Below are 51,453 nucleotides of genomic sequence, written 5' to 3'. Positions count from 1 at the left end.
TGTACAGTTCAGTTAAAGTAGGTAAAGAACTGTATATGTACAGTTCAGTTAAAGTGTCTTGGTGTGCATGAAGTTAGTTCATTTCTATTTCTATGATTTATTGTGCAGATCAAAACGTAACTTCACACTTGCCAAGCTAATTAGGAAATAAATAATTATTTTATTTAGTTTATAAATAAGTTCCAGTGATATGAGGTACATATTGGTAACTTAATTAATGGACACTTACCTATAGAGTTCGTTTATTACAATACTAGGTCCTTATTTAAATTGTAGTAAACTTATATACAAACATGAACCACTGTTCGTATTCTCGATAAAAGTTGAGAAAACCTTTAGATTTGGTTAATTTTGGTTTTGAAATGTTTGAGAAAGTTTAAAGTAAACTCTTCATTCGTACAAAATATCGTATATATCGTATACTGTACACATATAATATTAAGTAACTTTTGCTAAATTATTTTAATCTCTTAATATAATATGATAAAAACGCTTCTCAGATAATAATTGGGGATTATTTGAATTTATTTTCACTATGTCAGAAAATTATAGTCCATAAAGGCTCGAGCAGACCGGATGCGTATGCGTAACCACGCGCGTAGTCACGCGCGAATGTATGGAAATGTATGAGACAGGCCACACCGCTTGCGTAACGTAGACACGCGCGTCGTTACGCAAGCGGTGTGGCCTGTCTCATACATTTCCATACATTACAACTCATGGTTACGCCGTAACTACGCGCGTGACTACGCGCGTGGTTACGCATACGCATCCGGTCTGCTGGAGCCTTTATTCCATACGTATATCCTCTTAAACTTACGACGCAAGATAATTGATCTAAAATAATATTTTACATAATTTCAATGCGTATAAGCTTAATGTAACTTTGCGATTGCTGTACGTTCAATAAGTTAGAGTTATTAATAAATAGTAAATTGCACTGACTAAATGTAAAACACTACACTGCTGTCACTTACATATTGTGATCATGAGTATATCACTTTTGAGACACTAAAAAGACAAGTTTAACTTGTTCAGTCATACTTTTTGGCCCCTCGTTAAGTTTTTGTTGGTTGAGTCCGCGCGGGCGGCTTGAGCTGATGCTAGTTGAGCGCCATGAGCCTCCGGCGGCGGAGTTTGCGGCTGCATCGCTTCCAGGCGGCGCTGAGGCAGTAGACGAGCGCGACGATGGCCAGCAGCGAGAGCGCGCGGCTGCCGAGCGAGGGGCCCGCCTCGCGCTCCCCGGGGCCCCGCGCCGGCGCCGCGCCTGCGCCCCGCCACGTCCGCGGCGCCGCCTCTGTGCCCTCTATCTCTAGCGCACCTGTCAACACAATCCATGTCAGTACTCACTACCCCTAGCTTACCCACATGCCGACAAGAACAATGATCAAGATCTGCACATTAACTCAAACCGCATAATGTTTTTTCTATTTTATGAAGTGTAGTCCTCTGTTTAAATTATATGAATTTGGTTCTAAATGTCAACGGCTAACACAGGAATATATTCGTCATGATGAGCAATTTCTTCTTTCATACCGAGGATATTAGATTTTTAGAGATAGTAGAGAACTAGATTCTATACCTTCCTCCAAAATTTTGGACAGGTAAAACGAAACAAATTCTTATAAAAAACAGTTATAAAGCTCTTAGAAGAAATGTAACATTTGAAGTGTAATCTAAGTGAAAACATTTTATTGAGTCATTTACATTTGCTGCATAAAGCAATTGACCTTGGTATGTACGAAGGTCAGACCGACCCTCGCAGATCGTGCCCTCTCCCCTACGTTACACGAGGGTCGGAACCCTTTGTCTGGCTCCCTTAATCTCCCTTTGAGATGACTATACTCTCTATTTATATAGAGTATTCATGTCCTTAATCTGTATTAGTACATCGTGGTTTTGTATAGCTTATAGTCATCGCCTCCCTATTTATCCGTCCACATTCATGCTCATCTCCCAAAAAAAGTCGTGGTAGCCTAAAAGAACCAACCACTCAAGTACGAATGTGTTGGTTCGATTCCAGGTCAAGCAAGTACCAATGCAACTTTTCTAAGTTTGTATGTACTTTCAAAGTATTTCTTAGATATAAATGTGTTTCGGATGGCACGTTAAACTGTAGGTCCCGGCTGCCATTGAAAAAATTTACAGTCGTTACGGGTAGTCAGAAGTCAGTAAGACTGACACCAGTCTTACCAAGGGGTATTGGGTTGATTGGGTAACTGAGTTGAGAAAAATAACGGTACTTTCAGTTGATTTATTTACGTATATTATGTCAATCTCCTGAAATGTGACCAGGATGCAAATTAATAGCTTCTATAATTTATGAAGTCACGTAAACAACAACAGTTCCTAGTTATTTCATGACGTGATTACTTAAATAACGACTTTTATGTAAATATAAGTGTTCACACACGAGTCGAAAATAGATGTGACTACACCCTTACCACATAGAATGACGCAAGTTTTTATATAAGTATTTTTAAACTGATAACAATACTGAATTTTCCATTAAGTTATCTCGATTACTTAAAACCTACTCTAAATATAAAGAACGAAGCTTTTGTAGGCATGTATGTATGATGTAATCTTTAAAACAACTGAACAGTTTTAAAAAGGCACTGATTTAAAGAAGTACCTTGTTAAAAATAGCAGTTTTGGTAAGTTAAAAATGATCAATGGTACGTTCAATAACTAGTTCAGCAGTTAACACTAAGCTGTGAAGTAAACAAGAAATGTTTTTTAACCGATCATAATAACATCTCAAATATTTCAATTCACTTCAAATTCTTTATTTCAGACTATTTTGTCCATATTGCACAAAACTGGCAGCTCAAAAAATTTTCCTATAAAAATAATTTGGTGGAAAATTACAATACCTATTCCTGAGTAATCTGAGGTATAGGATGTGAAGAGTCATATGGAGCTCAGATCACGTCACAAAAAAAAGAAATAGCACGATAAATACAGGCCGATGACAAACGAGGACATATAGGATTCTCGTTATTCAAATATTATGTACTAGCTTCTGCCAGCCATTTCCCCCCGCATCTCGTGGGAACTACTGCCCGTACCGGGATAAAAAAACCTATAGCCTTCCTTGACAAATGGGATATACGACACTGAAAGAATTTTCTAAATCGGACCAGTACTTCCTGGGATTAGCGTGTTCCATCAAACTAACTCTTCAGCTTTATAATATTAGTATAGATACATACTACAAAACAAAGTATTTTTTCTGTCCTATGTCCCTTTGATTTTCATGCGGTTTTTTTTAATAGATAGAGTGATAGAAGAGGAAGGTTTTAATGTATAATAACATCCATTCAATTGTGGGGAAATACTGTTATCCTGTGGAAAGCCGTGGCGGGTCGCTAGTAATGACTGGAGCTGACTTTTTTTTTAACGACGTCAAAAATCATCAAATGACCCCTCCCGCTGTGGGTTAGCAACGGTGAGGGAGTGTCAGACTCTTACTGACTAAAAACCGTCGTGTTCCGTCGTAGGCCTTTTATGTACCAGGGCCGCGGTAACTCTTTCCCGAATGGAACTGACTTACCTATACTCTTAGGGTCGGTGGGTTGGTGCCTTGGAGCTAGTGTCCTGGCCGACGGTGGCGCGTGAATAGGGTGGGGCTCCAGGGGTACCAGCGTGACGCACTCGGGCACCGGCCGAGGCCCGCTACCATCGGGCGACAGGACCCGCGAGTACACGTGCAGACGACCTCCTTCCGCGCGTTGGGGTAACTCTGGTGACAAAGTCATTTATAAAGAACTAGCTCGTGCCAGCGGTTTCACCCGCATCCCGTGGGAACCTCGGCACGAACCCGGATAAAAAGTAACCTATAGCCTTCCTCGATAAATGGGCTATCTAATATTGAAAGAATTTTTCAAATCGGACCAGTAGTTCCTGAGATTAGCACGTTCAAACAAACAAACAAACTCTTCAGCTTTATAATATTAGTATAGATGTGGAATGACGAGATGTATGATGTAGATGGATGGAGAGGAAGAGGAAGACCTAAGAAAAGATGGATGGATTGCCTGAAAGATGACATGAATAGGAAAGGAGTGAGTGTCAGTATGACGAGTGACAGAGGAAAATGGAAGAGGATGACATATTGCGCCGACCCCAAATAAAATTGGGAAGGGCAGGATGAAGAGATAGCGAATGACGACCTCTATGGCGCAATGGTCACCATGCCGGTTCACCGAACCTGAGGGTGATTCGAGGTCCCGGGTTCGATTCCCAGTTCGGTCGACATTTGTATGATGATCATGCTTGTTGGCCGTGGTCTGAGTGTTATAATATGTTAACCACTGAATGGATAAGGTTATTTTTTTTCAATTCGCCATAGACTATCATGTGATATAATTCGATGTGATATAATTTGATGTGATTAGGTACGACCGGATATAACATACCTGAAGGTATAATGTGCACATCTCTGAGCCGATGTTGGCGTGGCGTGGCTGCGTCCTTGAGGGAGGACGGCAAGTGTCCTACCAGGGCATACTGCAGGGACGCTAGCAGCAACCAGTGGCAGCTACGGGCTGCACCCCCTTCGAGGCAGGAGGAATCCCCGTAGACTACTAGCCGCCCAGACTGTATAACACAAGAACATTTTATATTTAGCTGAAAGTGTTGAAGTGAAATATTGTGATTAAAAATAAATTATTAATTTATCTCTATAATATCTAAAATCTTGGACTTCAAAGACTGTTTTCACCGTTTTCACCAACCATCTCTTTACGTTTCCCTAACTGTCACTTAGAATAAGGGTTCCCCCAATAATAAAGGTTATAAGAGTCCCTTAAGCTTCGGTGAAAACGAAATTCGTATTAAGTGTTCCCTAAATGCTCTTACCTCCCCACTCAGAGACATTTAATAATTACTTAAGTCACTCCTTAGTAACGGAATGTCATACAAATCCTTTACTAAGGAATGGCTTAAGTAACCATTGTTTTGTGTGGCCGCGGTGCCTACAGTGACGACTGTGACCGTACAATCGGTTACAAAATAAACATCTTTCGGTGTTAATAACGGCTTATGTTTAACTGATCACCAGATATAGTAACAAATAGCAGACAAAAATAGTAAATGATCACCAAAATGAAACTCGCATTTTAATGTAAAATTATAACCAAAGTTTTAACACTTTGCTATCCTATTTAAGTGAAATTACTCCAAAATAAATCATGCGTAAGCCAAAAATAGTAAATGATCACCAAAAGTAGTAAATGATCATCAAAATTATACCAGCGTTTTAATATAAAATGATAATCAAAGTTTTTACATCTTGCTATCCTGTTAAAGTAAACTGGATCCAAAAAAATTAGTTCGACCTGATACAATAAATGTAATAACATTATGGGGACCCTTTTCCTGCACTAGGGTGGAAATTGTCTATTGCATGCCTCTAAACAGTGCGATAAGAGTGTGTTTTCGAGGGATTGTATTGAGAAACACATTCTTCTTCTTCTTTCTCCTGCCCTGTTCCCAATTTTACTTGGAGTCGGCGCAATATGTCATTTTCTTCCATGTTCCCCTGTCACTCGTCATACTGACACTCACGCATGCATTGCAAGCCGGACACATAACTTAATATGGCATCATAATTCTTTATTTGGTAATAAGCCTACATTTTATGGCAATCACAGTGACTTCACATCACATCACATCACATCATCAGCCTATCGCAGTCCACTGCTGGACATAGGCCTCTCCAAGTGCACAGTGACTTATTTAGGCAAAAATAATACATTAATTTGGTCGTCAAGAGTTGGTGATCATTTACTAAATTTGGTGGTCGAATACAATTTAAAGTGAAGTCGTGACTAAAATAGCTGGTACTATTACATTTTTAGACTTTATTTTTTTGGTGTTCAGTAGATATTTCTGGTTACAAAACTAAGGGTATCAAAGCATTTTATGGTGGTCATTATATTTGTTCCCGTTAATAACTATGCTTTTTTGTACTAAAACACAACAAAATAAAAATATACGTATCTATAAAAGTTATTTAGCTATAAGTTGACAAAGTTTACGCATTGAATAAAATTAATTCCTGTTTGCATTAATATCTCGTATACAGACCCTGGGCTTGTCGCTGGTGTCATTGGTGTAATCTCTGGTTTCGCCGTCAGTTTGTAGGAGGCCTAATATCGGCACGTCGACTGTCTCCCCGCCACCCGCCGCGCCGCCCCCTCCTCCAGGCTTCTCGCCTGACATTATCTAGAGAAAAACAGTCATGAGTAATTAAATACAAAGAAGACATTAAGTGTGGATGAACACGGTGCATGTAGCTGGAGCAAGTTAACATGCGCAAGTGACAAGAGCACGCGGGTGGGCATTTTGCTTGATAATTTTTCTTAGAAAGTCAGGTCATAAAACAACACCAGCATTGGTCTTTCTGAGGCTTTAAAATAAAATATTTCTTACCTGATGTCCTTGATCGCTGAGGGGGGCAGTGATCAAAATCCCGTGTTCGGGGAAGCTGTGTATATGGGTACCACTGGCGTAGTACATTGGGTGACCGCCCAGTCGGAACGCGCCGTCGAACACGCGGTCACCTAGTGCTACCTGGTCCAATATTATTTATGATTTTTAGGGCCGATTTTTCAATAGTCAGATATAGTTATAGGCACGAATCTTGAGCTCTGACCTACATCTGAGCAGAAGTGATTTATTAGCAAAGAACGAATCCCGAGTGACGGCTATGACGCGATGCACTGCGGGCCAATCACCGCTTTAGCTCGCCCCCGCGCCTCACTTCATACCACAAAAGGGACCCAATAAATCACTTCTGCGCAGGTGAAGGTCAGAGCTCAAAATTCGTGCCGATAACTATAACTTTTGTCTGCAGAATATGTTTTAAAATTTGCCAGCTTTCGTATAGAAAATATGTCAAGCCGCCATACCTAACAAGTTAACTGATGATTGAGAAATCGGCCCTTAATGTAGGTCTTCTTCTTATCGAGTGAGCTGCAGGTTTAATCACCTAGCAAGCCAGCGTCAGAGTTTTCTCAAATCCGCCTGACGGCATCTAAGGTGGAATTGTAACAGCAATTGCTACTGAGTAGCGTTCGAGGACGCTCGCTTTAAGTGCCCTCCCAGACACGGGGGTATGCCGGGGGTAGGCAAACCCATAAAGCGATTTCGGCCCGTCCCGGGGATCGAACCCGAGACCTCATGCACAGCGGTCGCGAGTCAACGAGGCATTTAACATAGGTAAATTAAAAGGTGTTGCAGTAACATGGAATTTTGAAGATTATATTATAATTTTTGTACTATATTTTAGGTTCTCGAAAATAGCTTTTTACTTTTAGAAAAATTATATTTTTTATGTCCTCGTCGTGGATATCATATGTAAGACTTCAGTCTATATGAATATTATTTTGAGGTAAAGCTTATTCCTGATTACCTGATACATGCTGAGTAAGTCGTTCAGAGCAGGTACGTTGGCGCCACCCGTCTCTGGTATCCACCTGAAATCAAATTGAATATTACTATTTTTAATCTCATGTTTTTCTCAGCGATTCTACACGATCTTCGCATGTTGTTATTGTATGTATCATTACATACAAACTGTACCTAATACCATACTATTTTTAAAAAGAGTAACCATGGAGTTTCATGCCCATTCTTCTTCATAGGAAGCTACTTTTAGAATGGGCAACTAGAATGAAACTTAGTTATATTTTTGACGTTCATAAGTGCTTGTAAATGCCTAAATGTTATAAATGATTTGCCTTATACTTTGCTTCTCCGTTTTGGTAGAAGGTTGGCATAATTGTAATTAAATACATAAAATGAAGCTTATATTTTTTTAAGTTTAGCCTGGATTTGTTGACACTAATATACCTAATTAGGAATCGATACCTAACAATGCCTTCATGGGATGGAAAGTAATTTTAATACATATTACATAAGCAGATGAAAATTTATAAAAGTTTTTTTAATTTACTTACCATTGTCGAGTATTTTCATCGTAGAACTTGACGTGTCGTAATAAAGACGCGTTGTACCAATCTGCGAAGACGACGAGAGACATGCCGGCGTCGACCGCTCGCTTCAGCGCCGCCATCTCTTCAGGAAAGTACTCGTCTTCAGGGTCCACTAGCAGTAGGGCCCCGTATAACGATGTGTCTATACAGGTTAGGGGACAACCTGCAATAGAATTTGTTCCTGATTCAGTACACAAATTAAAAATGAGCTCTGCGTATACATGGGCTAAAATTTGAGTTACTCGGGAGATTCTTGCGCTACTTTTTCTCCCAACAACAACACAGAGGAGGTAGTGAAGGGCGGGCGTCTTGTGGGCTGTCTTTTGTAAATATTGGTTTCAAAAAGTCCTGTTTAGAAGCCAAGGTTGAATAAATGAGATAAGAAAATACCCATAGCTTCCATAACCTTTGTGAGAGTGCTTCTACACGGTGCATGTAGCTGGAGCAAGTTAACGTGCACAAGTGACAAGTGACGAGAGCACGCGGGTGGGTATTTTGCTTTGTTACTTTGAGTCGCTGGACTCGCACGTTTTTTAAATTCTTGTGACCTGCGCATGTGCCTGAACATGCGCAGGCTACTTGCACCGTGTAGACGCACCCTAAGAGTAAAGTAAAGTAATGATATAACTTAATTAACTTACCCATAACCTCAAGATAGAATCCATGCTCTCTCAGGCGACGGTACATATCACGGAAATTCGTGTGGACATGGTCGGCGTGCCAGTCCAAAGGATCGTGCTTGGCTCGAAGGTCGTCTCTCGGGAAGTAGCCACCAGGGTAGCGGAGACTGTGGAACTGGTCCCAGAGGAGACGCCGAGAACGAACTGGGACTGGGATCACTCGGGCTCTGAATAAAAGGAAATATTAAATACACTAACTGACCCGGCAAACGTTTTGCTGTATAAATTAGGTATGTATAGGTAATTTTTAGTGCATTAACAGCCAGTTTCTTCATCTAAAGTAAAAGCTAAAGTAATGTCATAAAGTAAAAGTAACGGTCAAATTCGCTTTTTCAAGGCTAACAGCAAAACTAATAAATAAAATCGTGAAAAAACGGTTTTGACCGTTACTTTTACTTTATGACATTACTTTGACTTTTACTTTTGATGATGAAAGAGAATTTTTTATACATATAAGATTTACATTACATTTTAAAAATTATTGATAGTATACTTAAGAATACATTTTAAGGGCTACTTCTGCTGTTTATTTTTTGAATTTATAAAATAAGGGCAATAAAAAAATAGCGGATTGAATCTCGCAGTGCGGGCTAGCATGATACACAAATACTTATGAAAAGTTTTTTGTATGCCTCTAAGGAACTTTTTCGCGCAGCTTTGTAAAAAGCTTTTGGGCCGATTATAAAGTACGTTTTGGAAGCGAGCTACCGACTGCTACTGGCGTCCGCCCGTAAAACCGGCTTTTCACTATGGGTTATAATAATATATTCTTAGAGGTCAGATCAGAAGTGGTACTTGAAAATGAATAACACACGTCTATAAACATTTAACCTGGTAAGGTTTATTTCTTACAAAGGATTTAGCAGAAGCCAACTTTGAATAGCAAATACAATATCGATAATTAATTATAAGATCACGATGTGACATCTTCAACGTCCGTCATGCTTCCATCCTTCATAATTTCTTCTTCTATACCAGCCCGGTCAGGCCAGGTTGGTAGCAAGGAGGATTCATATCTAACACGGCCGTTCCTGACCCTGCGGCGTCCTCGCCAGCAGTATTATTCGCCTCTTCGGCATCAGGTCAACTCCCCATAAGCTAGTCACCGACATGTTGCTCATGATCTGAAACATGTTAAGCAAGGTATAAGTAATTTACTCGTAGTAGTCGTTTTTGTGTATAAGTCTGAAGCATGTAATATGTTGAGAAAAGGGAGGGTAACAAAAAAAAGGTTTCCATATTTACTTCTACTTGTATGTAAATCATACTATGGGCGCAAGTGTGCACTCAAGCGCCCACAGGCAAAGGCATATTGAAAGGTGTTATGGTAGTAACCAGCTTCAGACTAAACACGAATAAAAAAAAGTGCATCGTGAATGACAGAATCCGGACTTCCATCACTCGCCATACACCGCCAGGTGACAGAGGCTCCCAGTTTGCATGTCATTTTACGCATTCATAGCATAGGCACGCATTTAAGCTCTAGGTTGCTTACTATGACAACGTGAAACAGAGACACATACCGTCGTATGTTCTCCCAGTGGTCTAAACAATAGTCCCACTCAGAAACAGAGACCCATGCCGTCGCATGTTCTCGATGACAGAGGCTCCCAGTTTGCTTGTCATTACACACGCTCATAGCATAGGCACGCGTTTAAGCTATAGGTAGCATACTATGAAGACGTGGAACAGAGACCCATACCGTCGTATGTTCTCTCAGCGGCCTCCAAAGTAACACCGCCACGGTATAAAGAGAGCTCTCAAAGTGGTCTAGACAACTAGCACCACCAGTATAGAAAACCAAAGAGCCGTAATCTCGTACGGTATAGTAGGGTATTTCAAGGTCAAAATCAAAGAAAAGTCCATTTTTAAGTTAAAATGACAGTCAAGGTCAAAATCAGTCATTGAAAGTAGGCCAATTAGATTAACACTTTTTCACATCAATATTCATGCATCCTTCAATTAGATTAACACTTTTTCACATCAATATTCATACATCCTTTCACGGCACGCACACATAGACTCATGTACATTCGAACGTCTTCAAAGTCCTTATCTTTGTCAAATTGTCTCGCAGCTATCAAAGAAAGCTGAGGAGGTGTCCACTTCCATCGCCACAGCGGACGTAGTGGCGTTCTAATAAACTTTTGTAAGAGGCACCAAGACACAAACAGCCAGCAACATTGGCACACTGCAACGCAGGCAGCAGTTCTCGAAGTTGTTCGGGAATATGTATACCTCGGGCAGACATTGCAGTTAGGTAGAAACAACTTTGAGGACGAAGTGAATAAGAGAATTCAGTTGGGTTGGGCTGCATTTGGGAAGCTACGTCGAGTCCTAACATCGTCGATCCCACAGTGCCTAAAGACAAAAGTCTTCAATCAGTGCATCCTACCTGTCATGACTTACGGAGCCGAAACGTGGACACTGTCGGTACGGCTGGTCCACAAGTTTAAAGTCGCTCAGCGAGCTATGGAAAGGGCTATGCTCGGCATTACTCTGAGGGATCGCATCAGAAATGAGGTAATCCGTCAGAGAACCAAGGTCATCGACATAGCCCACCGAATCAGCAAGCTGAAGTGGCAGTGGGCTGGCCATATTAGCCGAAGAACCGATAACCGTTGGGGTAAACGCGTTCTAGAATGGAGACCACGCATCGGCAAACGTAGTGTAGGACGTCCTCAGGCACGGTGGAGTGATGACTTGCGCAAGACGGCTGGCAGGAGCTGGATGCGAGCAGCCGCAAATCGATCTCAGTGGCGTGCACTTGGAGAGGCCTATGTCCAGCAGTTTACTGCTATAGGCTGATGATGAACGCAGGCAGCAACATTGGCACGCTCCGATACAGGCAGCAACATTAGCACGCCGCAGCACAGCCAGCAGCACTGGGACGTTGTTATCAGCAGCACTGGTACGTTGCTATCAGCAGCACTGGTACTCTGCTATCAGCAGCTGCATTGGCACAAAAACATTGCTCACTGCAACGCAGCCTCGTGTGCCTCTCTCCTCCTCATTACACGTCTTCGTGTACAATTCTGTGAACAAACATTCAAGCACAGTATACATTCGCTCGGCCACTGCTGACCATTCATTTGAAGGATCTAAGTTTTGAAAGAAATAAATCCATGACTAAATTATAACTTTGACACACAAAATCAAAATAGTGATAAAGTCAATCTCCGAAATATCATCATTACTAATCACGTGCCAACAAAGCTCATAATACAACAGACATTACGTTATGGTTACGTTTAGCTCATGCTACTTCTTTTTTTTTTTACAGTACAATACTTTTAAGCAAACATAAGTCATCAACGGTTGAAATTGACACGTATGCAGTGTTAATCATCTTTTATAAATGGCAAAGGTCACGATGGTGATTCAATTGACGTTGTCATCTTACGACACCATGATGACCACAAACAAGGAACTAGCCAGCAATATTGGGCCGCGCTGTGGGCCGCGCCAACGCGGCCATCCTGTTTAAGTGCACTGTAACAGAAATAATACCAAGGAACATCTTTTCGTTCGGTCACTTCTGACCATAAATTTAAAAATCGATGTTCTTAAATAAATTATATCCAATTAATCTTTAACAAAAAAACAAATTCGCCGACCCGGGGATCGAACCCGAAACTGCACAGCAGTCGTGCTATGCGTCTGCCAGATCAATGAGGCGAATGCGCACTCAACTTGAGAACCACATGAAAAATAAAACAGATCACCTGATCGCCTGAATGCATGATATACTAGGCATACTGTCCACTCGCTCTCATCATTCGAGCAATGTCGCGCGATGTGCTGACCGGCGGTACTCCGCACAGCATGCAGCAATAAAGCAAGCGCAAGAAGTGTGAAACTTCAGCACATACGTCGTCAAATTATGTGCTTCTCACGTAGTAAATCTCGTTGTTTTCTGGTTTCAGTTTATCTCCGATATCTGTAGTTAGAAGGTTAAGGAAGTAGGCTTTGGGCTAGATTCAGGCATCTGAGTGTTTAAACATTTACTTGACGAACTTTCATGCATTATTAGCAAGGAATATAAGTGAACATAATCATTTTAATAAGAAAGCGAAAACTAAGCTGTACCTAATTGTTAGTCAGGCTTCCAGATTGTTAAGAATCATTGCCATTACTAGGAGTACTCATTTCAATTAATACCTTCCACTAAACATATCTTACATTAACGCTGCCTTCCATGCCTGAGCTATAAGTCAGTGTACGTCATATCTAATAGGTAAGCTATTGCTCAAAACTGGTAAGCAATTGGCTAAAACAACGTAGTTATACCATGGTAGCAGCAAAACTGATATTTCTGTTTTTAGTAGAAAGTTTCATTAATGGGGTAGTATATGAAGCAAATTCATTGAGCTCTGTCTAGTCTAGCTTGTAAGCAAGTAAGAACATTTAGTTAAATGTGATAAGCCAAAACATTTCAAAAGCAGATAGGTAGAAGATGTATTTCTTTGCTTCTACTATTTAGCCATCATTATTTCAGTTTTCATTGTTATGCAAACACTTTTGCAAACTTCAAAACATATGTAGGTTTTGTATTAAAATCGAGTATTTCAGGCGCATTTCGAGAATCGAACCCGAGTCGTCGCGCACTGCAAACCAATACGAGGATTTACCATAGTTGCGTATGACTGAATTTCTTAATTATTTATAACAGATAAGATACATAAGAACTGGATTGATCTCACCAGGCATTATCACTCCATGCTTCTTGTAATATCTCTGCAAACAAACATCATGCATGACTCATGTTTGGTCGCGCTAAGCCTTTGCGCGTATAATAACCGCAAAGAGTCACACTATGTGCTAGCTATCGGCTGGCAGTGCTCGTGGACACGAGGTGGATATTTGCTAGGACCGTGGTCAGCCCTACTGCTCCTTCCACACGAAGCATATGAGCGGCCTCGCGATAGCTTGAAGAGCTGTTTTATTCGAAAAACAGGATGCGTGTTCCCAGCATGTAGTATTATTCTCGCCACAAAACGAATTATCACATGAAACAGAATAATAAGTCAATTAATTATAATGCAATCATGTAAATACAACATGACATGTCACCATAGCAACCGCTCAAGACTTGTTATTTTAAAATGTATGTCAATTTCCACTATTTCTTTATGATTTATCGAAGAATGAAGAACTCCACGTCGATACTATTCTCTCAGCTAACTGAACACAAAATCTTCATTGTGCAATTACTCTTCAAAATTATTTTTAGTGTAACAAATCATATATCACACTAAACATTCAAATAGTTTTAAGAGTTGGTAATCTACATAAGGCTTCACTTTTATATAGTTGTCTGCCGACGTGATGAAAAGTAGCGTTATGATGTACAACACTTCTTTCTCAACGCTAGGCTTATTTATACCTCATACTACAACAAGATCTATTCCTGAGTTTTAGAGGTAGATGCACTATCCGCACCATTCATAATCTAAACATCGGATAGATGGTCATAAATGTGTAACTTGTAACTTCAACATGGCTGTTCATGGTCACTTCCTTCGATATTCGATATTCTGTGTAAGAAATCGAAATGTTTGAAAAGAAATCCAAGGGGTTAACACTAAAGCACTAATCTGCTATTGTAAGGAATCTCCGTAATATCGCTCTGATAGAGTTCCAGCTGGTGGACAGTCTTCAGTGTTTCCAGGATCCGATCGCTTTTTGTTTTACAAACAAGCTACAGTGGCTGTCACTTTTCTTCTCGCAATTTTTATCCAAGACTTATTGCGTGACCAATTCATCCGCATATCCTGGGCTTCTGAGTACTAGTATGTTGTAGGATATTGCACCCAGCGCATGAGGAGCATTCATATTGTCGCGGCGCGATTCGTGAGATTATAACTGTTTCGTCGTTTTTCACGAGAATGCCCTCGAATGTAAGAAATAAGACTTACTTACAGTTGACGTGAAATTTCATGAATAAAATAAATAATTATTGGATTCAGATGGCAAAGGGTAAAGAACGCGTGGCGATCCCACTTCTGATCTTAGAGGTCAGATCAGAAGTGGTACTTGAAAATGAATAACACACGTCTATAAACATTTAACCTGGTAAGGTTTATTTCTTACAAAGGATTTAGCAGAAGCCAACTTTGAATAGCAAATACAATATCGATAATTAATTATAAGATCACGATGTGACATCTTCAACGTCCGTCATGCTTCCATCCTTCATAATTTCTTCTTCTATACCAGCCCGGTCAGGCCAGGTTGGTAGCAAGGAGGATTCATATCTAACAATATGTATATTCCTAAGATATAATATTTTATCGCTCGTCAGACATTTTGAAAAAATATTTATAGTTTGGGATGTAATAGATATTATATCACCTATAGGGTAAAATGTACGACTAGCGATACAATATTATATCTCAGGATGTAATATACATATATTAAATTATATACCATAGTGAAAAGCCGGCTTGATTTGTATGTATTTACATGACCAAAGCGGCAGCAACAAATGCAGTCACCTTCAGATATCTGATTTCATATATTCCCTGCACTTGCCATCGGCATTTGCAGTCGGCGGCTAGTATCAAAACGTTCCATTACGATAGTCTGTAAAGTTCTTTCAAATTGGATGTTTCGTGTCAGTCGCGATGCGGTAACGGTGCGTTTATCGTCCGGCATACGGACGTTGACTCGTTTCCATACAAAACGCATCCGTTAGACGTTCAATTTCAAAGAATCATTACTTTAGGTATAGTTATCGGCACGAATATTGAGCTCTCGGCGGAAGAGTGGGGATCGCTTTGCGCACTGTACACATAAGGCAATAAACCAATAAATCGCTTCTGCTCAGGTGAAAGTCAGGGCTCAATATCCCTGCCGATGATTATAAGTGTTCATATTAATATTATTAATAAGTTGTCATAAAAAAATATAACTTGAGCTAAAACATGTCTGAGTATCAACAACGTTCACATATCATATTTTCGCTCCGGCTTCAAATACAGTATTGTGGAAAAACTACAACTAGTAAATTCGCTATATCACAACTTTATGACAAGTAATTCGCAAAGGCCTATTATTTACGCATATTTTTCAAAATGTTGTGTATTTACCACGGAGGTAGGAGAGGTGAGCGGAGATGCCATAAGTCAGGTAGGTCAGGAGCCTTCTTTTAGGTCAAGTACGTACAGTCGGTGTGATCAAAACGATAAGTTACGAGTGAACTAAAGAGGCGTTCGGAGTTAGTGGACGTATAGGCTTTTTTCAATTTATGAGCGGATTCCAGAGAAAGCGGAAAGAGTAACGTTTCTTGTCCCCCGAACGTCTACTTTCTTAGGAGATTTTCCGTTATGACATCTCCGCTCATTTTGTCCTCCATGTATATTTACCGTATAGGCAGCGTGAGTGTGGCATTCTTCATAGTTTTCTCTCCCGAGTCGTCGTAGCTCTCCACCGTCACATTCACGTGGCCCTGTCCAATTGTCAAATATTAAACAAACGACGATTTACCATGTCACGTCACACTCAATTAGTTTTAATGGCCAGTAATTATATTTGTGTACTTATTTCTAACTTGCTGTTGTAATCAAAAATAATAATTATGTCGGAGTTTGTTGAACCTATTGGTGGTTTGCCCTTCGTGGTTGATTTTTTCAAAATATGACATTTTAAGATCTCTGGGGGAGTTCTGTATATGCTAAATTAGCGTCAGTTTTCTTAAAACAACTGTTCATTATGGCTTTCCATGACCAATTTTCGAAGTAAACACTTGATTTCAAAACAACCGGACATTTATAGTATCGGTGTTAAGCCTTAGTATTCCAGAAGGAACAATTTTGTTCACACACAGGTGTAAACTCTTTTAAAAAAATCACGTGATTCTTTACCTCAATGATGCCATCGAAGTCGGCGCCTTCCTCGAGTACTGAGAAGCTGAGGGCCAGCCACCCTGACCAGGGCCAGAGGATCTGACTGTATTCTGCAGAAACTGACATCAGTACGCCGTGGGGAAGGTGGGGGTGCCACGTCACCTCTTTCTGTAAACACATAACATTGTATAAGATGCTGGGTTCATCTTTTACCCATGGAAAAAATACAGTTTTACTGATAAAAAAAATCATATTAAATGATCATCGTCATCATGTTCTTGCACTTATCCCAATTTTATTTGGTGTCGGCGTAACATGTCAAATGATATGTCAAACAATTTCTGAGAACAATTAAATAAAAAACATTCAGATTGTCATATTTATTCAGTGGATAAATATTTGCTTATTTATTGTTTAGATAAAATATATCATATTTATTGTAAAGAATCAGCCCTTATTGGATTAAATAGATCTACATAATTGCAATAGTAATAAACATAAATTCTGTACTGTGAAATGAGTTTTATTGTTTCCTAATAAAGAACTAATAAAACATTTTATGAAACTGTTTAAATAGTAGTTAAAGTAACCATATAAGAAATTATAATTACCTATAATGCGATAGGCGTACCTAATTGAGTAAAATGCATGAAGATTGAAATTACCTCGTTGAAGGTGATTAAAATACATCAAAATTTTTATACGAAAAGATTACATGTTACAAAACACAATAATAGCAATACTATCGCGTTTTGCTTGAATGATCCTAACTAATATTATAAATGTGAAAGTAACTCTGTCTGTCTGTCTGTCTGTCTTTTCTTCACGCCCAAACTACTGAACCGATTTGTGTGAAATTTGGCACATACACAGTTTGGAACTTGAGAAAGGACATAGGATAGCTTTTATTACAAAAAAAAATTACTCCGAACATATAGCGCTATCTATTGGTCAAACCAAAAATCTGCCGGAAGTCACTATTCCACGCGAACGAAGTCGCGGGCAAAAGCTAGTACTAGTATAATTATGGAGTCTAAAGTTTGTGTGACATGTTTGTTGCTCGCGCAAACGGCTAAACAATTTTTGTTGAAACTTGGCAGTAGATAATGTAGCTTTTACACCATCACTCGTAGGCTACTTTTTACTCAGCTGGGAAGCAATTCTGTGGTGGGTTGTGTGCAAGAAGGCCAAATGTTTTCATTAATTTTAACATTCCGTCAAGTCGATGTAGCTCTGTGTTTAGTCTCATAATACTCTAAATATTAGTTAATTACTTACCACTCTCCCTGAAACGCCAAGTCCGTTGATGACAGTGACGTTGGCTATGGTCGGCTGAGCGCTATAGTACAGCGGCTGCGTGCAATAAGGCCACATGTACTGACATTCCGTCAGGTCGATGTAGCTCTGTGTTTGGTCTCATATATACTCTAAATATTAGTTAATTGCTTACCACTCTCCCTGAAACGCCAAGTCCGTTGATGACAGTGACGTTAGCTATGGTCGGCTGAGCGCTATAGTACAGCGGCTGCGTGCAATAAGGCCACATGTACTGACATTCCGTCAGGTCGATGTAGCTCGGGCTCAACGATGCTTGGGGCTCGTACTTGCGGAGAAACTGGAATTCAAACGAATATAATAGGTAAATGGAAGTTTTGAGTCTGTTTTGGTTATTATTTTAAGAGGTAAGAGCAAAGGTATGAGCAAAGCTTAAGAGCTTCTGCAAGTATTCAAGAAAGAGAAATAGAAAAAGTTATCAGAACAGAACATAGACCAATCAATTTGTTGTTATAGCGGAAACAGAAAAACAATATTTATGATAACTGTCTATCACGATTCATGAGACAGCCTTATCAAACGAGTAGCGAAGTCAGTAGCTCGTTTTAACCCCTTTAGATACCTACGGAAATCTAAAATTCTTTAAAAAGAGTGTCCATGGAGTTTCTTGTCGGTTCTTCTCCATAAGACCTACTCTTTGGAACCGTGCAACTAGTTTGAAGTTTCGAAAGAGCTATTTGAAATAAAAAAATGACATAGACAAAAAAAACCTGCAATTTGACTATTATTTACCTGGTAAGCACTAATAAGGTCGAGTTTCCCATGACCCTGCTCGAACATGTTGGGCCCGTGCAGCCGGAGCGCCGTCATACACAGCGCTTGCTTGACGGACGCCGGCGTCAGGTTATTTCGAGGCACCCCGCTTGCTAGCAACGCGATCGCGCCTGCCACTACCGGGGAGGCCACTGATGTACCTGGATTTTACAATAAATTAATCATTGATGAATGATTTTTTTTAGACAAGTGTTCAACAGATGTTTTAAAGTTTTTGTGGTACTGCGGTTAGTGCATAAATTCAAAGTAAACAGTTGTTTTACGAAAACTGTCGATTTTGTTGTCGGTGAACTAGAATATGATACAATTTGTCACCCAAGAAAAATACTGTGCATGAAAAATGATGAAGTAATTGTGTTTGTTGAATCGGATTTTGAACCGAGATTGTCATAAGGTCGAACGTATAATTGATACATCGTATGTTCGACTGTTGATAGATATAGATACATTGACTAGCTTCGCTTTAGCTTCGCTTCGCCCGCGTAAAGTTCGGTTATTTCGAGTTTCCAAGAGAATTATTGAAAAGTCCAGGATAAAAACTATCTCATGTTCTTTCTCAAGGTCTACTCTATCTCTGTACCAAATTTTATTAAGATCAGTTCAGTATTTTAGACGACTTATAATATCAGTAGGGATGGCGCCAAACTTATTGTCGTCACGGAACGCTGTGCGAGTTGGCGCAGAAACCAATTTTAGGTATAATAGGTGAAACGTATAGACGAATTTAGTTTAGAACCGAATGTACGAATTTCAAAATTCATAGCAGCATTTTCTTCAAAATAAAACGATTTACAGCGGCTACATGCACGAAATGACTCACCGTCCGTCGGAGTCGAGCAAACTTTGGAGAAAACCAATTTTTATATTCGACATTAAAAATAAGTGATTAACAAGATTTAAGGTAGCATTCCGAGAATCTTTGAATTTGTGCACCTGATAGTGACACTGACTGACAGTGACATCAACTTAAGCGCGAACTGCCGCGCGTAAATACCCATTGACTCGCTCACGGTACAAAGAATTTGCTCTCCGAAAATATGAGCGGAGATGACTGCAGGTTGGTCGGGCGCCACCTTCTCAAATAGATATGCACCTATGGAGGGCTATGGCATACGGCTATGATATACAGGACATGATCAAAACGAACATAGACAGAGATGAGACATCTATCAACGGTTTTTGGTATTACAAAAAATGGTCGGGTCCAAAGTCTAAGGCGAAGACAGTTACGTTCCTCGTAAATCGCACACCCATTTTGGCGCGGTTCTTTCTTAGGAGATTTTCCGTTATAGCTTTCTCACACAACAAATGATATAGGTAAATGTTATCCTTATTGAAAAACTAGTCGTTAGCTGCAGTTTCACCCACATCCCGTGGAAACTACTGCGAGTACCGGGATAAAATACAGTCTATGTTACTCGGGAAGAGTGAGCTTTCAAACAGTGAAAGAATTATTCAAATCGGTTCAGTAGTTTCGGAGCCTTTAGAGTGCAAATAAACAAACAAAAAAAAATCCTTTTCATTATATTACTGTAGATAAGAGATTAATTGATATCAAAACCTGTTTTACACAAAAATACAATTAAAACAATCTTTAGAAAGTGTTGTAATATTATTGTGCAGCATTACACTTTACCGTTTAAGACTGTTACTGATAAAAAGTCATCATAGTCGGGGTGAATGACCTCGCTTACGAAGATTGATGGCGCGTAAGAATTCCACATGATTTCATTATGACGGCTTGTGATTGAATACACATACTTATTGATGTTTAAATTGAAATTTGGATATCCGTTTTTCACAATAGGACCTCAGTTAGGGCTGCCATCCGTCCGGGTTTCCCCGGATTTGTCCTCGTTTGGAGGCCGTCCGGGGGACGTCCGGGCGGGGTTTCAAGAAGTGTCCGGGGAAAACCCGGACATTTTTCTTACGAGTTGAATTACAATCGACACACAGACTGCTGAAGTCGAAGTGTCTCAAAACTCAAAAATTTCGCGCTCGCTTCGCTCGCGGCTTCCTTTCTTGACACTGTCTCTTTTTACGTTTAGCTACTTTAATATTCAAAAAATGTTGCGCTCGCTTCGCTCGCGCCTTCTTCACTTTGCGGATTTTTTTTATTATATAAGTTTAGGTGCTTTAGTGCCTAATCACCATCAAGTAACCTATCAAAAAGGTAGCGCCGTTTTAAGTCCTATTACTAACAAGAAGCTAACTCCTAGTTTCCATATGAGCTTTCTTATTTATGACCTTCGAAATATTAAGTCATAATCTTTTAATACTAGGTACCTACTACTTGAGCTAGATATTGGCCCTGACGTTACATGTAAGGAAGCACCTCATTGAATTTAAGTATATAATAGTAGTAATAGTAATATTAAAAACTAGGTCTTGTTTTGTTAAAAAAAAAATTCGAACTCGTCCGGGGTAAAAATGCGATTTACGTCAAATGTCCGGGTTTTTTTAATATTTGTCCGGGTTTCGCGAAAATCGAAATGGCAGCCCTAACCTCAGTAAATACTCTTTGAATCATGAAACTAATTTGAGAAAACAAACTCTTCAGTTTTATATAATGTTATAGTTATCGGCACGGATAATGGGCTCTCGGCGGAATAGTGGGGATCGCGTTGCCCACTGTACACTTATGGCAATAAACCAATAAATCACTTCTGCGCAGGTGAAGGTCAGGGCTCATTCTTGCCGATGATTATAGTATAGATATTGTCAGGAAATGTAATTTTCCCTTGAAAAGATGTAACAAATTTCGAAATAAAACTTTAGAAAGGTATTTGAATACATACCACTGAGTGAACGACAGCCCCCGGTGACGCTGGAGCCCCGGACTCCGCTGCCGTACGTCACGATGTCCGGCTTCATGCGACCGTAGCCCTACAGACATACAGACATTCAAATTATATAGAATTATATAGTACACTAGCGGCCCGCCTTCGCTTCGCTTCGGTAACCTCTAAAATTATAACAGCCTTACTACAAAAACTTAAACATCTGTTGAACACTTGTCTAAAAAAAGTGTGGATGCGAAACTGGCCTTATTTCAACGTCATAATCTGTATTTTTTTAGAAGTGTACAACAGACGTTTAAAAGTTTTTGTGGTACGACGGTTAGTGTTTATTCTACCATATTATGCGTGTATTATACACATAAACCTTCCTCTTGAAACACTCTGTACTCTATCTATATGATAAAAAAGTCCGTATGAAAATCGGTTGAGTAGTTTTCAAGCTTGAAGGTGATCCACATGAATATGATAAAGTAATTTATTTACTTACTTGACTAACAGCCAGTTTCTTCATCAAAAGTTAAAGCCACAGTAAAAGTCAAAGTAATGTCTAAAGTTAAAGTAACGGTTAAATTAAATTTTTCTATGAATTTTGCTGTCATTTTAGCCTTGAAAAAACGAATTTGACCGTTACTTTTACTTTAGACATTACTTTAACTTTTGATGAAGAAACTGGCCGTAAGTCAACTTCCCAATCATTAAAATATTTAAAAAAAGTAAAAAGGTCAAAGCTATTACATAGTTTATAATTATGCGAATTAAAATCAATGAACACCTATTTGACATGACATCAAAGGCTCAAAATTAATTATTATGTCATACATATGTATACTTATTATACAAATTGAAGATTTTGATTACGTAAACATCGATCTTAGTCGCATAGCTACTATCAATAAATAACTTTCATGAATCATGAGTCTTGACCTACTTTGTCGAAAAATAGCTCGAAACAGTCAAAACAATTAAGACTTCATCCATTACAGGAAATGCGGATTTTCGACCTTATTGTAATCGATTGTCTCGTCTCAAATTGTTTGCTTAAGGTGTGTCATACATTTTATTGCTCGATACAAGTCAACATCAAATGTAGCTGAACAAATCTAAATTTCAGAAGATTAGGATGATAAGTTAATTTTGGCGTTCGTAACTGTTACTGTTACAGCCTTTTTATCGTCCCACTGCTGGGCTGCGGCCTCCTCTCACACGGAGAAGGATTGAGCAATAATCACCACGCATGCTCAATGCGGGTTGGTGATTTCAGACTATATAGTCCAGGTTTCCTCGAGATGTTTTCCTTCACCTTTTTGTCAGCCTTAGCGTTTGTGTTTGTAAGAAATAATGACTCTTAACTTTGTTATACACTTTTGAAGATTCTGATTTGATCCGCTACTTTTGATGACCTCATGATTAAAATACGCAGTTTATAAATTCAAAATACAGATACATATATTCGTCAATGTAAAGGTACAACTGTTAGGGAAGATTTATTTCAAATCAAAGAGAGTCTACCGATCAATATTTGTATCATTTGAAGAGATTGTTAGTAGTGCGTTCATAATAAATTATTCATATGTTTGATGTCGGTCCTAAGGATAAACTGACCTATTGTCTCACTTTATTTTATTATACAAATCAATGTAAGTTAAAACTGTTTGCATCTTGCATTAAAACCGTCCAAGTAATGATTAAGCGAATCATTATCTGCTTAGCCTTTTCTCAACTTAGTTAGGGGTCGCTTTCCATTCTACCGGATGCAGCTGAGCACTAGTTTTACATGGAGCGACTGCTTATCTGATGTCCTCAATCCGAGCCCGAGTAACCCATTACACTTTGGTATAACTGGATTTCAGACTTTCTGATCTCTTAACTGCCTATAATAACGCTACCAAAGATGTTACAAAATTAATACATGTCTAACAACATCATGATTTGACGACCTCGATGGCGCAATGGTCACCATGTCGGCCTGCCAAACCTGAGGTGGGTCGGTCGACATAATTTGTGTGATGAGCATGCTTGTTGGCCGTGGTCTGGGTGTTATATGTTTTTATAAATATGTAGCTATATGTAGTTTATCAGTTGTGTTAGCACCCATAACACAAATTAATTAATAGCTTACAATGGGGCCAACCGACCGTGTGTGAAAAGGTGTCCCGATATTATTTACAAATCACAAAATTCATAAATGTCTTATAAATCATAGTTGCTTACATGCGGCAGTTCCCACGTGGTCATGCCCCGGGACGAGAACTTCGCTATCCTGTCATCGAACCCAATGCCTCCTACGCCGATGACGTCCATCTGATCCGCCGGGTTGTTCAGCGTGCCGTATAGTGGGCCGTCGTTACCTATAGCCGATACCATGATGACCTAGGAACAATGCAATTGAACATTAAATCTACATTACAATAATAATACATGCAAGGCCGATTTCGGCCGCGGCGGCTGTTGTCCCAAAGGAGATCAGCCAGCTGCGCAAGATATATTATAGTGCACGAGCATTAGCGCAGACACAGGTGCACTCACTATTCCTTCACTCTCATAGCCTGATGGGACGGCAATCCGACACGACCGGAGAGAGATCAGGCGCAGGACCGTGCTTTCCTTTGCACATACACCCGTATCAATCACCGATTTCCAGACTACGGGCTGAAACCCACAAAGCAATTTCAGCCCGACCGGGACCGTCATTACCTATTATCACCTAGAAACAATGCAATTGAACATGAAATCTCGGTATCATTAGGAATACAAACTGTTGATTTGCATCCGTGTCAAATTCAAGGAGGTTGACATAATATACGTAAATAATCAATTGAAGATTTCAAAGTGGAAAATGTGTGTTATATAACGATTAAATAAAAAAATACTGAACCGATTCTAGGCCTAAATTTTTTTTGTACCCCGAACAATATAGGTCATATTTTATCCGAGTTCGGTAGGGTAAGTAGATATCGCGGGATGCGGGTGTAATTGTGAGAAACGGCGAGTATATAAGGCTATGAAACCGCAAAAAAGTGTTGAAGTTAATACATAAGTACAAAGCTGGATAAAATTACTGACAATTCAAGTGAATAGGTAAGACATGGTGTAAATACCAAGCACATTATTTTCAATATAACTTACCTTATTAGCGCTGAGCTCCCACACTTTATCAACGAAGGGATGGTCCATGAAGTCTGGTCCTCCGATGCTGAGATTCAGTACATCAATCTTGCGCATTATGGCATAGTTGAAGGCGTCCAGAAACCATGAAGTGTACGACACCTGATGAAAGAACAAAGGAACGTTTTACGTGCGTCAAGCCGCCGGGATTATTCGAAAGAGTCACCGCGGCCCTGGTACATAAAAGACCTACGAAGGAACACGATGGATTTTTAGTCAGTAAATGTCTGGCACTCCCTCACCGCTGCTAACCCACAGCGGGAGGAGTCATTTTATGATATTTGAAACAAAAAGGCTGCGTCTTCTCGGTGCATTAACAAAATAAGTGTACAATGATGTTGTAAACTAAAAATATTTAAAATCGCTCGGAGGTTTTCCCAGGCTTTTCGAGCAGCCGCGCAGTATTTCCGCGAAATTGATGTACATATGTAGATACCTATGTATATAACGTTGTGTTATGTTCTTCAGCAATGAGGCATATCTAATAAAAAATGTTGACTGCTATTATAATTGTCAGGTTAAAACTATAGTTGTGTTTTCCCAGAACACGATCTATTTCTAGTTATTACCTACGTATGAACATCAAATTAATTATGTATATGAAAAGGTCATCGAATCTTTTATGCACTTTCCACGAAATCTTAAAAATAACATCGCAGTCATATCGGACTCAAATTTTGCAATTTCTATTAAACAAAAAAATAACTATGCATTTCATATCAGTGGAACGATCACGGAAAATGTCTTAAGTCCACTCGAAAGAAGTCACCGACAAAATCTAGTAGACATTCATCGGTCATTATGCTGGTATTTCGTCGAGGGGAAAGTGTCAATGGAAATATTTACCAAGATGTAGGAAATATATAATTGTGTTTTATACTAGCTACCGCCCTTGAACCGACTGCATGAAATCGATCCATATTTGACAGCAACTGAGCGTGCTGCTGTCGCTTCGATCCCAAACGGTTTAATGTAAGTACATACATATGGCACATAAAACAGTAACATCAAATCCAATCAATTAAAAACACTTTCTATTCAATTAAAAAAGCTATAAAACCCTCACAAAATATCTTCTTATTCTTTGTGTCGTGCGCTGAAAAAACCATATTGCAGCCGGCATGTGCGTTCAGCAGTTCATAGCAGATCTTCGGATAATTGATGATTCTATCGTATCGTACCAACATACCTGATTATCGGTGAAGACACGAAATATATGCAGGTCGGCGTCAGGCGCGAAGCCGAGACAATCGGACCTCGAAGCGATTACACCCGCGACGAACGTGCCGTGTCCAAGCGCGTCGTCCAGTGTGTTTTCACCCGTCCAGTCTGTTCGCTCCCTAATGCGGCCGAAGTGCGGGTGATTTCGTGCTAAACCCGTGTCGAACACCGCCACTCTTATACCCTCGCCTGGTGACAAAAGTACAATTTAGTATTTGACTGGGTGCTAAATAAAATACTTGATCGATATAGGATCGATCGATTATCGATACTTCGGCAAAGCATCTTTAAAAAATTACACTTGACAAAAAAAATATTTGTTATTTATTTTTATTTTTTTTAATGAAAATAAGTACACAGCTTGATGTGCACAAACTGTGACGTTATATTTCACATGTTCATACAAATAGTAGGCTTTCATGTAGCAGGGCCGTGGTAACTCTTTCGAACAATCCCGCAGCACCTGCAGGGTACTCTAAGCAATACTAAATGACAGTGTTACTGACCAGTGACCCCAAGAGACCACAGTAGGTCTGCCTTCAGCACCGACGTTATCTGTCGTGGAACTGTCCGCAAAAGTTTCCTGGACGTGTAGCCACCATTCTGTTGAATATCACACAGTTAAACCCTCCATTCCATTCATATAAAAACTCTTAATAAATCACTGTGTTTGGATAATTCAAAAATTAATCTTCACTACTATGAAAAGGACGAAAAATGTTTTTGTTTGTTTGTACGCTAAAGGCTCTGAAACTACAAAACCGATATGAAAAATTATTTCTAATGAGTGAATAGGGTAGTGTCCAGGGTCGAAATAATGATATAATATTTAGTCCGCTTTTTAGATAATCAAAAAATATTGGATACGTATTTTTTCTTTTTTTAATTAAACATAAAATGACAAAGATAATACACTTCAAAAATTAGGAGTGGGGGCCTTTTACGTCACAGTATCCTGAAAATTGTAGCAACTTGTGACGTCACACTCAACTTTAACACGCTATATCTTAACAAGTTCTGATCCAATTTAAAAAAGAAAAAATACGTATCGCTTAATTTTGGACAATCTACAAGACGGACTAATTATTATTTTTTAGGAAACTAGCCTATTAAGTAATCATTAGTGACGGATTGTCAAAGTAGCCTTCACTAAGGAATAGTTTAAATAACCATTAAATGTCTCTGAAAGCGGGGGTGATGCAAGTTTTCACCAACAATCTCTTAACGTTTCCCTTACTAAGTATCACTTAGAATAAGGGCTCCCGCAATACTTAAAGGTAATAAGAGACATTTAACAACTTTGGTGAAAAATGAAATTCGTATTAAGAAGTGTTCCCTAAATGCTCTTAGGGGATCTAGATATTTGTTGGTGAAAATGGGCATTAGAAGCTGGATAATTCATTGACAAGATGCACTAAGAAAGAATAACAAATGACATTGAATAAAGTCCTCACCTCGCGCGGTTGCCTGAGGGAGTGCAGTGCACGTGCGCGATGATTGCGCCAACCCGCATACAAACACCCGGTTGGACCGCAATCATCCTGCATAACAAGAACACTTTGAAAACACTCTCACATTGTACTGCAATACAATAATATCTTCATTCAAACACAAGTATATTATTAACAACATCAAAAAATAAAACAATCAAAATCTGTAAGTTATATCATTCATACTAACAAGAACAAAGCTTTGGAGATATTTATTTATATGTATTTTAGCGGACAGAAAATTATTGAAAATTAAGTACATACCAACCAAACAGTTTCACACAAATGTGCGTTTAATAATTAAAGTGAGTGACATATTTCGCCCACTTAGTAGAATAACTTAAAAACATGCACTTATAAATTTACAATACACAGAAAATTTAGCATTTCTATTATTAACTGGCTAATGTAACAAAAAGCTCAGCGTGTAGAATTTAGACATACAGTTACCGGCACGGATGTCGAGCCCTGACCTTCACCTGAGCACAAGCGATTTACTGCCTTATTGCCTTATGCGTACGGGTGCGCAAAGCGATCCCCACTCTTCCGCCGAGAGCCCGACATCCGTGCCGGTAACTGTAAGTAGTGTCAACTCCCAAGCCTTTGCCCAACTATGTTGTGGTCAGCTTGGAGTCTTACCAGATGCAGCTGAGTACCAGTGTTTTATATAAAAGAAGCGACTGCCTACTTGACCTGCTCAACCTAGTTACCCAGGCCTAGGGCTGCCATTTCGAATTTCGCCAAACCCGGACAAATATTTAAAAAAACCCGGACATTTGGCGTAAATAGCATTTTTTCCCCGGACGAGTCCGATTTTTTTTGTTTAACAAAACAAGACCTAATTTTTAATATTACCATATTACTTAAATTCAATGAGGTCCTTCCTTACATCAAAAGTCAGGGCCGTCTCTAGCTCATGTAGTACCTAGTATTGAAAGATTGTGACTTAATGTATTTCGGAGGTCATAATTAAGAAAGCTCATATGGAAACTAGGAGTTACCTTCTTGATTGGTTAGACAAAAAAATTATGAAAAATACAAACAACCGTAAAGTGAAGTCGCCGCGAGCGCACAGCGAGCGCGAAAATTTTTGAGTTTTGGGTCACTAAAGCACCTAAACTTGTATAATAAAAAAATCCGCAAAGTGAAGAAGCCGCAAGCGAAACGAGCGCAAAATTGTTTGAATATTGGGATATTAAAGTAGCTAAACGTAAAAAACATTTATTACCTCGTTTATATATTTGATGGTACGAGTGACTTGTCGCTGTGCTGTAACCCGTCGGATGGCTGGATGGTCTTTGAGAGCATCCAGAGCTCGTCTGCCACCATCTTCAAGGATTATCACATCAAAGTCACTCGGATACTCTCGCGCCGGGTTGTCACGTCGCAACAAAGTCCAGTTTGATATCTAATAACAATTAATTTATTTATTGACTATATATAAAAATGAAACCCGCTTTCCGTTGTCACGACATAACATGAAAACGGCTTGACCGATTTGGCTGAAAATTAGAGGGGAGGTAACTTAGACCCGGGAGAAGGTTTTAGGATAGTTTTTGTCACCATCTGGCTACGGAACGCGGGTGAAACTGCGGGCGAAAGCTAGTTGACAATAAAAATTATTAATAACTTGTTTCCAAAATTGCTCATAAGCTACCTATATATTCGTCATCATCATCATCATCAGACAGGCCTTTTCCCAACTATGTTGGTGTTGGCTTCCAGTCTAACCATATGCAGTTGAGTACCAGTGCTTTACAAGGAGTGACTACCTATCTGACCTCTTCAACCCTGTTATCTATATTCAAATAAAGAAAATAAAATTTCAGTACATATTTCAGTGTGAACCTTATCAGGATTTAACTGGAGGACAATATGACTAAGAGGCATGTTATGTGTGAGATGACATCAGATAGATAAATATGGTCCTACTGGCAACAAGTTAGGGGCCTCTACTACAAAGGAGAGAGTAATAAGCCATTTCAAGATTGTTCTCCTTCGGTTAAATGCCTACTCGAATGGAGTATTGGTGTTCATTATATCCGCCCGCGGCGTTCGGTTATATCGCGTTTCCAAGAGAAGTCTTCAAAAGTCCGGGATGAAAACTATCTTATGTTCTTTGTCAAGGTCAACTCTATCTCTGTGCCAAATTTTATTAAAATCAATTTTGTGGTTTAGATGTGAAAGCATAACAGACAGACAGACCGACAGAGTTACTTTCGCATTTATAATATTAGTAGGGATATATAAGCTAGTATTTCCTAAACATTCTTGAAATGTCTTCAGTTTGAATTTATAATTGAAGTTTAAGATAACTTTATTCTCAAAGTTGGCCATTTATTATTTATATGTAGAACATATTTATTATAAAAATGTAAGTAGATCATGTTGTACAATGATGTGATAATACAAATAATTCACTTACATGAGGAAATTAAAACTATAAACATTTAGACACAATTGTTTAGAGTTTTACAAATAGTATTTTTTTTGGTGGAACATAAATAATAATAAAAAAACTCAAAATTCATTTGATACATGTACATATCAGTGGTAATACTAAAACAAGATTGATATTCAATGAAGTTCTCATAGAAACATTTTTATTGCAAAAGGTGATAGGTTATATACTACTTTTTATTTGTTGTTTGAAGCAAATTCTCTTTTATCAGACAAAACTCAGGAAATAGATAATCTTTATTATCTACTGAGTACACGGTAAAGAAAAACTTTTTATGGAATTAATTAACTTGATAAATTGAGATAGAATGTTATCATCAAAACAAATGCAATTTTCTAACAACTGTTTAAACAGATTATCCAACTTGTCTATCTATCTTTACCAAGTTTGCATAATACTTTTCTAAAGTTTAAGGATATTCGGAAACTAAACACTGCTGCTCAGTCCTTTCTACTCTGAAATGTGGGACAATGATTTATGCTGTGAATGTCAACTAAGTAATAAGATATGTACTGCAAACCTCTCCAAACTCTTTATGCTGTGCCCTACCGGGTCCATATCGTTTCCAATATATTAGAATAGAATAGAATAGAAAGTGTTTATTTGCAACGGAAGTAGGTACAATATAAATAAAGATGTTACAAAAAATGCAATTGGTGATCCTTGTACATTCTACCTTAACTTAGGCATGCAAAATTAGGAACTTTGATTAATTACAATAGAATAGGTTAACTACTTTAATGCATTCGGCTAATTACAATATTAAAATTGGATGCTATACAATGTCTATTTTATCATTTATAAATTCGAAGATAGAATAATAACATTTCTTTAATAAGTAGGATGTTAATTTTATATATTGTAATATTGTATCAACTTTATAAAAATACCACCTGTACAACATATGGAACGCAGATAAACAATTGAATTGAATGTGGCATTTGAAGAATTCCTGTGATTAAAAATGGTCCTGGCTGAAAAGCCAGTTATTTTGAAAGTAAGGACCCATGGTGGAACGCTATTTAGGATGATGTCATAACCAGAAATAGAGATGAAACGCCAACTGTATGGCAAAATACTTTAGGGCTCAACATGTATACATGACAACAAATGTTATTGTTATTACATTATGAAACTATTTGAGTATAGATAATATTAATCCATATTTTTTGTTATAGTCCCAAATAAGCACGCAAATTGAAATTTCACAGTCAATTTGATAGGATCTTCAAGGTGGAGGGATATGAGCCTGGCCTTTTTAGTTTTAATACATAGGATAGTGTTATTCGATTAGCAAATGCACTTAATACGTCTAATTACAGGGAGCTAAATGAAAAAGATGATTGGAAAATTATGTATAAGATAAGTTTAAAGTTTAACTGATAAACTCACCCCTGCATTCCTCAAAGCTGCGCTGACATAGTTCTCTCGAGTCGATCGTGGGAAGTAACCCTTGTAAGTTATTATATGTTCGCTACTGACTACATCTGAATTGAATTCGTAATGTACTCGCTCAGATGTTGTAGAATTGCACACACCATCTACGTTTATGCCTTCATCCGCAGAGGCTAACAGTACTAAATAGAGTACGCCTATAATAATTCTAAAAAGCTTCGAATCCATGTTTAACTCCGTAAACCACGGCGATGAAAGTGCATTATTATTTTTTAATCCACTTCACTGTAACTTCAATCGCTCATGTAATTTCTCCTAACGTTAACAATGAGTTCAATGATTATATGAACATGTTTTTGAATACTTATATGATTAATAATTTTAAAAAACAAAATTGTAGCCGGCGCGTAAACCAAGAGGTTTGTTGTCGAAACTAGAAGCAAAGTTAAAATATGTTCAGCAGTCTAGTGACAAGTCACAAACATTGACATACCAACAAATGTCAAACGTCAATTGTCAAGTCTTACAATTTACAACGTCATTCACACCACAGTTTAAATATACTCTGATGTAAATAAATTAATACTAAGCCACGGAGGTATTATAGTATGTATAATCATCGGCACGAATCTTGAGCGCTCACCTTCAGCTGCGCAGAAATAATTTATTGGGTCCCTTTTGTGGTATGAAGTCAGGTAAGGGGGCGGGCAAAAGCGGTGATTGGCCCGCAACGCATCGCGTCATAGCCGTCACTCGGGATGATTCTACGAAGTATATGGAGATGCCCTAGTCAACATTTTGCTACTTAATCAATTTAAAACACAAATATCAAGCATTTAGAGAACAAAATATAGAATACAGCGTCGTCTCCTGCTACCTATACTTAATGCGAATGTGCGATTTCCCGCGTGCAATGAAACAAAATTTATAAATTCATTGGTTTAGCGCTTTCGCCGCGGTCTATTCTGATGGGTGTGCGTTTACCTTAAGGTGAATGCTTCCACATTTAGTTAAATATATGTATTTTATTTTTATCCATTATCACCACGTTTGATAAGATCACACTTCATATCTACTGTTAACTTAGGTAAAACATGAAAGGCCATTTTATTTTGAATTTCCCGCTACCAGAAGTATTCAGATACAAAGATATGGATTGAGGTATGGATACTCTGTTCTTGTCTGTGATGATCTTTCCCCCACTCCCACTCCAAAATTCTTGCTTATCCCATGCTTATCCAAACCGTTATTGATTACAATGTCATATTATGTCATTGCACGTCATTACATAATATTTAAGGTTATTATACCTGCTGACAATGACATAGACAGTAGCAATAGGTGTAGCTAATCTAAAACAAAAAAAAAGAAACATCTTTTACCTTTTACTTTTTATTATGGTTATTATATTTTTGAGCAACGTTTACTGTGTTGGTATTCAGTAGGTACCACATTAAATATATCTGTGTGGGTATCTTTATGTGTAAAAGATACCCACACAGTCATCATGGCTTATAACTTAGCTCCTCGATTTTCACAACCTCAAAAATATTTTACACTTCTTGATCCTGGAGCATACCAAAATGAGAAAGTTGGACTAAAACAGAATGTCGCTCCGTTTCTATCGAGGACACCTCGCAACACGCATACAGGAAGTAAATTATGGACCCAGGCTGATTATGACCAGACTTTACCAAGAAGTATTCCAAATTGTTCAGCAATGCTTTCAAAGCAACCAAGATTTCCATATGAAGCTTTCAGTGCAGAAGACTTGGCGGAAATATTATGTAAATGCGGGATTTTAAGTCCTTGCGAATGCCCTACTGGACAAGGACAAGAAAAACAAGAGGAAATTATTTGTCAAGGGAAAGTTAAGAGACGTTTATTTAAAGGCCCCACTCCTCGTTCGGTTTTGGGTGACGAAGGTTTGTCGACTCCTTCAAGAAGAGATCATGGTTTTAAAATTACATCCGAGGGCAATCAATTTCGACTGCGGGATGAATATGGAGATGAAAGTCCACCGTTTTATGATGCCAGAGTGAAAGAATCTACAGCTTTTTACCAAGGTTGCAAATGGAGTAAGAGAACTTCGAAACGATGTCAAAAAAGTCTAGAAGTAAGGCCTGGTCCAGCTGATTATTCCTTCGAAAGAAAGCCTACTGCAGATGAAATATGTGCAGAGAAAATTCGCGCTTTTAAGAGAAAAACGACCGCCCAGTTACGTTTTATGGATTTGATTGAAAAAAAAAATCTATTAGATAATCCACCGGGTCCTACAACATACGATCCTAAGTTACCTAAAGGAACAGAACTTCAGAACACATTGTCAAAAGATGAACGGTTTCCAAATCCAAAAACAGAGGTGAGACCAGGTCCCGCAGATCATAAGCTGCGGAGAGATTTCGACCCAATAACACATGATGCACTTTGCCATGCGACTCTACCTGAACCTCCATGTTTTGGGTCAAAAACAAATAGATTCAAAATTCAACGTGAAGAAGGACCAGGTCCAGCTTCGTATGATGTCAGGTATAGCGTATGTAATTATCTCCATTGCAGAACCGCACCCTTCGGTTCATCTGCCAAGAGATTCATAGATAACATAGTTGAAGAAGGTGAAGAAAGCGATAGCCTTGACCTTGCTGATGAAGAAGTCGATGAACAGGCGGCAAAACCATGCATCAAACCGACATGGGAATTTAAGTCGAAAACTATACGAATGAAACCATTAGTCAAAAAACATGATGAACCGGGCCCGGCCGATTTACCTCAAAGTAAAAGACGTGTAGTAAGATCGCGCGAAACACAGTACGTTGCCCCGTTTTTCAGTTCTGAGGGACGTTTTCAGCCCTGGTACAACTGGATACCTGTGCATGGAGCGCTCGTCGTGCCTGGCCCGGGCTACTACTGTTTAGACAAGCCAAGGTGCAATAATGCGGTTAATCGGGGATCACTATCTCGTGCTCAACGTTTTCCAACGAGTTCTTACAAAACTCCAGCGCCAAATAAATATAAAAGGAAAGATGGTATTGAAACAGTTTTAAATACCCACAATAAAAGATTAAAAAATAATTTAAAAAATCAATATAAACATCAATGGGAACCGCCAAAGCCAAAAAAAGTAATGAGCCTAGAAGAACGTGAACAGTCGCTATTACAGAAATCAATCACCTTATTAGAGTCTCAAACGGAATTGGTTAAGAAAACGATTGAATTGCCAAAGGAGGAGGAAACCAAACCGAAAACGAAACAAAAAATGTTACGTTCATTTTTATATGCATATCCTTTACCTAAGTACCTGTGATTTAAAGACAGTGATCCAACTACATTTATTGCTCGTTTATATCTTGTTTTGTAGATGTTTGTTTTTACTTGAAATAAAAATTGTATACTTAAATAAACATGTTTATGAAACTATCTGTAACTGCTTATGTGAACAGCAACATCCGTGTAGCTCTGCACTCAGCCCCTTTTTTCTTCAACTCTGTTAAACATCGCTTGTAGTATCCAGGGGCCCGATTCTCCTAATTTTACTTAAGTGACCTTCGATTGACGTTCGACTCGATTCGACTGAGATCCAATCCCGACTCGATTACTATTGAAGCGTATGTGGCATTCCGCTATTTTTTCTTTGAAATAAAAGTTTTTATCCTTTTCTGTCATTCAATAATGAATCATTTTGTCTGCAAATGATTTACGATTGCAAAATGATTGTACAGCAAACTACCGTATAGACCAAAATCATCAAAATAGCAGACCAATCGCACACCAATCAAATGTCAATCGAATACGATTGGTCTTTTATTAGTAGCAGAATGCCCGATATGGTTAAAACTGCTATTGCGATTCAATTTCTATTCGATTTTGACATTATTAACTTAGGAGAATCGGGGCCCAGCTGTAGTATGTCTATACTAGCTGAGCCCTCAAACTTCGTATTGGTAAACCTTGCCTGGATCTCTACAAACATTTTAAATCCAATAAATTTGCTAGCGAACAGCAATTCATTTTTATACCTCTTCTAGCTTTCCGCCCGCGGTTTCACCCGCGTCCCGAGATAACTGCTTCCCGTAGCCAGATGGTGACAAAAATGTCTATCCTACGTCCTTCTCCTGGCTCTAAACTACCTCCCTGCCAATTTTCAGCTAAATCGGTTCAGCCGTTCTTGAGTTATAAGTGGAGTAACTAACACGACTTTCTTTTATATATTTATTTATAGATTATAGATAATTTTCAATACCTATCATAATTTATTGACATTTAATCCACTCCTATAATTCCTCTAGTGAGGTAATACGACGATGCGAAAACGATTGATGCTAATTCCTGATGCCTTCAATCACTATCTATTAAAAAAAACTGCATCAAAATAGTCCGCGTAGTTTTGAAGATTTAAGCGTACAAAAGGACATAGGGACTGAAAAAGCGACTTTGTTTTATAGTATGTAGGATAGGATAGGATAGTGTACAAATAACCGAAGTTTATGAAACGATAGTTAAAAAAGCATCGGTACTTAGTTCAATATTTAGGTGGGAAATAAGTACCTAAATAAAAATTCTCGCAACCTCAGTGGGTGTAAAATGTTTTTTCATCTAGCGCTACATGAAATTCTTTGTAAACCATAAAGCATAATTGCAAAATTTCTAGTGGAGGTGCCTTAACAGAAAATCTCCTAATAAAGTAGCGCGCCAAAATGCGGGTGTGGGGGGACGAGGAACTTTTCTGCCTCCGTTTTTTTACGTTCGACGTTCTTTGGAAAACGCTCATGTTTTTAATAAAAACAATCGGTGACAGATGCCTCAAAGATCCCGAACATCCCGTTGGTCATGCTCACCGTAAAGTATTTAACCTACTACTTGAAGAAGGGGTCTGACCTACTTGCATTATGGCATCTTCGCTTATCTTTCCTTATTCCATGTATTTAACCTAAGAATTCTAAATGTCTAGTGGAACATGAAACCAACAACCCCATCTCTCCAAAATTCTTGAGTGGAACTTTTTTACTTGTAGTTCCTTTGCCTATGGTTTCTGTAGATGCTCTATCTGTACTCTATGCTACCCATAGATCTGCACTAATCTGTGGCCAATGTTTTTTGATTCTTGACATTTGACTTTGAGCGATTATTACACTTTAAGTAAAATAATCTTAATATTGTTTGGAGTTTTGGAGTCATTCGTGCAACATGTCGCGATTAGGTGCCTTACATTTGACCCAACACACCGGACCAAAACACACTGGAACAGTTATATTCTTTCATGGTTCAGGTAAGTAACCTCAATAACCTCATCCATCATAGATTTACATTTTTTTTTTTCTAATATTTACAGACTATGTTGTTAGTAATTTTCTAGCTATTTGGTATGTGTTTAGTACCCCTGCTTTCTGGATTGTAAGTTATTTCATTTTGAAACCTCCCGTTGTGTTTAAGCCTATTTTTCTAAGTAGGATAAAACATTGGTCAGTGGGTCGTCTTAGCATTCCTTGATCAATGTCTGTCATATTGAAAGTTGTATTTATTGGTGTTTCAGGATCTTCAGGTGCTGATATAAAAGAATGGGTCAGATTAATGGTAGCAAATTTCTCATTTCCTCATCTGAAGGTGATGTATCCGACAGCACCACTGCAGCCATATACACCCGCTGGAGGGGCAATGAGTAATGTCTGGTTTGACCGTGCCGATATAACCCCTGAAGTGCCTGAAAAGTCGGACTCCATAGCGAATATAGAAATGGAGGTTAAGAAACTCATTAACAAGGAGAATAGTGCTGGAATACCGAGCAATAGGATAATAGTTGGTAAGTGACACTCAAAACTGAGCAGAATTATGTGCCTAAAAATATGAAGTAGTTTTACATACATTCCTGCAACCTGTATACTTTTGTGTACTGAGTGCCTAGTGCGAGTTTTGCAAGTTAACTTTCTCGATGCATAAATTATCATACAACTTAATAACGTAGCATTAATTTTAGAACTGTTTATTTAATAAAGGCTGTCATCGGCACTTGGTTCTATTATAAACAACAGCTCACCTGTGAAATAGTAAATGTCATTATCCAGAAAAATGAATGAACATGCTATATTCTAATCATGTCATGTAGCATACGACTCTTTACTTCAGCCAAGTTATAATGACGAATCGAGCGCGTAAACTTACAAAACTCAGAATCAACACTCTGTTTTTTGAGCATAGGTGGCCTAGAGGGCAAAGAACCAACTAATCACATAACAATTATATGTCAAAGGGTTACTCTTGTGATATTTTGAGGTTATCTCTGCTATACATATAGAAGACTAGCTTCTGCCAGCGGTTTCACCCGCAACCTGTGGGAACTTCTTCCCGTACCGGGATAAAAACTAGCCTATAGCCTTCCTCGATGAATGGGCTATCTAACACTGAAAGAAATTTTCAAATCGGACCAGTAGTTCCTGAGATTAGCGCGTTCAAACAAACAAACTCTTCAGCCTTATAATATTAGTATAGATAAATGATACAACAAATACAGCTTATGAATAATTTCTTGTAATTGTGCTTACAGGTGGATTTTCAATGGGTGGTGCTTTGGCGTTTCACTCAGCATACTGTTGGGATAGGAATGTGGCCGCAGCATTTGCCTTCAGCTCATTTTTAAACAACAACTCGGCTGTTTTCAATGAAATTAAAAATGCTTCTGGGACACGACGTAAGTACTCATTCTGGTGTTAATAGTTTATTTTTCTGTTTGCGATTGTTGCGTGTTAATCAAACGTTCTGTATTTATGAATGTGATCTAGGAATTAGGCCAATTGGATGTTTCTCATTTAAATTGTATAGGCTGTAGCATGAGCTCCGCATGGCTTGCATCATATGTATTTTCACATACATACAGAAGGAAGCTACTTATTATTTTTCTTTGCATTTATTATTTTAATTCAGAGAAATGAAATGTTTTGTTGTTAGAATAAGAATCTTTACTTGTTCTTTTATCTTTGTCTTTATTTGTTGTACACAATAATTCACTTCCGCTCAGCGTCTATTGTATAGTTTTCAGAAAAAAATGTAGTATGTTTACATATTTTAAAATCCTTATTGTATCTTTTTTCAAATAAAACAATGGTTCACGGTTTACAGAATCCAAAATTATCACTGTAAACCCAACATACATAACCCTAGATTACATCTAGATTTTAATAATTTATTTGCTGAGAGATGTTGCTGAACTTTGAGCTGTTATGATTTTTCTGAGTTTTTAGGTATGGGCCATACCCCTAAAGTATAACTAGTTACTAGAGCCCGGCGTGGCTCGATACCGGCCTATTTTTTATTTACACACTAGCCGTTTTCCCGCGGTTTCACCCGCGTCCCGTGGGAGCTAGTGCCCGCACCGGGATAAAATATAGCCTATGTTACTCGCAGATAATATAGCTTTCTAATGGTGAAAGAATATTTAAAATCGGTCCAGTAGTTTTTGAGTTTATCCATTACAACCAAACAAACAAACGAACAAAGTTCTCCTCTTTATAATATTAGTACAGATATAATATTAGTATAGATAAATATTTTCAATTTTACAGTGCCACCACTACTTCAAATTCACGGCGACAGCGACGACCTGGTAGACTGGGAATGGGGACACGGTACATTTAAGACTTTGAAGGAACTGGGCGTTCAAGGAGAATTTCACACTATGGAGCGATTGGGACACTCACTCAACAAAAAAGGCATGAGAACTATTAAAGCGTGGATTGAAAAGCATTTGCCGGAAATATGAACACTATAGAAAATTGTTTGGATAGCTCCATGTCCATCCAGTTTAATGGGACCTTATAGATATAGTTTAGTGTATATTTCGTACTTCATATTGTAAAAGTCCTAGGCTCCTTTTGTCTATCTGTATGCGATGAAACAAAACTTCTGAAGGTGTTTTTTACTATGGTTTAGTAGTTTTGGAGCCTTTAGGATAAAAACAAACAAAATGTTTCCTCTTACTTATAGATTGATATCCATGTGTAGCCGATGCGAATCTCTAGACTTTATGATTCTTTAATTCTTTATATCTAATCTATATTTTTATATATTCTATATATTTTTATATATTCTGTATATTTTTATATATTCTATATATTTTTATGTGTCTGTTCTTGTTTTAGTTACAAATTATCCGTTTATACTTACGGAATAGTACTGTTGTTAAGCTTAATATCTATTTGTTTTCTATATAGAATATGTAAAGAAAAATCAAAGAACCTGCATGGATTGTGATACAAACTTTGTTATTAAATTGTTACTGAAAGCAAATGATTGTATTTTGTTCTAGTTTCGTATCACCCTATAGTATCATTTGCGGATTTCAATAACTGACCCATCCGTCGTTTTTTCGATATTATACGAAGCTAATCATAATCAAGAAATACCGAGTAAAACTGATTCTGACGAACTGCAAGAAACGGGGTAAGTGTACAGTACATAAACCACTTCAAAATAAGGACTAGGTCCCCAATTCATCTATTTTTTGGCTTTGTCACGATTTGCAAAAATCTTTCTTTATATGAAAGAGTAAGTAGGTAAAGGTACTCGCAGTTGGGTCCCATTGTTACCAGATCAGGATCGGATGATGGAAACCCTGAGAAAATCGAGGGCAACTCTTGAAAAATGTAGAAACGCATCGGGTGAAAACTTGATATTCGTGTGTACGTATGTTAGATGAATCTATATGATCGTGAAGGTTTGGATCTAACCTGATGATGGAGACGACAGAAACTCAAGGGAACTCCGCATCAGTATAGCGAATACCAAGTGTTTTGGCTCATTTCATTTGTATTGACGATATCTTTGCAGCGAAATATGTTGTGACCAGTAGGTATGATCTGACAATGAATTCAAAGTGCAGTATACTACAGTACAGGTATTCTAACAAACCTTGGCAGCAATATAGCTATTTATTAATTCCATTATGTTGTAGTTGCAGTTTTTTTTATGTAAACTTTTTTGTGTAGACCTTTAAGTAAAAAAATATGTAAATGTCAATTTTATAACATCAAATGCATCAATGCAATTTGTTGAAAAGATACACAAGAAAAATATCAAATCAACGAGGAATATCTTATAATGGCTCCTAAAAAGGAAAAGAAACCGGACGTGTTTGATGAAAACGCATGGCGTACGGTAATCGAAGAAGCTCCATTGGACGAAGAACATTGGAAGGTGAAAGTAGTCCTCATCGAATCTGCAGGCAGCGACCAGGAACGAATGTATCTTAACAAGTTCGAAGTATTTGCTGCAGAGGAAAAGAGATTTGTTATCAAAAATATTTGCAAAACTGAAACAATATTTATGATTAACCAACTGGGTGCCGAGAAAAAAGTCAAAGATGATAACCTACGAGTTTTTGAAGAGGCTCAGTCGTATCTTAAAGATAAGAAGGACATCCCAGCAGATGTGTTAGCTCTAGTAGTTAAACATCTAATATTGAAGATGAAAGACGAATACCTATATATTAGCAAGCAAAGACTTGAAGTAAAGCAAGGTGTGCAAAGGGAATCTGCAACAATGATTGATAAGGAAGAAGTAAAAGGCTCTGTCAGTGCACAAAAGCCAACTGAACCAGAAGTGCCCCCTCCCGCCGCTAAGGCAAAAGGCAAGGGAGAGGAACCAGTGAGTGCAGGCTCTGACCTAACGGAAGGCAAAAAATTTAATACCTTACTCCGAGTGAGAGGTGAAGAATGGAGAGATAAGGTGTACGTCGATGACTATCCCACCGATGGGCCAAACCTGTATGTCGCTGTGACCGGATTTGTAGAACCATACTTACCGGGGTGCCTCGTTAAAGTTGGAATACCTTTAACAGCTGTAGTGCAAATAAGAATAGACCCTAACACTACTCCTATTCCATCGAGCCTGTTAAAACAAACGAAGAGGGGACAAAGTCTAACTGAACTGTTGGCAGAAAAATCATCTAAATTTTGGGACGATTTGCAATTCTTGCGAATAAATAAGGACTCTGCTGATGACTTCAAAGACACAGCTTTCATTGTGTTTGCTCCTCCATACTGGAACTCTGAGAACCTTTCGGGCAATCCTGATAAGATATACGATGAAATCTGTTTCCTGATGTACGACATCCAGGACTTGTCCAGGCAGCATCTTCATTACCAAAATAACATGTCTATTATAGAAATACCCGAAGAAACCTACAATGAACGTTCTGCTAAGCATTACGACCAACAAATACACGACTTACCGTTGGAGTGCGTAACCATTTATTCAGTTTTAGACGTCGTTCTACAAATAGTTTGCAATAATCAAGAATTACAAGAGGAAACTAGTAGATCTTCTCTGTCGACAGCTGTTACTCTGAATGGACCACAGAAAATAACGGAAGAACATAAGACAGAAAATGCGGAAACTTTAGTTAGAAATGTCTTCAATACGTTGTGTAATACAGACGCTAGCAAGAAAACATATCGCGTTTCATACGGTGAGGAATACGAAGATCAAAAGGATCCAATTGTGATAAATTATGGGGATATCGCTAAATATAACACCTTTCATCTAGGAAATATTAACTTAGATAACATTATATTTTCGTCACTGCTTGGTATGCCTATTCATAACCTCTTTCGGAGTCAAAATCGTCCGGCTGGTGAACTAGAAGCAAAAATTAATTTTCATGTTAATGTGTTGCTGTCATGCTTTGAAAGAGATGATGTTGAAACTGCAGAACTTAGTAGATTGATTCATATATTGGCTTGTCGCAAATTGTATAACAATCGGAGTTCACTGAAGAAGCGGCACTTGCCAACGTCGACCATATCAGAATTTAAGAAAAATTATTTGAAGCGCAGTGTAATGGCGGAACCTTTACCGACATGCCCTTCATTGGCAAGCGGTCACGCCCTGTCTCCTTCATTCCCATCAATGACAAAAAGTGACAACGACTATGAATACGCATGTTCTAATTCAGATCCTGATCCCGAAGTTCAACGATTAAAGTTTCTTTTCGAGTGTCCAGATATAAGTGAATTAGTAACGGCCGTTGAAATTCAAAATAACGAGCCAGTCAAACACAGTATCACAGACGATTTCGACAGTTTTGAAGATCTTGCCGGAATCTGTTCTTTTCAGATTTTACGTGAAGCTTTCAATAAATTTAACTGTGTCGATTACAAATATTGTGAGGTTACCGACTGTTTTATACTTATGTTTTATAACAGCCACAATAAGGATGGAATAGCGCGTGAAGAATGGCGCTGTCATTTGGCAACGCCACTTTGTCTCCAAGATTTTTTTGATTTTATATTAGAAGAACATTATGATTGGATACAAAATGAAGAAAAAATTTATGATGAAAACCTTTTAACAGAAGCACGTTCAATTTCAAAAGATTTTATTGATCCTCATGCCTTGCAATCTTGTTTAGAAACTACTGATGTTGAAACGGATTTATTAATGGAAGGTTCTCTTAAACATCAAGAAATGGTTCCGCCTGAGGAATCTGCTCACGAACTGATGGATGACGGAATGCCTAGAAGGTCAATTTCGCCAACGTCTGCGGATTCTTCTAAAAGTAGCAAAAAAACTAAATCAGCATCTTTACCAAAAGCACATTCGTTTCATGAAAATGGGGAATGCCAAGCGTCGGTTGAGCTGCCTGCGAAACCGTTCCTTGGTTATGATTTAGGAGATAGAAGGGTTGAAGTATTCGGTAAAGATGCAACGTTCTTTTCTAAAGACGGCACTAAGGTTGTAAGTATGTATACTTTGACAATACCTCTTAACTTAGAATATATCGTTTTAAATGTTTTACCTGGCAACAGTCATAACGAGTTTTGGATGCATAAAGCCTTAGGCGATACTGTTCAACCAGAGATCAGAGACGCATGTGAATCTTTTCGTATAACAACTAAAGATCAGGTCATGATTTACATTAAAAAACAGATGTACCAACAACGCGTTTCATTGTCTGTTACTGATCCTACGACATCGAGTGATAAGAAAGCCGCACCCAAAGTGTTATCCGAAAAAGTTAGCACAGTTGTGCAGTCACAGGTGTACGAAACGAAATATTTTCACTCACTTTATGTTACTTGGCCCAATGGCATGATAACAGAGACAGTACACGAGGAAAATTCTCCAATACTCTCACACATTAAGCAATATCACACACGTCCAATGCCTTACCTTGATGAAGAAATGCGATGTATAAGCTTAAATGGTGAAGTCATTATTTTCAAATCTAATGGCGATATTGAAGTACTTAAACCTGATGGAACTTTCATTAAAATACTGAAATATTATAAAGCTGTAGTGCTGCCGCTTGTCCCTGAAGAAGTCAAAGAAGAACCACCACCAGTAGTTGAAAAAGGTAAAAAAAGTAAAGGTAAATTGAGCAAAGCATCTTCAAAATCATCCAAAGTGGCTGCGGGTGACGAAGATAAAATTTCTGAAGAAAAACCAATTGAATATGAAATAATAGTCGATGAATTTGAAATTATAGAAGCGAACGGTTTGAGACAAAAGTGGATTCAAAATATTCCTTTTGATATAGAAAGGATTCTTATTCGAACCGCCACGGACCACAATATCGGAGAGGTATTTTCTAGACGCATGGATGGAACTAATTCATTGATCAATAAGGATGGACTTCACGTTGTAACTTTTCCTGATAAAACCAGAATAATTACGACCTATGTAATAGATGAAGAAGAAGTATACCCAGAATGGTCCGATGTAGAGATAGAATACTTCGAACTATTTCAATACTCGATGGAAGGCAGATCCAAAGGCTCAGTATCTCAAAAAAGTGACACAGGTGACTATTACGGAAGTAGTGGAACATCTTTTTCAAAAAAAATCGAAGAGGAAGAAATTAAAGAAACCGAACGAACAGATGGTTATCTTTTAATTCATATTTTATACACTATTGAACATTCTCATTTCAGTACCGTCTCAATAAATACTGTTACTGATAAAATCTCTGTGGAATCTCCAAATAAGTCTGTAGTGTTCATTGATAAACATAACAATTATGAAGTTGTGTTGGATTCTGAAACCTCAGCTACTTTTAATGGTGAAAACTTGAATATCTCATTCGAAGCTTGCTCAGAATGTAGAGCTTTCACAACCTGCGATGTAAAAATTTTGACTAAAGAGAATCCTGCTAGTCTCACTAATGTAGAACCAATCTGGTTAAAAATGACGGATTCGTTCAACAGACATGTGTACGTTGATGAAGAAGGTAGTGTAAGCTTACCAGAGACACCGCCAGTCTCAGAGACTAATCACACAGATAATGCACCCCCCTCAAAACCAAATGAAACAGTTACAACCAATAATACTGAAGAGAAAGAATTCGATGCAAAATCTGAGACCTCCGTCGTATCTCATGCAAAATGCAGAGAGATGTACTTAGCCAAGAACGTAAGATTTTTCGTTTTAAAACGGTACGTGTAAAAGCCTTCTGCATATTTTAGAATTGATACAAATAAAGTCAACTTGTCATTGTTCGTTTAGAGAGCTGAATTGTGCGGAGTTACTTCACCGGGCCTTACTAGAACAATATAAACGCGAGTGCCGGTGGAAACCCTGGTGTTCCATCAACCATTACGATACCTTCGGCGATCATCGCAGCCTCGTCACCATCCTCACTCCCGTCCATTTAACGGAGACTGAGGTTTGAAACTTGAGTAATATATTAAGATACTAGCTTCCGCCAGCAGTTTCACTTGCATCATAGGGGACTACTCTGCGCTATAAAAATGGTCTAAAAGTAGGGTATAAGGCTGGTATTAATTTGCGTGCCTGAGAAATGTTGCCTACTTTTTGCAGAAATGGGTGATGGAGTCAAAACAAGCAAGCAAGCCCAAGTTTCTTACTTATAAGGACTTGAAAAAAGATACCGGGAAAGGGTTCTATCATTGGATGCGACCTTATGAAAGATTCGTATCTCAGCCCATGAAACCAGATAACATTCTTCCGGAGAGACTGCCGAGAGCATATATCTTAAGGTTCAACCTCTTTAAATTAATTATATCAACTTAACCTTTTCTCAAATATATTGGTGTCGACTTCCAGTCCAAAGGGATGCAGTGGACTGGCTGAGTAAGTACCAGTGTTGTACATGATGTGCCGGCTTATCAGACCTCATCCAAGTTGGCTGTACATCCTAAGCTAGAATGTCTGTCAAACAATCTTACCAAGTCTCTTGTCAGACTTTCTGGCTTCGATCACCCTAGTTGGTAACAGGCTCCAACCTTTAAGGTGCCTTCCGAAATTAGGTAGAACGCGTTTATTTGGATAGATCAGTGGTTCTTAACCGGTGGTCCGCGGACCACTGGTGGTCCCTGGAGGCATTCGTAGTGGTCCGCGAAGCTTAGCTTCGCGACGTTGCTATACGTTATCTAACTTAATTTTTATCGGCTTATAATTGCGAGCGGGGGTTTTCGCATGGACGTATATCGGGTGTGTCGTACCTAGTCCCCCCATTCATGAAAATGTATGTTTGGGCTACATTTTACGTAATTTTGGTTTTGAGTTTTAAAAAATAATTAAAATTTCGAGCTCGCTTCGCTCGCGTATTCAGAGACTGTGTGCCCTTGTTTTTGCATTTGTCAACAAACAAAAAGTTAAGTACGTTTGGGCTAAATTTTTCGTAATATTTGGTTAAAGTCCGATAAAAATTTCGCACTCGCTTCGCTCGCGTTTTCAGAAACTATATGCCCTTATTTTGGCATTTGTCAACAAACAAAAAGTTAAGTACGTTTGGGCTAAATTTTACGTAATATTTGGTTTAAGGCCGATAAAATTTCGCGCTCGCTTCGCTCGCGTATTCAGAAACTATATTGTGGCCCTTATTTTTGCATTTGTCAACAAACAAAACATCAAGTACGTTTGGGCAAAATTTTACGGAATTGTTTTAACTCCGATAAAAATTTCGCGCTCGCTTCGCTCGCGTATTCAGAAGCTGCATATTATGCCCTTATTTTTGCATTTGTCAACAGACCAAAAATATTTGGTTTAGGTCCGATAAAAATTTTGCGCTCGCTTCGCTCGCGCATTTGTAAACTACATATGCAAGTTTTTCTTTATTTGCATTTGCTTACCTACATAACTGCCGACAAGCGTTTAGCTTTGAGTATAACTGACCCAAAAATTAAATTCAGTTATTTTTTTTATAAATAATAAAGAAATGAGTGCTAATTTAGGTAAACCGATGAGGTGGTCCCCGGCAAGCCAACTTAAGCTAAAGTGGTCCCTCATGTCAAAAAGGTTAAGAACCACTGGGATAGATGGTCACCCAATTTGGGAATTGTGACACCAACACGCATTTCCAGCGTGGTGAGTATTTATGGGTAAAACCCAACAAGCTTAGCGGAGGCTTTTGTCCAGCGGTGGACGTGTTTCGACCATCCACGGGGCGACTGCTCTAAGTTTTAATTAATCTTTGTTAAATTTACTCGTGACTAATAAAATGACTAAGGAATTTCACTCAAATCAGAGATAGTCGAAGTATTAGATTTTTGGTGCGTAAACCTTTCTCATTCGTTTTTTTTATTCAAGATATAAGTAGCTCTGCGGGTTGTTCGAAAGAGATACCGCGGCCCTGGTACATAAAAGGCCTATGACGGAACACGACGGTTTTTAGTCAGTAAGAGTCTGACACTCCCTCACCGCTGCTAACCCACAGCGGGAGGGGTCATTTGATAATTTTTGACGTCGTTAAAAAAAAAAGATATAAGTAGCTAGGTAGGTATTATGGTAATTTGCTAGTGACTTACCAACAGGATATTGGAACAAGAGTGGGATGAGCAGCAAGACGAACAGCTGAGAGGTGGCAGAGAACTGCTGAGGGCCATACTCCGCTACCGCTGCATCATGGAGGCGGATAGCGAGACCATTCTCAACATCCCCATCATCGACTCCAGGACTGAAGACGAGAGGCAGATCGATGACATCATACAGGCTTTAGCGCATAAGTTTGTAATCTACTTTTATTCTTTATCTTAGACTAACTTTGGGTGGCAAAACATCTAGTTTCATCTAGATAGAACCTACGTAGGTATTTGTAGGTGTACCTACCATCCAGCTTCCTCTGCCAATGCTATGTATTTAGTATAATTCCGTAATCGACCGTAAACATTAGGTCTTTCTCTGAGTACGTTGCATATGAAGGTACCTAATCTTCGTTTCATGGACAGGTAATAATCAGCGAGACAGGTAATAGATTACAAGTCGCTAGAGACAAAACATTAACACTCCTCTCTACATACAACAAACATACAAAAAAAAGTTATTGGGAAATTGAAAACAAAGAAAATGTAGGTATACTTCTCTGACCCTCTCGAGTCCTTGATGCATCAGATAGGCTAGCCAGCATAGATTGGTATGACTAGTTAAAAGTTCATGAAAGCACAGCTGCGGTAAAAGATTCGTTATGTCTGCGGTAGATGGCGTTGTTCCCAATAAGCGTAAAATCAAAGAGCGCGAATATTGAAGTTCTTTTTCAGTCATCATGATTTTAATTGTTCCAAAGCACGACCCAGACAACTCGAAAGTACCTTCATTTAGTTTTGAAATAAACTGCGGTCCTAGTCCACAATTTTCATTGTGTATGTTACATATAGGTAGGCACGCTTTGCAGTTAGTACCTACCTGTCTATTTTCATCCAATATTAATCTAAATAATTCTTTAAACAATTTTCTCTTTAAACAGGTAAGTATGGGTAAAAGTTGGTTAAAATTGTACTTACAATGTATCGATGTAACAATTGTAAGTACCTAGGTGAACCATTACCTATATAAATAAATAGTACGAACGAGTAAGTACCTATATTAATTTGGAATTTTGGATATCATCATCTCCCGAGCCTTTTTCGCAACTATGTTGGGGTCGGCTTCCAGTATTGTGTCTAGAATTACCAACCACAACAATTACAAACCATACAAACAGAATTGTCTGACTGAGAGTTTGGGAGTCTGTTTCTCCATTTCCTCTTCCCAGCAAAAACACATATTTACGACCACTTCGTATGTAGAGCGCTTGTTTTTGGGACTGACTTTGTAAAATATTCCTTTAAAAAGTGCTGATTTTCAGCTTAAACAACTATACCAATGACTCCCTTTTTGTCTTTACCAACACTTAGGTACGAGTTACGACGGATTTCGATAAGATACCTTGGTATCAGATATTGCTTACTACACATAGAATTTTGACGCAGGTAGGTATTGGTCGGTATTCCAAATTCTTTTGCTTTATAAGGAAACTAACGAAGTAACTACCTAACAGATAGATACAGAGAATTAACATTTTACCCTGGCATGCACTCAGTTTGAACCCATTTCATGTTATTTGTCGCTTAACAGAATTTACGAAGATCTGAAGGTTCGCGTGGCAGCTGACGTTCAGAAGCGTGTGAAGCCAGAAATCACTTCGAGGCCAGCCAAACAGCCAGAGGATCTCTCCGTTGAAGGAGAGTTTGACGAAGGTAGTACACAACTTAATTGGGAAGAAGTTATTTAAACTTAATTAAAATACCTACCTAACTGTATAAAATATTAACCAGACTAAACAAAACTTCTGACAATAGGTACAGTCGCTCTGAGCAATCTGTTTTTAATAATGTCGGAACACTTTTCCACACACGGTTGCTTAGCCCCATGGTATGTTACTAATTAACTTGTGTTTTGGGTGCTAACTCAAATGAGAAACTACACTACATATAGCTTCGTACATACATATAGATCACTGGTAAATGAACCGATCGTTGCGGATTTTATTATGGACAAAGGTGCAGTTGGTCCTACCCCGGAAACTGTTACCCATACCTACGCGTTACCTTATAAATCATGACCATCTAATACAATTATCTATCCAAAAATAGATTCTTATTTATACTACAAATTCGTTCAATCGTTAGGTACTAATCACTACATAGTATAAAACAAAGTCGCTTTCTCCGTCCCTAAGTATATCCCTATGTATGCTTAAATCTTTAAAACTTCTCAACGGATTTTAATGCGGGTTTTTCTTTAATAGATAAGTAGACTGATCGAAGAGGAAGGTTTATATCTATATTAACATCCATTAAATAGTGGAGAAATATGGTTTGTAGTATCAGCATTGCACCCGTGCGAAGCAGGGGCGGGTCGCTAGTACCTAATATTATAAAGCTGAAGAGTTTGTTTTTTCACTTGAACGCGCTGATCTCATGTATTTCTGGTTCGATTTAAATGATTAATTTAGTATTAGTTAGCCTATTTATCAATGAAGGCTCTAGGCTACTTTTGATCCGAGTTTGTCAAGAAACTCCCACGGGATGAGGATGAAATCGTTGGCAGAATCATGTTCTTACGAGGAAAATGATGACTGTTTATTTTTATGATGATCAGATACAATAGATGAAACGAAGAATATAGAAGAGGATAGGGAGAGTATCCTGAAAGAAGTTGAGGAGGGCCAGCCCATGAGTCCAGCGCTCAGGAAATACTGGCGACGTCGTCAAGAGGAACTCAAGGAGGAACAATTCTATAAGTGAGTAACAACTGGTGCTCAATTCTGCAAAATTTTACTTAAGCGACATACGATTCACATCCGACTGAGATCCGATTAAGACTCAATTATTTTACTATAACTTTTCTGTGATTCAATAATGAATCTGTCTGCAAATGATTTACAATTGCAATAAACGATATGAGTTATAACTTATGTGTTATAGCAGAATGCCCGCTAAGGTTAAAACTGCTACTGCGATTCAATTGTTATTCAATCGCCACTATTGCATTAGCAGAATTGAGTCCCAGAATTGTTCTTCCGGAGTCTGGAAGTTGGCGGTGTTACGGCCCCGCACCTAAAGTCCCCGAATATTGTAGTCGATATCACAGTTTTTATTTTATTTTATTTGTCATACATATCATAGATAGTTAGGCAGTTTTTGACACTGGCTTGTTGGGTGATTAAACCTCACTCACATATATGTATGTAGGTATAGTTATCGGCACGGATAATGAGCTCTCGGTGGAAGAGTGGAGATCGCTTTGCGCACTGTACACTTAAATAAATCACTTCTGCGCAGGTCGGTCGCAGGAAGGTCAGGGCTCAATATCCTTGCCGATGATTATACAAGCCTAACGTAGCGAGCGAATAGTGTTGACTGCTTCTCATCAAATATTTTGTACATTCCAAGGTACCTTCTTCGCGAAGGCAGTGTTCCACCATACTTCCGCAACGTGCTCGGCGGAGCTATCTGGTGGGAGATCAACAACGCGGCCAGCACGGCCGTCACCGTTGCTGAACGAAGGATCATGAAGTGTGTCTGCGCGGATGAAGATACTCTCTCCGTCGGTGGTAGCGTCACTGACGGGCCGTTTATTTAGGCCAGGGAGAACAAAATGACTATTGGGGGTGCCATAACGGAAAATCTCCTAAGAAAGTAGCGCGCGCGCCAATATGCGGGTGTTCTAGTGACGAGGGACGTAATTGTCTTCGCCCTTTTACGCCTCCTTTGGTACCCACTCATTTTTTGTATCATCATTGACAGATGTCTTGAAGAACCCGAACGCCTCGTTAGTTCACTAGTAACTGATCGTTTTGGGCATGCCCACCGTACGTGTTTGACCTAGAAGATGGCGCCTGCATTATGGCATCTCCTCTCATCTTTCCTTACAACGTGATATACCTAAGCATTATAGCTAGTTGAAATATGTTTAAATGTTAGGCTATTTGATTTCTTGTAAGTGTCGCAGTCATCAGGTTGACGCTGCTCTTTGATTGAACGACTTGCGCCTTCATTGGATGAGTGAGGCCAACTCGTCAAGTCGTTGAATGTAACGTTCAACGTCTTGATTAAACGTCATTCTGTGAAATCTTTGAATAGGAGCTGGCGGTAGCGTAATGATAGGTAAGTCCATGCTGTCACGCTATTTCATAAAAAATTACGCACCTTAGATAAAGTAAACTTAATCGAGGGCTCTCTGTGCGAGCTCTTTGATGCTATATTGTTTTAATGACTATTTACTATTGGCATCGCTATTCATTCAATAAAATAATTCAACTAGATGACTGAGACATAAGCAGTAGGCGCTGGTTTTAGTTTCTTTTTTTATTGATTTAATTAATTTGTCCAGATTTTAATAACGTAGACGTAGGTTACATAATTATGTCAAATCAGTTTATGGATTGCGGACCATAATTTCAGTACCTATAGGTACGTACCTAATATTTATTTCAGTAGGGACCTACTTGATAGAATGTTAGATTTGTTTTTTTTATGCTTATTTAATAAATTATGAAATAATTATATTTGAT

The 51,453-nt window shown here is 38.5% G+C and overlaps 4 protein-coding genes across 4 annotated transcripts; 3 read left to right on the top strand and 1 right to left on the bottom strand.

Annotated features, from left to right (window-relative positions):
* Nucleotides 1–646: 646 nt before the first annotated feature.
* Nucleotides 647–31,649, bottom strand: LOC110373879 (membrane-bound transcription factor site-1 protease). Its single transcript, XM_064036105.1, has 20 exons — nt 31,170–31,649; nt 28,545–28,724; nt 27,281–27,367; nt 26,333–26,429; nt 25,795–26,015; nt 24,567–24,707; nt 23,652–23,810; nt 21,438–21,525; nt 18,598–18,779; nt 17,981–18,145; nt 16,549–16,698; nt 16,051–16,133; nt 8,645–8,850; nt 7,968–8,166; nt 7,421–7,484; nt 6,439–6,579; nt 6,094–6,231; nt 4,422–4,602; nt 3,557–3,745; nt 647–1,321 (listed from the first exon to the last, which is right to left on the bottom strand). Exons 1-20 carry the CDS (start codon nt 31,398–31,400, stop codon nt 1,104–1,106), a joined length of 3,120 nt encoding a protein of 1,039 aa, XP_063892175.1. The 5' UTR covers nt 31,401–31,649; the 3' UTR covers nt 647–1,103.
* An 806-nt stretch (nt 31,650–32,455) lies between these two features.
* Nucleotides 32,456–34,654, top strand: LOC110373866 (uncharacterized). Its single transcript, XM_021331291.3, has one exon. The coding sequence runs from the start codon at nt 32,680–32,682 to the stop codon at nt 34,474–34,476; it is 1,797 nt and encodes a 598-aa protein (XP_021186966.3). The 5' UTR covers nt 32,456–32,679; the 3' UTR covers nt 34,477–34,654.
* Nucleotides 34,655–36,249: 1,595 nt separating this feature from the next.
* On the top strand, nt 36,250–39,449 carry LOC110373891 (lysophospholipase-like protein 1). Its single transcript, XM_021331328.3, has 4 exons — nt 36,250–36,438; nt 36,703–36,969; nt 37,711–37,854; nt 38,726–39,449. The coding sequence occupies exons 1-4, from the start codon at nt 36,357–36,359 to the stop codon at nt 38,920–38,922; spliced, it is 690 nt and encodes a 229-aa protein (XP_021187003.3). The 5' UTR covers nt 36,250–36,356; the 3' UTR covers nt 38,923–39,449.
* A 762-nt stretch (nt 39,450–40,211) lies between these two features.
* LOC110373895 (uncharacterized) lies at nt 40,212–50,522 on the top strand. The gene is made up of 7 exons (XM_021331335.3): nt 40,212–44,593; nt 44,664–44,823; nt 44,979–45,157; nt 46,934–47,125; nt 48,513–48,634; nt 49,539–49,680; nt 50,333–50,522. The coding sequence occupies exons 1-7, from the start codon at nt 40,260–40,262 to the stop codon at nt 50,520–50,522; spliced, it is 5,319 nt and encodes a 1,772-aa protein (XP_021187010.3). The 5' UTR covers nt 40,212–40,259.
* Nucleotides 50,523–51,453: the final 931 nt, after the last annotated feature.

The sequence above is a fragment of the Helicoverpa armigera genome, chromosome 1, assembly GCF_030705265.1.
Source record: "Helicoverpa armigera isolate CAAS_96S chromosome 1, ASM3070526v1, whole genome shotgun sequence".
In the NCBI taxonomy this organism is placed as follows: Eukaryota; Metazoa; Arthropoda; class Insecta; order Lepidoptera; family Noctuidae; genus Helicoverpa; species Helicoverpa armigera.
This window is presented reverse-complemented; position numbering and strand designations above follow the sequence as displayed.

Excerpts from the sequence above, each read along its gene's own strand:
- LOC110373879 (XM_064036105.1), bottom strand. The coding sequence starts at position 31,400 with ATGGATTCGAAGCTTTTTAGAATTATTATAGGCGTACTCTATTTAGTA. Across the intron at positions 28,725-31,169 it reads CAGCTTTGAGGAATGCAGGG|ATATCAAACTGGACTTTGTT; the intron begins GTGAGTTTATCA and ends AATTGTTATTAG. Across the intron at positions 16,134-16,548 it reads ACTTCGATGGCATCATTGAG|GGCCACGTGAATGTGACGGT; the intron begins GTAAAGAATCAC and ends ACAATTGGACAG.
- LOC110373866 (XM_021331291.3), top strand. The coding sequence starts at position 32,680 with ATGGCTTATAACTTAGCTCCTCGATTTTCACAACCTCAAAAATATTTT.
- LOC110373891 (XM_021331328.3), top strand. The coding sequence starts at position 36,357 with ATGTCGCGATTAGGTGCCTTACATTTGACCCAACACACCGGACCAAAA. Across the intron at positions 36,439-36,702 it reads TATATTCTTTCATGGTTCAG|GATCTTCAGGTGCTGATATA; the intron begins GTAAGTAACCTC and ends TTGGTGTTTCAG. Across the intron at positions 37,855-38,725 it reads AAATGCTTCTGGGACACGAC|TGCCACCACTACTTCAAATT; the intron begins GTAAGTACTCAT and ends TCAATTTTACAG.
- LOC110373895 (XM_021331335.3), top strand. The coding sequence starts at position 40,260 with ATGGCTCCTAAAAAGGAAAAGAAACCGGACGTGTTTGATGAAAACGCA. Across the intron at positions 44,824-44,978 it reads TCCATTTAACGGAGACTGAG|AAATGGGTGATGGAGTCAAA; the intron begins GTTTGAAACTTG and ends TACTTTTTGCAG. Across the intron at positions 48,635-49,538 it reads TGAAGGAGAGTTTGACGAAG|ATACAATAGATGAAACGAAG; the intron begins GTAGTACACAAC and ends TATGATGATCAG.